We start from the raw sequence: 72,089 nt of genomic DNA on the forward strand, positions 1-72,089 counted from the left end.
CAGAATCAAACACATGGAAAGAACGGTTTAGGAATTTTCTTTTTTCTTTCTCTTTTTTCTTTTTCTTTTTTCTTTTTATTAATTTTCTGTTCTGCAAGTACAGGCAGTTTGGTACCATTATTAGGCTCATCTGTGACCTACCCCCCCCCACTGGCCCCTCCTTGTTGAGGTATATGGGTCATGCATTGTGGAGTTAGCCCACAGTTATTGGTAAGATAGATGTCTCTGTATATCATGACCCAACATGTGGCTCTGACATTCTTTCCGCCCACTTTTCCACAAAATTTCCCTGAGCCATGTTGGGTTCATTTTTGGTCTGATTCAGTGATGATGTGTTGGGGGCCTCTGGGGATCTGGCTTTCTGATTTGGTAGGCGTTGATTTTTCTCTGTGTTGGTCTCCTTCCCCCATGTGCTGGTATCCGGTTTCTCAGGAAAACAGCACCCTTGTTTGTTTCGCCAATTTTCCTTAGTTTCAGCAGGGGCCCCTTTGAGGTATGATGGGGTGGCTCTCTCCTTAGGATCTGCATCTATTCGAAAAAGAGAAGCAGATTCTCCAACGGAGAGTAAGTTAGCAGCAGGACAAATGAGATAACACTTACTTTTTTATAGAGAGTTTAATAGGTGTAGGCCCTCTTGTACCCCATGATTGATGGTAGATTGATATTGGAGAGTGGTCTTATGTTTGGATATGGTTCTGACTTGTTTCCCAACTCCAGCTATGGGTCTCGTACCACTGAGGGGATTAGTTAGTCTAATCAAAAGCAGTTGGTTCCCCACTATGGCTGTGTGCCACTATAGCACTTGTGTGGGCATCACACCAGGTTATTTGCTGCTCAGTAGGTTGGACCATGAGTTTCTTGGACAGATATTGGTCATTTCCCCCAGTCGCCCATATGCAGCTTCTGGTACTAGAAGTGCTGACTCTCTGGGGACTGACTCTCTCTGGCTTCCAGCCATGCCATTCCATTTTAGGGTGTCAGCTGCATATGGTGTCTTCAGCAATAGGGTCTTACCACTAACCTTTGGTGGGTCATCAAGTACTCTGACAGAAATCTGTCATTCTTTTAGAAAACCTTGTAGGTTTCTCTGATCAAAAGCTCATTGTGGGTGATAGCCCCAGGCTGGTACTGGGAGTTACAGGTCAGTGTCCCCTAAGAAAATGAGGAAAAAAGGTAACTAGTATATAGGAGTTAGAGAGGAGAAGGAGAGAGAGGGAGAGGGAAAGGGAAGGAGGGAAGATGTAGAGGATTTAGGTTAGACTTAATCCTTCCCTCTCCAGTGTCTTGTGGTTCAGGTGTTTCCTGTAAGGGCCTGGTGAAGGTTCAGCCATTTGGCCTGACTTTTAGGAAGTAGAATTTTATGGTACCATTGCCATTTGGGTCTAGATTAGTGTAAGCCACGAAAATTCTGCCAGTGGTATATGTATGTATGTATGTATGTATATATGTGTATATACACAAAACAAATTGGTAGCTATAATTCTTATTCCTGAGTATGGTCTAATTTGGCTCTATTTATTTCTTTATTTTCCTATAGTTTTTTTGTGGATCAGAGACCTGTGTGGCATATTTTTTTTTATATGGTTGTTTCCTTCATAGCATGAAAGGTGCTAAAAACTCACTTGAAACTAACCACTGACCCTCAAGAGCTTCAAAGAACTGGATACCTAGAAAACCAGCTGGATTACTGACCTGCAAAAATGGGTGCTTTAAACCAGGTGTTGTGGCACACACCTTTAATTCCAGCACTTGGGAGGCAAAGGTAGGAGGATCACTGGGAGTTCAAGACCACCCTGAGGCTACATAGTGAATTCCAGGTCAGCCTGGGTTAGAGTGTTGTTGGGCTCTGAAAGGCCTAGGCGTGAGGCCTAGTGGAACTTCCTGAGCCTAGCTAAAGTTTGGCGACCTGTCTCTGGCCAGCTAGGACTCAGCAAGATGCCTAATGGCTTCTGGCCTGCCACCTGTGAGTGGAAATTGTAATTACCATTTTAATAGTTAAAGTTTACTATTGGCCCTTACCTCTTCCCCCATCCTAAAATCCCCGCCTTCCTCCCCAACATGATATAGGCAACTGCTCAGAGTAATAAAGCGAGTTGTTTCTGTGAGTTCCTGCATCGAAAAGACTCCCGACTCAGTGGTTTTTCTCCAGTGGCCAGGAGAGGTTTCTGAGTTGTCTGATGCTCACCATCCTCCTCAACCCCTAGGGAGGAACCAGTAGGCCTGGTTCTTCCCTCGGCACTACCTGTCTGCCCACGGAGCCCAGCAGAGTGTGACCCTCCTTTAAAAAAAAATTAAAGGGGGGTGTTTTAAGACAGGCTTAGAGGTTCCTTCATTCATGAATCAAATGTCTATTGGGTATTCCAGGCATGAGTCTGACATAGAGTTCTGGGCAGTCAACAAGAAAGAAGAGTCTGGTTATCTTGCATTCTGAAAGTTTGGGGAAAAAACAAATAAATGAACTATTAGAGAAATCAGAAGGGGGTTACAAAAGAGTTTCAGAGTGATCATTGTTAGGTGGGAAATAGATTGTATAGAGCAGTTCTTTCCAATATGTGGGTCCCCAAGCCAGCAACATCAACATGCCCTGGGGATTTTTAAATATATTACATACTTTGAAGACCAGACCTGAACTTGTTGAAATCAGAGACTGAGTGGGACCCAGGAGCCTGTGTTTTAAGAATCCACACAGGGCTTCTCAAGCCACTGCCAAGATGCAGCATATAAAGCAGGGTATGATGTCCTTGATAGAGAGAAAAATGAGGCCATTGTAAGATGGACCATGGTTTGCAATTGAGATCCCAAAATGTTTTGGATGTATGAAAACTGTATAAAATGGCTTCCATGGAGCACTGTTGGCTTGGAATGCATGTTTCCTAGATGCTCAGCCCAGCTGGAGGGATTGAAATTAAAAATTCAGAAACTGCCATCACTTGTTATGGATGTTGGATTTGCAGATATATGTTGTTTACCCAATAGTTATTGATTTTTGCATTGGTCCTCTCTCTCTCTCTCTCCTTGTTATGCCTTGTAGCAATGGAAATGTTTACTCTGTGCCTTTATATGTTAGAAATATGTAAGTTGTTTTGATTTTACAAGTCTTAGAGTTAAGAGATGATCTTGAATCTCAGATGAAGTTTGGGAATTTAGAACAATCTTAATGTTGGTCAAGACTATGGGGACCTCTGAAGTTAGGCTGGGTATAACTTACAATTTGAGATGGCCATGAGTCTATGATGGCCAGGTACAGAATATAATAGTTTGAATGTATGCTCCCATAAATTCAGGTATTTTATTAAAGCTTGTAATTTGGATCTCCAGAAACCTGGCTGGAGGAGGTATGTTTGGGAACTGATCTGAATTCTAGCCCAAATGTATGTGGAGAGATTTGAGCTCTGGCAGAGTCCTGTTTGCTGCTGGTTTGTGCTTGTTTATGGTGCTGGATGCTTGGTGGTGTCTCTCTGCTTGAATGTAAGAATGGGAGACAGCTTCTTCTGCTATTTGATGGAACTTCCCCTGGATCTATAAGCTTGATATAAATCCTTTCCTCCCATAAACTGTGTCTGGTTTGGATGCTCATCATCCCAGCATTGTGGAACTGTTTACAACAATTTATAAGATACTTGGAGACTAAACAATTTGTAGAATACAAATATGGAATAGACTTGCTGTTCTTGAAGAGTTTACAATTTAATAAAAGTTAAATGGATATACAATGATAGAAGGGAATGGGAGATGGTTAAGAGTTTAAGGCACTTGCTTTCAAAACCTTACAGTCCAGGTTTGGCTCTACATTACCCACATAAAGCCTGATGCACAAAGTGATGCATACATCTGGAGTTTGTTTGCAGCAACAGGTGACCATGCTGTACCCATACTCACAAACTCCTTCTCATAAGTAAATAAATAAAAACATAAAATATATTTTGCAAGCCAGGCCTGGTGGTGCACGTTGTTAATTCCAGTACTTGGAAGGCAGAGATAGGTGGATAACCATGAGTTCGAGACCACCCTGAGTTTACATAGTGAATTCCAGGTCAGCCTGAGCTAGAGTGAAACCCTACCTGGAAAAATAAATTGCAAAACAAATGTTAGAAAGGCCATAATTACATTCTGTAGAAGTTCAGAAAAGATACAGATCTTCAAAGACTGCTACGTCCTCCCTAAAAACGGCGTGCCACTTGTAATGTATCATAAACCTCCTAGAGCTCCCAGTAGTCTCCATGCTTCTCTGAAACATCACAAGTCTCAAAAGAGAATAAACAACGTAGAACTTTAAAGGTTAGCATGTCCAGTTCCAAATTTTACAGAAAAGGAGAAAGGTGGATTCTATACACCATCTCAACTGCGTATTAGAAACATTATCTGGCAATATCTTTAGTATCAAATTTTACCTAATTAGTCTGAAAGCTAAGTTTGTAAAGGAGTGCATGACTGAAATTTTTATCATAGATTTCCATAAATCTAGTAGAAAATACTTGAGAGGTGGTGGGATTGAGTTTTACTCATTAATTGCATCTGGTGAGTAAATGGTCCACAGCCAAAATTGTAAGGACAATTAGAAGGCAGGGAAGATAGACCTTTGAGGACCAGGTATTACAGTTTTTTGCTTATTGAGAATTCTACACCACAAAAATGGGAAACCAGCTGTATGTTCCTACGGGGAATTTTGAGATATCTGAGAAGTCAAGAGCATACTAATTATCTCTGCTATGAGTAGAAACTTTTAAAAGGATCAATTTATATATCCTTCAGAGTGAAAGAAATATCATACTTCTTCCCTGGTTCTAGGGGAGTTTTTTTTTTTTTTCTGAATGTCCATATGTTTTGGAGATAATGAAAAAGGAAAATGAACTTGCAAGAACTATTATGACAGACAAGTTTCTTTTCTTTCAAAAAATTTTGGAAGAAAAGATAAATAAATGTCAGATAAATAGTACAAGTTGGTTCTCTTCATTCAACTGTTCCACATCTGTAGATACAATCCACCATGGGTGAGAAATGTTTGGGAAAAAAATAACTATACCAAATGTTGGCAGGATTTTTACATATTATTTCTGTACCCAGAACTTTTTAATATTTTTCACTTGCAGCCTCTTTCCATACAAATAATTTAGATAACCAGTAGTGTCAAACTCTCTCTCTCTCTCTCTCACTCTCTCTCTCTCTGTGTGTGTGTGTGTGTGTGTGTGTGTGTGTGTGTCCAGGTTCTTGGCATCTTACTCAGAATTGAAGAAAGACACACTTAAGTAATTAAGCAGCAAGTAACTATATTAAGAGTCAAGTAACAGTAAAGGTTTGAATAAAGTGCCAAAGGGACAGCAAACCACTGGGTACTCAAGCAGATCTTGGGTACTCTAGGACCCCAGGAAGTGGTCTGAGGCTTCTCTTCATAGGAGTCTCAGGGAAGCATGGATCTGTTGCTAGGGGCATAGTTTGGGTTGTCCTTAGGTTTAATTGAGACATTTGTGCTACATAATTTTTTTCTTAACTAAGCATGTTCCTTCACACAATTTTAATTATATGTATACCAAATGATACATAGGCATGAGATGGTAAACAGGTGTCTCTCCCTAAATGTTCACTTAGAGGACACAGTTTGCTTTATTGTGCATGTACTCCAAACCAGTTCAGGCTGGATGACCTGCCTTGTTGCTCCAATCCCAAATCTATCTAAGAATATGTTCAACTAGATAATCATGACTAAATAGTACCCAGGTTCTATGAAAACAGTTCCCCATTTTATATATAAAGGACTTGGATATCTGTGGATTTTGATATACAGGGAAATCTTAAAACCAGTCTTCTATGGATCCCAAGGAATGACTACCTTAAAAGTTTAGTAAGAATCTGACCATTTTTTTTAAATCTCATAACATAATTATAGACAGATACAGTTAATCAGCTTTCCATTACTTTGAGAAAATGCCGAAGGTAACTTAATAAGGAGGAGAGAGTTGTTCTGGTTCATGGTGGAAGTGTATGGTAGAGGAAGATAGTTTGCCTCATGGTGTCCAGGAAGAAAAGAGGGAGAAAGGAAGAGGCTAGAGACTCAATATCCACTTCAAGGGGACAACTGCAATGACCTAACTTCAATCCACCAGACTCTAACCCCTACAGTTCCACCACCTCACAATAGTGCTATGGCTGAGGACCAAGCCTTGAATACATGGACCTTTAGAGGACATCCAGAAGTCATAGTGTAGCATACATAGACATATTTATTAGAAAGCAGTACCAAAATAGATAGTTGGTGAGTGCCCAGAAAAGCCAATGTTTAAAAGTGTAGATGAATTGATTTTTATTTCCAAGCTTTTGTCTTGTAACTTGGAGGAGGATGATCGATCTAGTTTCACAGGACAATGCAGGCATAGAATCGAGGACATGCCACATTTACATCAGGTAAGCCACAGTGAACATCAGCTTGGCTCTATCTGAGATAAGGGAACTAGCATTTTTTATAATAAAGTACTCAAAGCTAATCTGAAAGAGCCCAAATCTGAGGACCAAGAACACAAGAGTGTGAGATAATTTTCAGAGAAAAAGAAAAATTTGATATCTGACCCAATTTTGGTTTGGATAAGACAATGTCCTCAAAGTTGTTGGCATCAGGAATTTTTAACAGGGCTTAGTCCACATAGATTTGTTTTTTTTATGAGGAGGATTTTAAAGCTATTTTAATTGGAGCAAGAAAATCCTGAATTGATTCTAGTGATAGTAAGAAGAGTGACTCATCTCATGGGTATTTCAAGGGCTGAAAAAGAGTCACAGGTGTGAGATTTTAACTTTCAAATCTCAGAAAAATTAGTCACATTATTTGTGAAGACACTCAAAACCATGTCACATGAGAACACACTCGAATTGGTTTTTATCATAACTGCAGTCATAACATTAAAAGTAATAACTAGCATTTACTGAGCAATTCCATTTGGCATGTTGCAAGATAATTTAGATTAATACTCTCATTTAGTGTCTAAGTATGCATAATGATTTTCTCTGTTTTGCATGATTAGGAAACCAAGGCTTACAGTACCTACATAAGTTTCTAGTAACATACCTAGTGAGAGGTATAATCCCAAACTGAACTGAGCACATGGAGTCTAGAATTTGGTCTTCAACTCGTCAGAAGAAGGAAGGGAGGGCTGGTTCAACCTCAAGGGGCGTTATAGGAAAAAGACTAGTGCTTGGAAGTATGTCAAGACAGAGACAAGATGATACATTTCTGAACCATCAAGAATGGAATAGACTGTTCTAGAAAACATTTACTCCGTTATACAACTGTACTGATCTTTGAAATCCCTGCTAACAATATAATGCAATTTTTTTAGTTTATTTCTCTATCATGCTCAAATTTATAAAAGCATTTCCCTGTGCACACTTGCAAAATTAACTTTAAAAGCACAATAGAAGGGCAACACATTTTATTTTATAATAAAGCTTATGATTTATCATAAATCCTCATGCCTTTTTAATAAATGCCATTGCACCATATGCCCCCTTTCATTCAAGTTTGAGTGTAAATCATAAAAACTCCATAATCCAAAACACTTTATTTGTTTTTATGATCACAGAAGGCTGCCTTGCCTTTCATTCATGATTAATTTTTTTTGATGGCTCCCTCTAGATCTTAGAAAATAATTAAAACTAATGAACAATCTGCAATGGCGCTGAAGCAAGAAGCATATTGTTTCCTGTCTGGCTTCCAAGTTTGATCAAAGGAAAGAGGCAGTGAGCCGCAGTGACACTGTGTTCCTCACTTCCTGACCACCCACCGAGACCAAATGACAGCTGCAGGGAAAATGGTGGATTAAGGCTTTTTAATACTTTTCTAGAATAGTTAGAGTTTGTGAAAAATACAATTAGTGCAACTGCTGTTCCCCCCATAGAGGTGGATTCTGAGATGTGCCCTTCTTTTGGCTTACCTCCTTCCTGGGCATCAGTGGAATAATGTTTCCATTAAATCAGGCCTCCTCCTTACACCATCGCAGAAACCAGTGTGACTACTCCTGGGGGAAAAGCATTCACAGATGACCATTGTATCATGTTGCCTAAGCTTGATGATGTGTTCTCAACAAACACTGCAGAAAATACTCAGAGACTTACACCATCAAAGCTTTGCTTCAGGGTAGATCAGTTGTTTAGGGATGTTGGATTGTGAAGTATTTCTATGAAGCCTAACAGGAAGTAGAAATTTGGGAGATAATTGATTATTTTCATTCACATGCAATTATAGTTTCATCTGCAGAAAAACACTAGATTTTTTTTTTCCTTTTTCGCTCAACTTGACATTTGACTCAACTTAACTTGACTAGTCAAGTCATTAATAAATTGCAGCTATTCACAAAGAGTTTTGTCTTTTTAAGTTTTTTTTTTTCTTACGGAAATTTAAAAAATTATATGCATTCAAGCCACAGCCAAATTGGGCCAGGTGTGATGGTGCACACCTTTAATCCCAGCACTTGGGAGGCAGAGGTAGGAGGATCACCAAGAGTTCAAGGCCACCCTGAGACTACATAGTGAGCTACAGCCTGAGCTAGCATGAGACCCTTCCACAGAAAACAAAACAAACAAACAAAAAAAAGATACAGCCAAATTGAATTAACGTTAAATACTGGACACAAAGGGAATTTCAATATATATATATATTGAATTTCAATATATATATATATATATATATATATATATATACATACATACATACATATATATATATATTGTTAATTGCTTTGAAGTTTTTTTTAATATATTTTTTAAATTATTTATTTACTTATTTGAGAGCAACAGACACAGAGAGAAATACAGAGGGAGAGAGAGAGAATGGGCGCGCCAGGGCTTCCAGCCTCTGCAAACGAACTCCAGATGCATGTGCCCCCTTGTGCATCTGGCTAACGTGGGACCTGGGGAACCGAGCCTCGAACTGGGGTCCTTAGGCTTCACAGGCAAGTGCTTAACCGCTAAGCCATCTCTCCAGCCCTGAAGTTTTTTTTTTTTTTTTTTTTTTTATATTTGGTTCTTTTATGGATCTTAGAGTTTGCTCCCACTCCGATTTCTACTTTTTATGTTGTTTGGCTCCAAATGAGAGCTAGAAGAACTTTCTATTTGTTTGTTTATTTGTTTGTTTATTTGAGAGAGATGAAGAAGGGGAGACAGAATAGGCTGCCAGCACTGCAAATGAACTCCAGATAAACGTGCACACTTTTTGCATCTTTCTTTATGTGGATACTGGGGAATCAAATCCAGGTCATTAGGCTTTGTAAGCAAGCATCTTTAACCACTAAGCCACCTCTCCACACATATGAGATGCATGGAGTTATTAGATTTCCATAGTCCTAGCTTGCTCTAATAGCTCATTGCCAGTTGAAAACTTACCAATATAGTTCTAGAACCCCAAGTTAGGAGGCACCTATAAATTCTCAATCACCATTGCCCCACCTAATGCCATAAAGTTCTGTCTTAAAACCTCAAGAATATAAAACTTTATCTCTTCATCTCTCTCCTATCTCCTTAGTTAAGACTTACTCTCACAAAAGATCTGATACCCATAGCCTTTCAGATTTTTTCAATAGTGTAATTCACAATGGAATAAAAACATTGTGGGTAGAAGAAAATCTTAAGAGAAGGAGACATTCTGAGCCTGAAACCAAATCAGATGCATAAGTCATATTTCCTATACTGTCACCAACTCAGTATGTAGCTAAGATGTTCCTTGTACCTAAGGGACAGAATTCTTCACTGAGAACCCTGGACAAAGATTTAATTTGTTTTCAACAATTCATTCTCCACAGGGAAAATCCAATCCACCATTTATTTATAGATGGCTTGTGAGCTATGGATGTTTTTATGTTTAAAATATTTGCAAAAAACAAGAGTTATATTTTGTGACCCATGGAAATGTCATGAAATTCAAATTTTGGTGTTAAGAAAGTTTTATTGTAACATAGCCTTGAACACTTATTTACAAATATATATGGATGCTTTAGTATGACAGGCTGCAAGACTGAGTAGCAATGAAGTTAAAAAGATTTGACACACTATTGTAAGAAGTAAGTTCTTAAATAAAAAAATGTATTTTAATTTCCCTAGCAACTTTTTAAAATTTATTTTTATTAGTTATGGACATACTTAGTACGTAAACAACACATGCTGATAACAACCTTTCCATTGTCCCTGCCCCTTTTCTGAAGGGTCCTCCTCACTGGGGATACAGGTCATGCTCATGGTGATTGCAAGTCATGCATTGTGGGGGCAACAGTCAGTTATGAGGGAAAGGCAATGTCTTTGTGCATAATGTCCCAACTTGTGGCTCTAACAATCTTTCTGGCCCCTCTTCCACAGAATTCCTGGAGCCATGTTGGGTGAGACTACTACAGTGATGGGCTCTTAGGAGCCTCTGGATCTCTGGCTTGGTAGGTGCTGAGAGTCTACAGTATCTATATCCTTCACCCTTGTGTTGATATCAGGCTCACTGAGAAAGCAGAACTCTTGCTCATTTTTCCCAGTTCCTCTGTGGTTTCAGCTTGGGCCTAGGTGAAGTATGATGGGTCATTAATCTCTTCAGTTCCCACTCCCATCTGAAAAAGATAAGCAGATTCTCCAATGTAAAGTGAAGTCAGCACAGGTCAAATGGGATAACCATTATTAATTTAGAGAGAATTTAATGAGGGTAGACCCTCTTATAGCCCAAGATTAGTGGGAGCTTGATATTATAAAGCAAAATCATTATCTGGTTATGATTCTGATTTGTTTCCCAGTTCCAGATATGGGTTCCTTTCCAGTGAGTGGATATCTTAACCAAACCAAAAGCAGTTGGTTACCCACCATGGCTGTGTGCCACTATTGTACTTGTGTGAGCATCATGTCAACTTGTTTGTTTCTGAGTAGCTTAGACCTTGAGTTGCTAGGACAGATGTTGGCCATGTTCCCCCTAGAAGCTCACATAGTGCCTTCTAGCATTAAATGGGCTAACTTTCTGGAGATTGGCTCTCTTCCAGATTCCAGAAAGGTCTCTCAATGTTTTGTGCCAACAGCATATGGTGTCTTCAGCAATAGGGTTTTACCATTAACCTTTGGTGGGTAATCAAGTGCTCTGACCAAAGTCTGTAATGTTTTGGGTGACCTTGTAGGTCTCTCTGATCAATATCTCATTGTGGGTGTTTACCACATCATGGTACTTGGTCTTATATGCCAGAATCAAACAAAAAGAAAACAGAAAAAGAAAAAGAAACAGGAGAAATTTAAGGTTAGACTTCATCTCACCCTCATCAGGGCCCTTCAATTCGGGTGTTCTCCCTGAGGTCCTGTTGAGGTTTCAATCTTTTATTCTACCTTCCAGAATATAGGTTTCTATGGCACCTGTTCAATTTGGGTTCAGTTTTTTGTTCTCCCCCTACACCCTCTCCCTTCCCCTTTACCCTCTCCTTCCCCCCAAGCCCGACCATCCCTATTGTCCAAGCCTCAAGATGCCTATCAGGTATGTGAGCAACTCGGGGTGATCCAGGTTGGGAACCACAAATGAATGAGACCATGTGATGATTATCTTTCTGTGATTGTGTGAGTTTGCTGAGTATGATCTGTTCCAAATACAACCATTTCTCTACAGATTTCATTGTGTGATTTTCTTTTCTTACTGCTGAGTAGAATTCCATCATGTAGATAGAACACATCTTGGTTATCCATTTGTCCAATAATGGGCAGCTGAGTTGATTCCAGTTCTTAGCTATTAGGAAATGAGCAGCTATAAGCATGGTTAAAAAAAATAACTCTGAACTGAGGCATGGAGCTTTTAGGGTAAATGCCCAGTAAAGGAATAACTGGGTCTGTTGGTAACTCCATAGTCATCCTTTTTAGGAGTCTCCATATTGATTTTCCTAGTGGTTTTAGCAGCTTACATTTTCATCAACAGTGAATGAAGGTTCCTATGTCTCCACATCCTTGCCAACATTTGTTTTATTTGATTTTTTTAAGTGTTTGCCAACCTTACTGGAGTAAAGTGGAATGTTAAAATTATTTTAATTTGTATTTTCCTGATGGCTAGGGATGTTGAACATTTTCTTCAGTGTGTGTTTGCCATTTATATTTCTTCCTCTCAGAACTTCCTATTCAGTTCTCTGCCCTGCTTTGGAAGTGGAATGTTTTCTTTTCTTTTCTTTTTTTCTTTCTTTTCTTTTCTTTTTTTTTTTTGGTTTAGGTTTTCTGTGTTCTTTGTAGATTCTAGAAATTAGGACTCTATCAGTTGAGTAGCCAGGAAAATTTTTCTCCCAATCTGTGGGTAATCTATTGGCTCTGCTTATGGTATGTGTGTCTATGAAAAAAAATTTTCAGCTTCATGAGATCACAATATTTGAGTGATTGTTAAAGTTCCTGAGCTTCTCAAATAAATAAATAAATAAATAAAAAGTTCCTGAGCTACTGGGGAAGGAAGACTTTCCCCACTCCTATATCATGGAAAGTTCTTCCTAGTTTTTCTTCCAGTAGTGGAAGAGAGTTTCAGGTCTTATGTTGAGGTCTTTGATCCATTTGGACTTGATTTTTGTGCATGGTGAAACATGTGTGTCTACCTTCATTTTTCTGCATACTGTTATCCAGTTTTTTTCAGCATCATTTGTTGAAGATGCTGTATTTTCTCCAGTCTACTTTATTAGGGCCTTTGTCAAAGATCAACTAGCTATAGTTACTTGACCAAAAGTCCGGATCTTCAATTCCGTTCCGTTGGTCTATATTCCTGTTTTTATGCCAGTACCATGCTGATTTTGTTACTGTGGCTCTATAATATAGCTTTAGATCAGGTATGGAACACCTTCAGAGGTGTTCCTTTTGCTGAAGATGTAGTCGGATATCTGACCTGCTACCATTGTATATGAATTGTGAAGTCATTTTTTCTATCTCTGTGAAGAATGATGCTGGGATTTTTATTGGTATTACATTAAATCTGCATATTGCTTTTGGTAGGATTGACATTTTTACAATGTTAATTCTGCTATCCAGGAGCCTGAGAGGTCTTTCTATCTTCTCAAGTCCTCCTCAGTTTCTTTCTTGGGTGTTTTATTTATTTATTTTTTCATTATATAGGTCTTTCACTTCCTTGGTTAGTGTTATTCAAAGGTATTTTGTTGTTGTTGCTATTGAAAATGGGACTATGTCCCTTATTTCTTTCTTTATATCTTTGTCCTTTGCATATAAAAAGGCTACTAATTTTTGTGTGTTGATTGTGTATCCTGCTACTTTGCTGAAGGAATTAATCACCTTTAGCAGTTTTGAGATGGAGTCTTTTGGGTCACTTATGTATAGGATCATGTCATCTGCAAATAAGGCTAACTTCACGTCTTCCTTTCCAATGTGTATCCCGTTTATTTCTTTCTACTATCGTATGGCTTGGCCTAGGACTTCTAGTACTATGTTGAAGAGCAGAGGTGAGAGTGGGCACCCCTGTATTGTTACTGATCTCAGTGGGAATTCCTTCAGCCTTTCTTCAGTAATTATTATTTAGACTTTAGGTGGTTTATATATATAGCCTTTATTATTTTGAGGTATAAACTGCCCATGCATGTTCTCTCCAATGTTTTGATAATGAAATAATGTTGTATTTTGTCAAAGTCCTTTTCTGCATCTATTGAAATTATCATGTGATTTTTCTGATTAAATTTATCTTTGTGATGTATACACTGACAGATTTCCATATATTTAACCAACCCTGTGTTCCTGGGGTAAAACCCATTTGATCAGGGTGGATAATGCTTTTGATATGTTGTTGAATTCTATTTGTGAGGATTTTCTTTAGAATCCTTGTGCCTAAGTTCATCAAGGATATAGTTCTATAGTTTTCTTTTCTTGTTGTATCTCTTTCTGGTTTTCGTATTAGGTTGATGCCAGCTTCACAAAAGTAGGTGGAGAGCTTTCCCTTTTTTCTGATTATGTGGAATAGTTTGAAGAACATTGGTTTCAGCTCTTCCATGAAAGTTTGATAGAATTTGGCTAAGCCATCTGGTCCTGGACTCTACTTTGTGGGGAAGTTTTTGATTACCATTTAAATCTTAATGGGTGTGATAGGATCACTTAGGAAGTTAATCTGCTCTGAATTTAGTTATGTAGGTGGTATGTGTCATGGAATTTACCCATTTCTTCCAAGTTATCTAGTTTTGTGGAGAAGAGGTTTTGGAAGTAAGACCTAATATTTCATCCAATTTCATTGATATCTGTTGTGACCTCTCCTTTCTCATTTCTAATTTTGTTAATTTGAAGCAGCATCTCTTTTTTTTTACTTGATAAAATTGACCAAGGGTTTATCAATATTATTTATTTTTTCAAGTAACCATCTCTTAGTTCAATTAATTTTCTTAATTGTTTTCTTAGTTTGCAATTAATTAATTTCTTTTCTGATCTTGATTATTTCTCTCCATCTGGAGCTTTTGAGGTTAGATTCTTCTTTTACCAATGCCTTTACATACATGGTTAGGTTATTGATTTGGGATCTCTCTATCTTTGTTATGAAGGCATTTAGTGCTATAAATTTTCCCTTAAGGACTGCCTTCATTGTGTCCCATAAGTTTTGATACAATGTGCTCTCATTGTCATTCGAATCTAGAAATTTTACAACTTCATCCAGTACCCATTTATTGTTTAAAAGTGTGTCTCTGGGAGCTGATGGAGTTCCTGGCACATCTCTTGTTAATTTATAGATTTACATCATTTATGATCTGATATCATGCAGAAAATTATGTCAATTTTCCTGAATATATGGAGGCAGGCTTTGTGGCCTAATATAGGATATATTCTGCTGAAAAGAATGTGTGTTCTGTAGATTTGGGGTAGAATGTTCTGTAGTCGATCTGTAGGTCTCCTGGATCTATGGTGTTGCTGAGCTCTCTTACTTCTCTGTTGATTTTCTGCTTGGATGATCGATCTATTGATGATAGTGGAGTACTGAAGTCCCCAAGGATGATGGTGTTGGTGTTTATTTCTGTTTTGTTGTCAAGTAAGTTTTGTTTTATGAACTGTGGTGCACCTGTGTTTGGTGTATCTAGATTGATGATTGTGATATCCTCTTGTTGGATCATTCCCTTGATGATGAAGAAGCGACCTTCTTTTTCTTTTTTGATTACTTTTGAGTTGAATTCTATTTTATGTAATATTAGTATAGAAATGCCTGCTTATTTCTATTAGCTTGGAATATCATTTTCCACCCTTTCATTCTTAGGGAATTTCTGTCTTTAGTGGTGAGGTAGATTTCTTGAAGACAGCAGAATGAAGTGTTCATTTTTCTGATCCACCCTGTTAACTTGTGTCTCTTGATGGGTGAATCAAGGCCATTAACATTTAGGGTAATAGCTGTGAGGTTTGATTTAATCACTTCCATATTGTAGTGATTTATGGGGTTTGGTATTTTCTTGGACTTGGGAGTTTTTTGAACCTTCTCTAGATTTGGTTATAGTGGTCTGCTTCTTGTAGGTTCTTGAGATTGGTTATTTGACTCTGGTGTGTGGAGAATTCCCTGAAGTATTCTCTGTAGGTTTGACTTTTTGTTCATATAGTTGTAGAACTTATTTTTATCATGGAAAGTTTTTCTTTCACCATCTATTATGAGGGATACTTTTTTTGGAATGGTATTTTGGGCTGGAAGCCATAGGTTTTTAGACTTTGCAGAGTTCTATTGCAGGCCATTCTGGCTTTCAGGATTTTCATTGAGAAATCTGAGGCAATTCTGATGTGGTTACCTTTATAGATCCTGAACAAAATCCTCACAAACTGAATCCAACAACACATCAAAAGCATTAACCACCTTGATTAAGTGGGCTTCATGCCAGGAACGCAGGGGTGGTTCAACATACAGAAATCTGTCAATGTAACACACCACATTAACAAGGCTAAACACAAAAATCACATGATCATTTTCATAGATGCAGAAAATGGCCTTTGACAAAATATAACATCACTTCAAGATCAAAACATTGGAGAGAATTGGTGTGGTTGGTTCATATCTTAGCATAATAAAGGCTATATACAAAGCTCCTAAGGCCCAAATAATACTTAATGGAGAGAGACAGAAAGAATTCCCATTAATATCAGGAACAAGTCAAGGGTGTCCACTCTTGCCTCTGCTTTTTAATATAGTAATGGAAATCCTAGCTCAAGCAATAAGACAGGGGAAAGAAATAAAAGGAATACAATTTGGAAAGGAAGAAGTTAAGTTAGTGTTCTTCGCAGATGGCATGAGTCTATATGCAAGAGACATGACAGCCTCCATTCCAAAACTCTTAAAGGTGATAAACTCCTTCAGCAAAATAGTATGATACAAAATCAATGCACAAAAATAAGTAGCCTTTCTATATGCAAATAAAAAAAAATACAGAGAAAGAAATAAGTGACATCATCCCATTTTCAATAGCCACAAAAAATAATAAAATACCTTGGAACAACATTAGCCAAGGAAGTGAAAGATCTATACAATGAAAACAAAAACACTGAAAAAAGAAATTGAGGAGGACTTAACAAAATGGAAGACCTCCCATGCTCCTGAATAGGCAGAATTAACATTGTGAAAATGGCAATCCTTCCAAGGGCAACTTAAAGATTCAATGCAATTCTCATCAAAACCCCAACATCATTTCTCACAGAGATAGAAAACTTGATCTCAAAATTCATATGGAAAAGCAGATCTTTGATATCCAAGCATATCTTCAGCAAAAGAAACACCTCTGGAGGCATCACCATACCTGACCTAAAGCTACTACAAAGCCATAGTAATAAAAACAGCATGGTACTGGCATAAAAACAGGAGTATAGACAAATGGAATAGAATTGAGAAACCAGACTTTCACTCAAGTAACTACAGCTATTTGATATTTGACAAAGGCCCTAACAATATAGGCTGGAAAAAAAGATAGTATCTTCAACAAAATGTGCTGAACAAATTGGATGACCATATGCAAGAAATTCAAACTTGATCCACACATCTTGTCATGCACAACACTCAAGTCCAAATGAATCGAAGACCTCAGTATAATACCAGAAACTTGGCTACTACTGGAAGAAAAGTTAGGAGGAATAGTCCATGATCTAGGAATTGAAAAAGACTTTCTGAACAAAACCCCAATATCTCAGGATCTTAAACAAAAACTCAACCAATGGGAGCTTATGATGCTGAAAAGTTTCTTCACAGACAAACATACAATAAGCAGTGCCAATAGATTACCCATAGAATGGGAAGACAATATTTGCTGAGTATACAACTTAAAGAGGCCTAATTTCTAGAATCTACAAAAAACTCAAAAACCTAAACAATAAAAAGTCCAAAATCCACTTTAAAAATAGGGCAAAGATCTGGACAGGCAGTTCACAGAGGAAGAAATACAAATGGCAAACACACACCTAAGGAAGTCTTCATCAATCCTAATCATCAGGGAAATGCAAATAAAGCTACTATGAGATTCCACCTTATCCCAGTAAGGATAGCAAACATCAAGAAATCAAGTGCAAATGCTGGTGAAGATGTAGAGATATAGGAACCCTCATCCACTGTTGGTGGGAAGGTAAGATGGTACAACCACTTTGGAAAGCAATATGGAGACTCCTAAAAAAAGAAAACTGACTATAGAGTTACCAAGAGATCCAGTAATTCCCTTACTGGGCATTTACCCTAAAAGCTCCATGCCTCAGCCCAGAGAGATTTGCTGAACCATCCTTATAGATGCTCAATTCATAATAGCCAAGAGCTGGAATCAACCCAGATGTCCATCATTAGACAAATGGGTAATGAAGATGTGGCATATCTACAGGATGGAATTCTATACAGTAGTAAGGGAAAACAACACAATGATATTTGAAGAAAAATGGTTGAACCTGGAACAGCTTATTTTCGGTGAACTCACACAATCACAGAAAGATAATTTCAGCATAGTCCCACTCATCTATAGCACCTAACCTGAACCTACCCAAGTTGCCAACATACCTACCAAATATCTTGAGGACTGGCCAATAGGGAGGCTAGGGAGGGAGAGGAGGGTAAGGGAGGGGGTGGGGGACAAAAACCTGGACCCAAAAGGCAGTGGTACCATAAAACTCTACATCCTAAAAGACAGACCACATGGTTGAACCTACACCAGACCCTTAGAGGAAACACCAGATTCGTAAGGCCCTGGAGAGGGTATGATGAATACTGACCATTATCTCCTCCTGTTTCTGCTTCTCTCACTCTCTCTCTTTCTCCCTCTTCTCTCCCATCTCTCTATCTCTTTTATATCACTTATCCTTTTCTTCCTTCTCTTCTTAGGTGCTGACCTGTAACTTCTGGTTCCAGCAGGTAGATATCATCCACAAGGAGCTTTTGATCTCAGAGACCTACAGGGTCTCCCCAGAGAAGACAGATTTATGTCAGAGCACTTGAATACCCACCATAGGTTGGTGGTAGGACCATACTTCTGAAGACACCATACACTGTTGGTATGTATCATAGAGCTACATGGCTGGAAGCTGGAAGAGAGTCCATCCCCAGACAGCACATCTAGTGCCAGAAGGTGCTACGTGAGCAACTGGGGAATAATGACCAATATCTGTCCAAGCAACACATGGTCTAACCTACTTAGCAGCAAACAACCTTACATGATGCTCATACAAGTACATTAGTTGCACATAGCCATGGTAGGAAACCAGCTGCTCTCCATTTGACTAACTGATCTGCTCAGTGGAATGGAACCCATAGCTGGAGCTGGAATACAAGTCAGAACCAGATCCAGAAATGAACCTGCTCTCCATTAAACTCCTAACAAACAGTAGTTATCACATTTACTTGGTGCTACCTTTACTCAGTGTTGGAGAATCTGCTTCTCTTTTTCAGATAAATGCATATCCCAAGGAGAGAACCACCACATCATACCTCAGAAGGTCCCAAGCTGAAACTAAGAGTAATCGGGGAAACATGCAAGAATGGCTGCTTTCTTGGTGAACCAGACGGGGAACCAGCACAATGGTGAAGGAGATAGACACAGAGAACAATCAACCCCTACCAAACTGGATATCCACAGACACAGAGGCACCCAAGACCTCATCACTGAAGTAGATCTAATATGAACCCAACATGGCTCAGGGAAATTTGTGTAAGAGGGGGTGGAAAGAATGCCAGAGCTACACCTTGGGTCATGACATGCAGAGACATTTCCTCCTACCCAAAACTAAAGGCTAACCCCACAATGCACGACCCATATACCCCAACAAGGAGGGTCCCTGTGGAGGGGTGAGGACAGTGAGGAGGCTAACAATGGTGCCAACCTGACTGTATTCACTGACTCCAAACATAAAAAAAAAAAAAATTAAAAAAAAAACTTAAACCGGGCATGGTGGCTCACGCCTTTAATCACAGCACTTGGGAGGCAGAAGTAGGTGTATGACCATGTGTTTGAGGCCACCCTGAGACTACATATTGACTTCCAAGTCATCCTGGACTAGTGTGGACTACCTCAAAAAACAACAAAAAAAAAAACAAACAAACAAAAAAAAAAAACAACCTTTTTCTTAATATATATTAGCAGTATAAAATAATGGGTGCTAGTGTATGTTTTTAAATATGTAAATGTGTTTTTGCCATATTAACCCCCATTACTCTCTCTTGTCATCTGTTCCCCTCTCATTGGTTTCTTTCATGTTCCTAAATAGCTGTCTTCTACTATCATGTCTTTAAATTTAAATCTAGGTTCTTCATATGATCTAAAACACATTTCTGTATAATTTCTTAATACCATCTTATGTGTGTAAGATATACTTCCTATGCCTTGATGCTGGGCTTAGGACTAAGTTGTTTTGGATAGTAGAGAGTTGGTAGACATAAGGCTGGAAAGTTATTGCACAGTTGACCTTCCTTTCCTCATACTGAGCTCTCACAGTGAGAAGAAGACTACATTGAAAGTGGAACTTTCAGTGGTTAACTTTACTAATGAACTTGAGTAGACTAAGCCTCTAGGGTATTAGCAAAGCACATCTCTGAGGATGGTTCTAGAAAGGATTAGTAGGGTACAAATACCTTCTCTGAAAGTGGGCAGCATCATCCAGGCTGAAGGCACGGATAGAATAAGAGGAGAAATAAGGAGTCTTGAATTTAGGATCTCTCTCTCCTTGATGTGATATTATTTGTTCTTCCATGCCCTCCCTATCATGATGGACTAAAACCTCAAAAATTATGAACAAAAATAATTTTTTCCTCCTTTATTTCTCTTGGGAATTTTTGTCACACCAACTCAGAAGTGTGACCAACTCCTGGCCCACTGATTTCAAGAAGAGGATGAAAGACAGAGCTGTCATCTACTGCCAAGCCTAGTTACTTCATGCCATTGGGTTTTGTGTGGTTACATGGCAGAAATAATTATAGAAATAAAAATGCTTGGATGAATCCAATAACATATCAACTTATTTCATTTAAAATATTCAAATTTTGGTGTGCATATGTAGGTATATGTGGATACAGTATATGTTATGTGGGTGTTTGTATATGCAGATGGTCATGCATGTGTGTGTACATGCATGTGGGGGCCAAAAACCACCCAGGGTGTTGTTCCAGGCACCACCAATCTTTATTTTTATTTTCTTGAGACAGGGTGTTTCACTGGCTTGGCCAATGGACACCAGGGATCAGCCTATCTCTGTTTCCCCAGAACTGGGATTTCAAGCATGTGCCACTATGTTCAGAAGCCTTTTGTTTGTTTATGTGGGTTTTGGAGTTAAAACTTCTGTCCTTATGCTTTTGCCCTATGCAGTTTACTGATGGAGTTATCTATCTAGCACCACAAATAACTATTTTTTCATTGAATTTGTCATGATTTTTTTTCTTTCAAACTAGAGAACTTTGAGTCCTTGATTACAAAATTCTAATGTTTGCTCTCCTCCCATTAATGATTCTGGCTTTAGTTTTTTTATTTATGTGTTTCTATAAACCCTATGGTTATCTGTAGATGGTTCAAAAAAGATGCTTTGCCTTACTTGCGCAAATTCTCTTTGGAATTCCCTTAAAACTCATCTGCTGTCAAAGGGCACTGCAGGTGGCTTGCATAGCTGCAGAGTGTGAAATCGATTTCCAGATGTCCAACTCCGTGGGGTTCCCATGGGGTTTTAGAAGCAAAGGAATGGAGTTTCTGAGAATAGAGGGACAAGCTAAATTTTACATTCTTGTAAACTAGAGATATTTTCCTCTAAGAAAGAAGAGGAAGGAACAAGGTGGATAAAGACACATAAACAAAACTCACCTCAAGCCTAACTCTTCTTTGTAGAAATCCATCTGTTGGTGCTCAGACGAGAGAAGCAGAGACAAGACTGCATCTGAACTAAAAATCAATTTCTTTTAAGCCTTTAATAAAGATGTATTCATTGTCTAAACAGTTCAGACAATTTGATAACAGGATATAATTTTCAGTCCACTAAAAAACATAGGAGGAAATGCCCTCCTAAAAGGAATACTGGTCATTTTCCATGCTGTGCTCTGAATTCTAGGGTGACTTTTAGGATACTATTGACCATGTCTGTGAAGAAATATCATGGAACAATTGTTCATTGTACTAATTCTAGAGCCTGACTGCTTCATTGAAACCTTCCTTCAATTACTTACTATCTAGGTGCTGTCATTTAGATGTGGCTTATGCCCTAAAGATTCTTGTGCAAAAATCAAAGCCTCAAGTAGAGTCTTGTTGAGATGATAGAACCTTTAAGAGGTGAAACCTAGTGGAAGGCAAGTAGGTTGTGAGGATTGCTCCTTCATAAATGAATTAATGCTGATTACTTCAAGTGAATTCATTCTTGTAAGAGTATATTGTTATAAAGGGAGGCCATTCTATAAGCATGGTGTCTTCTGCACACAGACATTTCTTTTCCATCTCTCTTCCATGTTATGATGCAGCCCCAGGGACTTCACCCCAGTGTCATACCTATGTGGATTTTCCCATCAGTAGAGTTGTGAGCCAGATAACCTTCCTAAAAAGTACCCAACTTCGGGCTGGATCATGACACTGGGAAACCTCTGGCACATTATACAACCGGCCTTTGCATGAAGCTGTGATTAGTATTGATTTATTTAAAAAAAAAAATCTTGGGGGATGGAGAGATGATATATATATAGCAGTTAAGGTGTTTGCCTGCTAAGCCAAAGGACCCAGGTTTGATTCTCCAGGAGCCGGATGCACAAGGTAGTGCATGTGTCTGGAGTTTGTTTGCAGTGGCTAGAGGCCCTAGCATGCCCATTCTCTCTCTCTCTCTCTCAATTTCTCACTTCCTGTCTCTCTCTCCCTCTCTCTCTCTCTCTCTCTCTCTTTCTCTCAAATAAATAAATTAAAATTTAAAAAAATTCTTGATAATTAGATTCATCATCATCACCTGGCTATAGTCATAGATCAAGGTTTGAACATGTGATCTTGGCTAAGCAATGAAGCACAGGCTTTAAATTTGATGGTTGTGTAAGAGACACATATATTCTCTTCCATTGTATACTGCTTCATACATAGGCAGAGTTAGGCCAAGATATAAACATCTGGTCTCAATGACCATATTTTAAACTGTAGATTAAACCTTTCTTGATATCTAATTATTTGTATGTGTATGATTATAAATTTTCTTTAAACTAATTCTAACTGTATTTAACAGATAAAGAACCAATGAACCTTCCAATTTATTATAGGAAGTTTTATTGAAACTTTCATTCCTGATTTGAATATTTAATGGCATGTCAGACTATTTTAGATCAATCATGAATGAGGAAATATTAATTAATCAAAAATGGTCTCAGCTTGAGCAGCCAGTAATTGTTAGAATGGAGGATTTTATTTTTTATTTTGAGGTAATTGGGAATATGGGAACGTAGAGTGAAAATTACAACCTTGCTCTTCTGACCTGATATGTATTAAACCAAGTTAACTCTCCATGTTCATGAAATACAAAAATATCAAATAAAAAGAAAGCCTTGATTCTCCCCATCTTGAGGCTTATTCTAACAGTTTGCAACTCAGTGAGATAGATAACTGAAGTTCTCTATCACAATAACTCAGTTTAAGCGCATTGTCAGGCTAATACAATCAGTTATTTACTCCACTAAGGACTATAGGAGGCAAAATTTGCAAACATCCTTCTCACAGACATCTAAAAGGATTGAAGGGTTTTCTAACTACAGGGAATTATGAAGTAGGAAGACTTTGCCTTACATGAGCTAGTCCACTGTGTATAAAATAGATTACTTGTCTTATTCTTTCTCCTATACTAAATTGGTTGCCTTATCTCTCTTACACTTCCCCTCCTCATGCCTGATCAGAATCCCCACTAGCTTTTTAAGTCATGATCCCATCTCCATGGTATTAATGATGTGCATATTGCTCAGACTCAGCCAACCCTAGTCCACTCTTGCCAGCACAGCCATTAGGATTGGTCTAGGCTATGGGCATGTGACACAAAGTGAGATAATCACTATTTCTCCACAGAACATTTGTTAAGAGTTGTTTCTGTAACACAACTGCTAGGATATGAGTCTAGGGTGGCCTCCAGGCACAGAATCCAATGGGTAGCCATTGTTAATGTTCAAGTACCACTGTTACAGAAAAAAGGTGCAAGTAGAAAAGCAGCCTGGATAGTATGTAAAGTCTTAGTTCTGAAACCAACTTTGCCTCATACACCATGATTTATTATGTAGGCAAATAAATACATCTTCACTTCTTGGAAAAAGAGTCTTAGAATATTAGCTCTGACATGTTACCATTTTCCTGCCCCTACAACAGGAAAGGGCTGGACAACATTAGCTCTTCCTCTTCCTTCTCTACTCCCTCTTCTTCATTCCCTTCCTCCTCCTCTTCCTTCCTCCTCTTCCTCTTTCTCCACCCTTCTCAATAGGGGAACTTCAAAGAAATTGACAAAGCATGACACAGTTCCTAGAGAGGGATGGGAGAAAAGCTATTTACCTGGAGAAATTGCTTAACAAGGTGGTAATCTTAGGAGCACTAAAGAATTGAGATATTTGTGTTTGAGGGTTCAGAAGTTAAAGGAATTGGCTTGCAAGCATGCTGGCCTGCATTCAATTCCTCAGCACCCATCTAAAAGTCACTCACATAGTGGTATATGCCTCTGTGACCTCAACATGCCTACAACAATGTGGGGCACATATAGAATCTGGAAGCTAGTAAGCTAGCTAGATTGATAGATGTACAGTGACAAAACAACAGAGACCCTGCCTCAAAAAGAAGGCAGAAGAGGATAAATAGCCCAAAGTTGTCCCCCAGCCTCCACATACACAGTCATACGCGCACATGAGCTCGCACTCCCACATGCACGTCATCCACACACATGCACACAGAGAAATAAATAACAGAACAGATTTAGTCAGAACATTAAAAAATATTCACCTGCTCCTTCCCTTAGCATCGCACAAATAAGGCCCCGGTATGGAAACAGAGCTAAAAGAACTAAAAATTGCAGACTGCAGAAGTATACTTGGGATAAGGGCATTAGAGACATTTTAAGTCTCTAGACCTGAGGCCTGATGTTAAAACAAACATGAGGCCCAGTCTGACTTCTAGTTATATGCTTGCATAGCCTCGCACCAAAGGCCTACGTAGGTCAAACTCTATTAGCTGACACATATCTTGATTTTACCAAAAAGTTATTATGCAGCATATGGAATCAAGAACAAAGGAAGTGAAGAAAAAAATCAGCAACCAAAGCATTAACCTGAAACAGGCTCAACTGACAGAGTTGTAATTAGCAACAGGTGTTTAACATAACATAACATTAATAGAATATGGACTGTAGCAGCAAAGGTAGACAACATGCTAAACCAGATGGGGACTGTAGACAGAAACTCTTTAAAAAAAGAAAGAAAGAAATACTAGAACATACTATATCAATACTTTATAGATGCCACAAGAAATTCATTCAGTTAAGATTCTAAGTCCAAGACACAACCTAGGAAAATATATATATAGTCTGTGATCTTAAAGTCAGGTCAATAAAAAGTTCCCAAACTGAAAAGCAAAACAATAAAAAATGAAAGACTGTGAAACAACTTTAAAAGGTAATTGTTATGCATGTGAGTGGGATATCTTGAAAGAGAGAATGGAGAGGGAGGAATATTTGAATAATAGCCACAAAATTCCCAAATTAGTGACAGACACAAAACCACAGATCCAAAAAAGATGAGAAGACACCAAAAGACCACAAATATATTATGTTTAGACTGCACAAAATCAGAGAATAGAAAGCTCTTGAAATTATCTTGAGACCAGACGTATAAAAAGAAACGGGAGCTGGAGAGGCACTTGCTTGCCAAGCCTAAGGACCCAGGTTCAATTCCCCAGTACCCATGTAAAGCCAGATGTACAAGGTGGTCCATGTGTCTAGAGTTCATTTGCTGTGGCTAGAGGCCCACTCTTTTCCTCTCTCTCTCACTCTCTGTCTCATAAATAAAATAAGCTTTAAAAAGAAACATAAGAGTAAGAATGACAGTTCTCATCAGGAACTGTGCAAGCAAGAGGAGGATTGCAATAGCTACAGGAGTGAAAGAAGGAAAAACTCCTCCATCAACCTAAAATTTTATATCCAGCAAATGTAATTCAAAAGTAAAATATGTAGTCTCCTAAGACCAACAAAAACTTAGAGAATTACTACTAGGTGAGGAGAGCTGTCTGGCAAGAAGTAATACTAAAAATAGTTCCTCAGAAATAAAGAAAATAATGCACCCAAAACTTACATAGTTATAAATAAAGGAATGGATTTAGAAAAAGAATAAAGATAAAATATCTATTTTTCTTAATTTACAAAACAATTTGAAGTTTTGAAAGAAATAATAGTAATCAATATTAGAATTATATGATTTTCTGGCTATACAGTACCCAAAATACAATCACTATTGTGTAAATATCTGCATTTCCTGTTCATTACAAGGTAGACAAGATAGAAAACTATATATCAGCCTTCAAAAAAGAAGTCAACAGCCACAGCTTTGATGGACCTGTAAATATGCTGAAAGAAATAATCCAGACACACGTAAGTAGAATTTGAAGAGGTAAAATGAGTTAAATATATACTAAGAGAAAATAAAATTATAATTTTTCTCAATGAGTAGGTGATAGTTGCTCATGACACTGTGGGAAATAAAACTACATGAAAGGATGGAAAGATTAATTTCTGCCACCATAGTGACTAGTGTAACATATATATGTAGACTCATACATATGCATACATCATATTATATACATTAAATATAATCACCACTTTTTATTTTTGTTTTTTTCAAGGTAGGGTTTCAGGCTGACCTGGAATTCACTATGTAGTCTCAGGGTGGTCTCAAATTCAACGATTCTATCTCTGTCTCCCAAGTGCTGGAATTAAAGGTGTATACCACCATGCCTGGCTACCACATTTTATTTTTAAAAATAAACTAATGCTAGCCATGTATTGGCAGTCATAGCACAGGAATCAGGGAAATAAATAGGAGTGTCACAAGGAACAGGAAGAAATAATTGAGAATATTACGTTACAAGTTCCCTCCACTACATTAGAATATAATTTGCTTGGAGATGAAATTAAATTATAATTTTGTATTACATAATGGCTTTAGAGTTTCATTTTGGGAAGCTGAAAAAAATCCTAGAGGGTTCAATAACAATGAGGATATACTTACTGTCACGTAACATACATCTAAAATGTTTAAAGTTATGAATTTGTATTATATAGATTTACCAAAAAGTTTAAGACCTTTAGTAAGTAAATTATGAACACTAGTACAACTAATACAATTTTTAAATGAAGTATAATTTATTTGCTAAAATAACATAGAATAAGTGTGATGTGGTGGTACACACCTTTTATGCCAGTACTCAGGAGGTTGAGGTAGGAGGGTCACTGTCAGTTTGAGGTCAACTTGAGCTACAGAGTGAGTTGCAGGTCATCCTGGAGTAAAGTGAGACCCTACCTCAAAAATTTATCATAGCTGGAAGATTTCCTAGCCATTAAGAAACTTGGCTAAGAAACCAAAGGATCCACTTCTACTATCCAGATTCCGTGTTAACCAGATGCACAGAGGTGAGGCAAGCACAAGGTTGCACATGCCCACTAGGCGGTGCAAGCATCTGGAGTTCCGTTGCAGTAGCTGAAGCCCTACCATGGCAATTCTCTGTCTTGCTCTTGCTCACTCTCTCTAAATAATAATAATAATAACAATAATGATAATGATAATAATAAAATAAATACAATGCATAGAGAACAGTTACAAGCATGGTGGATATTTACGAAGAATCACTTTAAATGTGAAGGGCATAAATTTACCAAATAAAAGACATTGTAAATGAATTATAAAACAAACCTACATCTAGATATGTTGTTCCTAAAAATATCCACTTTCACTATAAAGACTTAACTGGATTAATTGTAAAGGGATGAAAGAAGGTAGACCATGATAACATGTAATAAAAATTGTTGAGGTGACTGGGTCAATAGCACTATGCTGGCCCCTCAAGAATGAGCAGTTTTATTCAATACCCAGTACCCATATAAAGTGTTGAGGATGGCAGTGTGCTCCTATAACCCACCACACAACTTGTGCATCCCTGGAAAATCTCTGGATCCTATCGGTTAACCAGTCTAGTCTAACTGGTGAGCTTCAGGCCAATTAGAGGCCCTTTCTCAAAAACATATGAGTGGCATCCCTGACAAACAAGGTTATCCAGCCCCAACAGCATGTGGACACACAGGCACATGTACCCTCACATGCACAACCATGTGACCACACACATATGAACTTGCATATATGCATGAATGCACACCACACACACACTTTTTTTAAAAAAAGGAAAATTGAAAAGGCTGCACTAATTTCAAACCAGCCAGGCTTTAGAACAAGGAATATTATTGGGTACAGTTGGTATTCTATTATGATAAAGGAGTTAACTCTTGAAATTAACACAACAATTAACAGTCCTTTTGGATATGTTCCTAACAAGACTCGGTCTAGCTGAGCATTATGGTGCACACCTGTAATCTCAGCACTCAGAAGGCTGAGGCAGGGAGATTTAGTGTTCAAGGACATCCTAGACAACATAGTGAGAATATGTCTTAAATAATCTCCCAGAAAACAAGAGATTTAAACTGGTAGGACTGAATAAAGATTGGAAGCCTCAACTACCTTGTTAATATTTCATAGATCAGGCTGGAGAAATGGCTTAGCAGTTAAGTGCTTGCCTGTGAAGCCTAAGGACCCCAGTTCAAGGCTCGATTCCCAGGACCCATGTTAGCCAGATGCACAAGGGGGTGCACACGTCTGGAGTTCATTTGCAGTGGCTAGAAGCCCTGGCTCGCCCACTCTCCTCTCTCTCTCTCTTTGCCTCTTTCTCTCTCTGTCTGTCACTCTCAAATAAATAAATAAAAATAAACAAAAAAATTTAAAAAATAATAATTCATAGGTCAAGCAAGAAGAGAATCATGAGTATATGGCTTAAATTGTGTTATCAAATATAGTCATAATTTATAGAATATGCAATCAAAGATATTCTTTTCATGCTAATATGGAATGTGCAACAAGATAGACCACACTCTGAAACAACAAAAAAAAATGTAACCAAAAACATCACACAAATCATTCATCACATATTCTCAGACTACAATGGAATTAAGGTAGAAATCAGTAACAGAAACATTACTGGAAAACTACCCCAAAATCTCAAAATTTAATGATGTATTCTGGGAAACATGCTTATCAAAGAAGTATGAGAGAAATGAAAATATTTTAAGTTAAATAAACAAAATTACAGCTTATCAAATTCATGGGATTCAGTATAGCAACACTTAATGGGAAATTCACAAAATTAAGTACAGACATCTAAAAAGAAATATTTGTAATCAATAAGCTTCCACTCAAGGGAACTAAAGAATGAAGAGTAATTGTATGTGTCACACAAGCAGAAGAAGGGAAATAACTAAAAAGCAGTGGAGAAACAGATAAAAAATTGAAAATCATTAAATATTTTAAAAGCTAATTTCTTGAGATAGTTCAGATTACATTCTTTTACTTGCAACCAAAGCTTCTGGTGGTTGTGTCAATACTGACCACCAGCTTCCAGATCTTCCCTGCTGCTATGGAGGTCACTTTTCTGGTGGGATCATATGTGCTAAAGCATGAGAGAGACAATGTGTAAATCATCTCAGGATTGCTGTGCGCTGCTGTCCCAGAAGTGTGTGGAATGAGGAAGGCGCTCAATATATGTTAGTATCAAATGTAAATGAATCACTTACATTTTAAATGGGAACTGCTGGAATGGATCTCATCATCCTCAGTGTTAGAAATCTGTTACTGCACAGACTACACTGAGGAAGGTGTACATGTTACAGACATCACAAGTCTCAGACTACATATATGGGGCCACTACCTGAGACCAGCCACCCTCCAAAATTAGATGCATAGGCTTATAGTTCCAATTAATATTTGCTTTTTCTCCATAATTCCAGGCAAGAATTGAGATTTCACATCACATATGGTTAGCCAACAGTGATATACTTCCCATGTAATTCCATTCAAGTCTGGGGTTTGAGAAGAGGCCAGGCATGGTTAGCTTTGATATACCCAGAGCATTAACACAAACAGAACAAAAGTATTCTACTGCATAGCTAAGGAGAGTGCTACCATTTTAACTATCATACCGTCCATCAAAAGTCTGAAATTTATCTCATAATGCGCCAGTGGTTGTTGTCCCCTCATTCTGCCTAGTTATGGGTTTCATATGCTTTTGTTATTTGTTTGCTTTGATATGAAAATGTAAATTAACTGTTCCCTTGCAGAAATAGTTCACAGTATTTTTTTAATAAATCAATCAACTTAGAAAATTGGCTCTCAAACCAGAGGACCATCTGTTTTGCTTAAGTAGTAATCATAGAGGATCTTGTGATGTTACTTCGCATAGTCCATGTCAATATAAGAGGCCTAAAGATGATTTTCATCAAAATACTACATTCTCTAAGCTTTTGGCTCACTCTGTACCCCAATAATTTTAGAGATTCTCTGACAATGTTCTTAGTTTTTATCTATTAACAATACACAATTAAATTAGTTACAACTTTCTCCCACTGTGTGGACTGATAATGGCTAAGATTCGTAAGTAAATTTATAGTTTTAAATAGCATGAAGCATTTTATTGTCAAAATTGCATTTAAATAAACATACACTGGGCTTATTATTGTATAGTTTGGTAAATATAGAAACTTTCAATAAATCTCATTTTCATACTATAATCACAGTTATGACATTTTAACACCTATATATAAAGAACTACTTTGATGCTTTGAAATTAACCTACATTTTTCATGACAATGCTATAAAAAATAAGCAATGTTGTCTTCATTCACTAGATGTGAAAATACATTGTGAGAAATTAAGTTCCTTACCTAAGGTAGCAAGCTGAGAACAAACTCAGGTATGTTTTATCCCAAAAGACATATTGCTGTAAATATAATAATTTTATAAAAACTCAAAATCTGATGAAAAATGTTTTTTAAATACTTGTTTATCAGGGCCCAATGTAGATGCTTGGGGACACAGAAATTAATAACCGAGGCCTTGCCCCAAGGCTTACATAGTAGTACAAATGAAAGTCCATGAGCAATTTATATATATGAAGTATGTATATATGTATAGAATCTAATATATGTATATAATTTCTCAGAACTAAATACAGGAAAGAGAATGCCTGCTCATATTGCATCACTCTTCCTTTTTCTCTGGACTCAACTATTTTGTACATGGCATAAAAATTTGGATTAGGTAATATGAGAAAGGGCAAAGGAGTTTAAAAAATTTATGTTTGCTAACAGGAAGTGAAGTACAAAGAGCTAAATTATCACCACTCTCGCTATTCGCAGCCTGCTATCAAAGCCATATGGATTCCTTTATTAGTGTGGTGTTTGTTAATAGACAAGTCATGGAATAGAACAACTTGTACTATGAAATCTTAAAGCTAGTTTAGAGATTCTCCGTCTCTGAGAAGCAGAAATGTTCCATCACCAAATTGAAATAATTGCTGGGGTTTTGAAGTTTCCAGAAAATATAACTTAATGGATAACATTCTTATAATTTTAAGCTTTCCTTTGCCAAAAAATCTCAGCTTTTCTGCACCTGCTGCTGCTTGTCTGGTGATGAGTGCTAGCTAGTGACAAATGAAATGAGTGAGTAGCAGGCGGGAGTTGAAGCAAACAGTCAATTGCTCTTAATTCAACAGCCCGGTTTTTCAGGTCTATGTTTTTCTGTGGTTATGATTTTATACTGTGACACAGAATAGAGCCACGTTGTTTTCCTTGAATTATCCATAGAGTTAAATGTATCAATCTTTCATGATGTCCTATGAAGGCTATAATAACTTCTTTCTAAGTCCTCCTTTAAAAGATCAAGAAAGTACTGCTTTGTGGATCCTCTAGCATGATTTCACAGTTACCTTGGTAACTGTGTTAGTTTTTTGCATTGTGATTAAACTTTGTGAGATAAAGAGTTCAAAAGAGGAAGGCTTTGCTTTGCTCACATATTCGGAAGTGTCAGTCCACTGTGGCGGGGACGGCGTGGTGTAGCAAAGATGCTTGCACTGCGGTGGCCGTGGAGCATGGAGGCAAGATGCTTGTGCTGCGAGGCTTCTTCCTTCTCCTTTTCATGCCATCCAGTCCCCCAGGCCATTCAGTAGCATCACTCACACTAAAGTGAAGACTCCTGCTATAGTTAATCTTCATTGCAAATGCCCTCACAGATACACTAGGAAGTGACTTTTACTAATCTCCTTGGTGCATCTCAATCAAATAAAAAATGAAGACTAACCACAATATTAGCCCCTATCATTACCTCAGTCAAACTGCCAAGAATAGAGAAAGACCGTTGATCTCATGCCAAATTTCTAGAATGACCTTCAAGGTGAAATCATGAAGGCATATTACACCTCCAACAGAGGTGTTGCTGGTATGAATGTCCCTTAGACCTTGTTTACTGGTGACCCAGGTAGCTGAGATATATATTATCATCAGGAAATCAGGAATGCAACCATGTCCCATCTCCCTCTTGGCTTCTTTTTTCTTTTTCTTTTCTTTTCTTTTTTCTTTTTTTTTTGGCTTTTTGAGATTGGGTCTCACTCTAGCTCAGGCTGACCTGGAATTCACTATGTAGTTTCACGGTGGCCTTGAACCCATGACGATCCTCCTACCTCCGCCTCCCAAGTGCTGGCATTAAAGGCGTGAGCCACTACATCCTGTTTCCCTCTTCATTTCTTTCTCCTTTCTGGTAGGACACTCTTCCTACCACCTGTCATAACTTCCTCCTTTCACATGGCAAGGATGAGAAGTTTAAAGTCAAAGGCCAGGCCAATGGTCCAAATTGCTTTTATGTTTAAAGCTCACATTGGAATTTAGTATTTGCCAAGTGACTACTGCATCTTTACATTATTCTACATTCTGAGAATTATTTTTCCTCATACAAGCTCCTTGTCCTGACAGGCTGGAGGGAAAGACCTACCTCAGCAAGCAGCACTCGGCTCCCTGAATGTTTAAAAGCAACCATCAACTTTCTCTTTACCAGAGGAAATCCTGTAATTGTGAGCCATGTCATGGCCTCCAAGTTGAATTTAGGCTCTAGCTGAGGGACGGAGGCCACGTCTTAAGACACTCTAGTAAATGACCTCCTAATTATTCATTCCAATAGGCTCACTAGTTTTCTATGTTATTTTGAACTTTTTAGATCATTTAGTATTGTGGTCTATTTCCTATATTAAACCCCCTACTCTCTTTCTACCATTATGAGCAAGAGTTCTGTTGTGGGGTCTGCCACCTTGGCTGTGCCTATGTGTCGTTACAGTTTCCACGACTTGTCTCCCTTTCTCCTCTCAGTACCTTCTGGAGTCATTTTTCACCACAGGGTAGTGGCAGGCATGTGATGAACTACAAATGCAAATGGAAACAGCATCCACGCTGCTATTCAAGAACAACTAAATTAGGTATCACAATACACTCTATCAAATATTTTAAATGTTGCAATAGAATGAAAGGTTGAGTGCAGTGCTCCAAAAGCACTAATGATACGTCTAAACTTGTTTCAAATTGTTTCATGCAAAGAGTTTGGAATACCAGCTGCTGTGTTGTCTGAAATGGTCATTAATTTTTTTTTAATTCTTTTTTGTCTTTGACCCAGGTATTTCAATCAAAGATTCCTTGTACTATAAATTCCAATGACTTTTCATCTGCCAAGCTGGCTGGTCAAGCCTCAAAGAATACATGTTGTGGAAAAAATGCTTAAACTAGGTTTCTTTGGTCCCTGAAATGCCATCAATGATTAAAGAGAAAAGTATTTTTTTTTTCCAATTTTCAAGATGTAGATGTGCAAGGAAATGGCAAGTGTTTGTGCAGGTCAGACATTCAGACATGCCCAGATATCTACTCTTGTTAGTTAAATGCAGAGGTGGTTCTTTTTCTTTTTTTTTGGGGGGTGGCACTTGCTTTTATTTATTTATTTTTAATTTTTTTTATTAGTTTTCTATTCAGCAAATGCAGGCAGTTTGGTACCATTATTAGGCTCATCCATGACCTACCCCCTCCCAATGTTCCCTCCTTGTTGATGTATATAGGTCGTGCATTGTGGAGTTAGCCCACAGTTATTGGTATGATAAATGTCTCTTCATATCATGACCCAACATGTGACTCTGACATACTTTCTGCCCACTCTTCTGCAAAATTTCCCTGAGCTATGTTGGGTTCATTTTTGGTCTCTTCAGTGATGAGGTGTTGGGGGCCTCTGAGGCTCTGGCTCTCTGATTTGGTAGGAGTAGATTTTTCTCTGTGTTGGTCTCTTTCTCTCTTGTGCTGGTATCTGGTTCATCAGGAAAACAGCACCTTTGCTTGTTTTGACAATTTTCCTTAGTTTCAGTCCTGGCCTTTTTGAGGTATTATGGGGTGGCTCTCTCCTTAGGATCTGCATCTATCTGAAAAAGAGAAGCAGAATCTCCAATGGAGAGTAAGTTAGCACTAGGAAAATGAGATAACCCATACTTTTTTAATACAGAGTTTAATAGGTGTAGGCCCTCTTGTAGCCCATGATGGAATGTAGCTTGATATTGGAGAGTGGGCTTATGTTTGGATATGGTTCTGATGTGTTTCCCAGCTCCAGCTATGGGTCCCACACCACTGAGGGGATCAGTTAGCCAAATCAAGAGCAGTTGGTTCCCCACCATGGCCATGTGCCACTATTGCACTTGTGTGGGCATCACAACAGGTTATTTGTTGCTAAGTAGGTTAGACCATGAGTTGCTTGGACAGATATTGGTCATTTCCCCCAGTCGCCCATGTAGCACCTTCTGGCACTAGCCACGCTGACTGGGGACTGACTCTCTCCTGGCCTCCAGCCATGCCATTCCATTTTACATGTCAGCTGCATATGGAGTCTTCAGCAATAAGGTCCTAAAAGAATGACAGATTTCTGTCAGAATACTTGATGACCCATCAAAGATCAGTGGTAAGACCCTATTGCATGGGAGGTTCTTGACCACTAACAGTCAAACAGAACTTAGCCTGGGGCTGGTCTCAGGGATCAAGTCAAAAAGCCACACCATAGATGCTCTAGAACACCATGGAAGCGTTTTATGAGGATCCAGGATTTCACCTTGTGCCCGGCGAGCTCTTCTGACTTAACTTGCTAAGTTAATAGTCTGAAGTAGCCAGTTACCTACAGGCTTTAGTGTTTGGGGAAGAAATAAAAACACTGATCTTCATTATGGAGAACATGTTATTAATCTTAGCAGAGATGACATGAGTAGTTGAGGATGGTACAAATGTATGACTTTAAGTGACAAAGGGGCTCATGAGATGGTTTAGTGGTTAAGATGCTTTCCTGCAAAGCTAAAATACCCAGGTTCGATTATCCCGGACCCACGCAAGCCAGATGCACAAGGTGGCACATACATCTAGAGTTCATTTGGAGCAGCTAGAGGCCCTAGCACACCCATTCTTTCTCTATCTGTCTGTATCTCACTCTCTCAAACAAATAAATAGTAAGTAGTGTTTAAAAATTAAAAAAATATTTCACATGCTCTGGTCACTGAGTAGAATTTGGAGGTGTTCAAAGCCCTATAATGTTAATGGTTTGCTCATCTGTCCATGCAAAATGGGCTGTAGGGAAGATGATTAGGACAGCAATGCAAAAAATGGCTAAAGTGAGAGTGACCAGGTTTCTTCTAGATCCCTACTTATTAAAGTATTTTAATAAGTCGAAAATTTACTTTGCTCACAAAGCCCTTCAGCACTACCATGTTGGGGGCATTGCGCTCTGCAGAGCTTTGCCCATATCATGAGAAAAGCATGTGAAGCATGAATTGGCAGAGGTGATTTTCAAAGTTGGCAGAGTCATAGATCCAGTGACAGGAAAACCCTATGCAGCAACTGCCTACCTGGAAAGCCCACTCAGATAGGAACCCACTAATGTAACCCAAAGTTTGGAAGAACCCAGTGTCTCCTCAACACAGTGAAGCATCTAGAATCCAAAGGGAAAGACTGATGTGTTTGCTTTATAACTTCATTACAGACAGTTCTCCTTGGGGGATTTATAAAAGCAAGAAGTGAAAGAGGTAAAAGGGTCATGATTTTCCATGAGGTTTATGGTGATGCTTCAGAGATTCTTCACAGTGAACATACACATTCAGATTACACTGTGCTTAGCACTGTGCTGCATTATTTTGTAAGCTCACTGTTTTAGAAGGAAGGTACTGTTTCTTTCTTATTATTTGTTGTTTTTGAGGTAGGGACTTGCTCTAGGCCAGGCTGATCTGGAATGCACTATGTAGTCTCAGGGTGGCCTTGACTTCATGGCGGTCCTCCTATGTCTGCCACTAGAGTGCGAATGCTGGCATCACAGGCATGCCCACCAGCTTAAGTTTATTTGCTGTATTTAAAGAAGCCTTGAGCATCCCTGAGAAACCCTTATTTTAGGAGAAGAAAGCCTTTGGATATGAATAGATAAGGCTTTACTCTGAATACTTTTTTAAGGACAAGTCCAACAGACAGGCCTATTTATTTTTTATGCGAGAGAAAGAGAGAGGTGGGGGAGGGAATTGGTACTCCTGAGCCTCCAGCCAGTGCAATCAAACTCCAGATGCATGTGCCATCTTATGCACATGTGTGACCTTGCATACTTGCACACTTTGTGTGTCTGGTTTACATGGGATCTGGAAAATTGAACAGAGGTGTTCAGGCTTTGCAGGCAAACACCTTAAATACTAATGCATCTCTCCAGCCCCTACTCTGAACGTTTTTGATGGTTTGTATTCAGAATACACACACGCACACATATATAATTTTTTTGAAGTAGGGTCTCACTATAGCCCAGGCTGACCTGGAATTCACCATGTATCTCAGGCTGGCCTCAAACTCGAGGTGATCCTCCTACCTCTGCCTCCCAAGTGGTAGGATTTAAGGCATGCACCACCATGCCTGGCCTTGTTTTATTTTGTTTTGCTTTGTTTTATGAGGTTGGAAATCACTCTATCCCCTGCTAGCCTCAGATTCATGGCAGTCCTTCTATCTCAGCCTCTCAAGTGCTGGGATTTAAGGTATGAGTCACCATACACAGCTCAGTGTATAATTTTATTCCCTTTTGACTTCACCAACTCCTAAGAGAAATAATTGACAGTGATTATAGCCAAACTTTGTCAAATTAAGTTGTATTTACAAGAATGTTGATGTGTAGACAATAAAATATTAAGAGTCTTATTTAAATCAGAGGCAATATGAATTTTTTAATTTAAAAATAAAAAAGTTAAACAAGACAAGATGACTTCAAAAATGATATTCAGTCATGTGATGTTCCCAACTTCATTGTAGTAAAGTGGTAGCATCATGAGGCTTTTACAATTTATATATAAGGAAACTTGGGGTTCATCATGGGAGATACCACCCCATGTTACCCCAGAGGTTGATCTCCAAAGGAGAAAATGGCTTTTCCCTTATAGATCCTCCAAAACTCTATGTCTAAAGCAAGCATCTTCCCTTGTAGATCTTCCAGAATTCTAACCCTAAAGCATCTTTTGAAACTTTTTATTAATAATTATCGTCCATGCAGATAATATATATTTGATCATTATCCCATCCCATTATCCACTGAATTCCTTCTCTCTAGGTATTCTCCCTTCTACTGCAATGTTTGTTTTATCTTAATGACAACATAATCCTCTGATGAGTGAGAAGGAGACATTTTGATGCTGGCTATATGGACTCTATCTGTAGCTGAGATCTTCTGTTTATAAAGCCCTAAATTGTTACATTATTATTATAACAGAATCTTAATCCTGAAAAAAGAAATCCTGAACACTGGGATGTCAGCTCCATTTACAGGTAAAACTCTGCCTACAGAGAAAAAGAAAGGTGAATCAACAACCAGCAAAATGAAGCTTGGTGAGCTGGAGAAATGGCTCAGCACTTAGAGGTGCTTGCTTGAAATCAAGCTTGGCATCATCATTATATATTTCAGAATCCTCTGCCCTTTTCATTCCCGTACTACCATTTATTTCAGGTTCCAGTCCTATATTTTCCTCTCATTTCATATCCAATCATTATCAAATCTCTTTCTCTCTATTTTTTTACTGCCTCTCCTTTCAAAGTAGTGCTTTGGTATTATCCACACCAGAGTCTTATTCCCTTTAACTTCTGTACAGCAGCCAGTTATCTTTCAAACCCCCATACAATCACCGCATCCCCACCTAATAATTTATGACTCTTACCACTAAGATCCAGTTCTTCAAGATCTTGATCTTGTATGTTCCTTCACATCTTCCCTTCACTATTGTCTAATTCAGCTCTACATAGCCACTGTCACTTCTCCTGCTCTCACCCTCACCTCCAGTCTTTGTATATCGTGTTCCTGCTGCTTGAGATATTCACTTCTGATACTATGACCTTCTACCAGTACTTCCCTTTGGTATCCACTCACCAGAGAGATATTTCTTACTCTCTGTTTCACTTCATATGCCTTTCTCAGCATTCCTCTTCTATTATCACATTGTATTTAACCTACTATAGTGCTTTTCATGTTCTGTTGAACATTGTTTTTGTAATTAAAAACCTTGGTTTCTGTAGCATATAAGCACAAAACTTTTATTTTTATGAATACCAGAATGTAAGTTCAGCAAACTTAAATATAAGTCTAATGAACCTGAATATGGCATCTATTCAATGAACAACTTTCCACTTTGGGATTCAGAATCCAGGCTCTTTCTATATTGGGACTGCAACGTCAATACTCACTTGTTCAAAGTTATTGCAGAAACAAACAGAAGAGCAGAAAAATTAGACCAAGTTATTACTTACTGTGATCAGATTGAAAGTCATGTGCATTTGTTACATCTCATTGATAAGAAGTATATAAGTATATATGAGTCATGTAGCATGCTCCATATAAAGAGGGCTGGGAAACATTCCCAGCTGGACAGCCACTTATTCAGCCAGGCTACTCTGTAGAAAGGGAGTGTGCATCTTTGGTTAGCTGGCCATCTCTGCCATTGCTACATTCTTTGTCATCTCAGGTAGCTTGAAGGCTAGAGTTCTGTTACAATCTCTATTTCATAGACTACACTTATAAAATCAATATATAAATGTACCTGGGAAAGTAGACCAGTTGATTTAATATTTTGTGAGTGACAGACTCATGATCATCTAACCATAAAGTCCTATGTCTTTTGTCCAGAAAAATGACAACCCATTAAAATTTACTGGCAATTTAATGTTAATAACATCACAAGATAGGTAAATTCATTATTCATCCTCAGAAAGAATAAAGGGTTGGGGAAATATCTCAGTGATGGAAATATTTGTCTAGCATATGTAAGGCCCTGTGTTTAATCCTCAGCAACACAAGGAGGAAGGGAGGGAGGGAAGGAAAAAGGAAGAAGAAAATGGAAGAAGGAAGGAGGGAAGAAAGGGAGGGAGGGAAAAGCAAAAGGGAAGAGAAGAACAAATGAATAATCCAAGGTCTAGAAATCAACATCCCATTCATAGAGTCTCTAGAGAGATTTTAAAACCCCATGATAAGAACAATGGTATAGTGATATATAGAGTACCAAAACAAATGTCTTACACTTAGTTTGGTTGGTTATTTCAAACATAATTTTTCTTCTTTTTGATTTCTTATTTTTTGAGGTAAGGTCTTTATAGTCCAGGCTGACCTTGAATTCACTACTGTATTAGTCAAGGTTCTCTAGAGGAAGAGATATGCTAGAATGAATTATATTAAAAAGGGAAATTTATTGGATTATTTTACAATAGCACTTGTAGGCCTGAGAATCATGGAACTGGGTAGCTTCTCAGTCCACATGGCTAGGTACCTCAACAGTCCTAATCCATCACTGAAGGCCTGTAGGTTTCCAGAGGAGCCACTGACTTTCAATCCTCATGGGTGTTCAGCTGACGGTGGTCTTCAGTCCTTGCTGGTCTTCAATCCACACTGGAAGGTAGCAAGCAGCTCCAACAACTAAGTAGAAGGAAGGAAGGGTCTCTTTTCACCAAAAGTTTCCTTATATAAAGTTTCCATCTGAGAAGGGCCACCCACTCTAGGGGAGGGGCTCACTCTGAAAGAAGGACTTCCTCCTTCAGTTAATCCTTCCTGGAAGCAACCTTGGAGACCCACCCAAAAGGGATTACTGTGGCTTACTAAACAGATCAAGTTGATAACACCTGAACCATCACAACTATATAAGTTCAGGCTGGCCTCAAACTCACAGTGCTCCTCCTAACTCTCTGTGTCCCAAGTGCTGGGATTAAAGGCGTGCGCCACCACACCTGGCACCAAACATATTTTTCCTATAAATGTATTTTTATTTTAGTTAAAGTTATTTTTACTAATGCAGAGAAGCATGAGTATATCACATTAATGGGGTACCATATGATGCTTTGATGCATCTGTGTATTATATAATGTTTAAATCAGGTTAAGTCTCTACCTCCTCAAATATCTCTGCCATGAAATTATTCGGCTCTCTTTCTTCTGGGTTTTAAAAGTCAAACATTACTGGTCCCACAGCCACCTTGCTCTGAAGTAGAACAACTTCGTTCCCTTATTTAATGGTTACATACTACCCATCACCCTACCTCTCCCTAACGGGACATATTTTTGATTACTGAGAAATGCCACATAGAAGTTGCTACTTGCTGTGGTGGTTTCAATTAGGCGTTCTCCATAAACTCATGTGCTCTGAATGCTTCATTCCCCAGCTGATGGCAGTTTGGTGGGGCTGGATCCTCGCTGAAGGAGGTGTGTTACTTGTGGTGGGTCTTGATGGCTTATTAGCACCAACTTGCCTGTGTTGGTTCAGTTCACTCTCCTGCCTCTGTTGCCAACCTGATGTTGGCAGTGAGGTGTTGTCAACCCCGCTCTACTATCTTTTCCTTGCCTTTATGGCACTTCCCCTCAAGACTGTAAACCAAAGTAAACAAACTACTTTCCTCCCATCAGCTACTTTTGGTTGGGAGTTTTACCCAGCAATAAAAAGGCAACTGAAAAACTTGCCCTCATGATTAATTCCTCTCTCTTCTTTTTTCCTGCAGTGCTCTCTATATTCCTTCATCAATGTTCATGTAGGAAGCTGTCTCCCAACTCAGCAGATTAATTCATTTGAGCAACTGCACATGCCTAAGTAACTTAAGCACACTACACATATCTTTAATAGAAGGAAATGGATGTGTTGAGCATCCATTTTTCACAACAAACATCTTGAGATAAATCTTCTCTACATCTACCCTAGTGAGACCATACAGCATAGCTCAGAACTGACTGAGGGACAGATATATACCAGCATGACTAATCCCCAGTCAAGCAGGAAGGCAGGCTCCATCTGGAAAACAGATGGAATCTTCCCTGTTAACATGAAACATAAATTAACTTCCACTATCTGCCAAAATAGAGAGTTGACATTGATTCTGTGGGTGTTTTTCTTTTTCCTCCTTAAAGAAAAGAGTCATTTGTTTATGAACTAAAACTTCATGACATTTTTTTTTTGCTCCACACAGTGATTATAGCACCTAATTTCCTAATTAAGCATGCTAATTGTGAGGAGATGCCTCTTATAAACTACATAGCACAGAAGTAAATTATGTAATAAAAAAGCATTTATGAAAAATTCTTGAAAAGAGAGCTGGCAGAGATGACTGCTTAGTGAGGATGACAGGCACTATTGGGCCTCCGTGTCCAATCTGCCACTGGATAACAATTAGAACTTGGCTTTGGGCTTGAGTCTGAATGAAATTCCTTTTGTAATTGAGGGTATGATGACTGAGCCACTGAGTACTAGAGGAGAGAGGGAATGTCCTTATGGACAAAAGGATCTTGGCTCATTTCTAGGTTGAGATTGGGAAGAGTCAAAATCTTCCATATGGGGCTTTGGTGCTGAAAACTGTTTCCAGCATTGACCTCCCACCTCTCCTATCTACTAAGAGAGTCTCAGAGGACCAGAGAAATGGTTTAGTCAGGAAAGTGCTTGGCAGGCATGAGGGACTGAGTTCAATCCCCAGTGCTCACATAAAATGTCAGGTGTAGCAGAAGTGTAGACAGGGATCCTTGGAGCTGACTGAACAGCTAATCTTCTATAATTGATGAGCTCAAGGCCAATGAGAAACCCTGACACAATATATATATATATATATATATATATATATATATATATATATATATATATATATATATCTGCAGTCCTTTATATAATGGTGTTGCTGCTTATCATCCTATATTGTGGCAACATTCCTAAAGGTGACATCCAAAGGGATCCTTTGGCCTTCTCACACGTACAATGCACCTAACCCATCTACACATACAAATGGAAAAGAAAGAAAATAACATTCAATCCAGTTTCCTGATCTGCAATAACATAATCACAAGAAGAAAAAAAAAAAAAAAAAAAAAAAAAACAGTTCAGAGAGAGAACAGTCCAGTAGAATACTCTCACATAATAGAATAGGGAAGAAATAGGATCAGAGCTAATGGAGAAATGCAGGGAGAGATTTTGGAGACACGTTGTCAGGCAGTATAGATGGAGCTATTGTAATGATTTTTAAGAGGCATTCATAAGGTTGTGCATTTATTTTGAAGATGTTTTTGTGCCAAGACTGTGCTTCTGAGAATGCTTCTCTGTACAGACATGGGACCACATAAGGCCCACTGTAGTAGTTTAAATGTGGGTGTCTCCCATGGCCTTATACATTTGTATCTGAGCCTCATACTCAATCCCCTGCTGGTGGCAATTTAGGAGGTGGAGCCTTGCTGGAAGAGGTGTGTTGCTTCAGATTTACCTTGAGGTTTATTAGCCTAGCTTGCCAGTGCTATTTCAGCTCACCACTCTCTTGCTGCTTTCTGCCAGCTGCTGTGACAAGATACAATGCCCAGTATCTGCTCTGCCATGTTTTCTCCACCATGATGAAACTTCCGCTTTGAAAGTGTAAACCTGAAACAAACCATTTCTTTTCATAAACAGTAACAAGACAGTAACTGCAACACACTCATATACAGTTAATCTTGACACTGATCTTATCCATTCTCAGCCTCATAAAGCAGATATTATTTATTGATTCTTTAACTCCTCATTCATAGAATATTTACTTCCAGAATATGTACACATACACAGAGATGTTTGTGTCCATATGTATGTAAATCCTAGAGCTTTCCCCTTAAGTCATCACCATTATTTTAATTTCCACAATGATTCCTGTGTTCTATAAACCCTCAGATTCAAACATCTCCTTGTTTTTTATTCTCTCTGCTCATCTTCAAACTCCAGATGCTTGCACCACCTAGGGGGCATGTTTGACCTTGTGCTTGCCTCACCTTGGTGTGTTTGGCTTACATGGTATCTGGGGAGTCAAACATGGGTCCTTAGGCTTCACAGGCAAGGGCCTTATCTGCTAAGTCACCTTTCCAGCCCTGGTGATAAGATTTTTATGCTTCTTATCAGGAGAGCAAAGTTCAAAACACGTAAAGAAGCATATAAAAGAAATTGATAGAAAGATTGGACCTATGTCATGCAAACTGATTGAGCTATCACTACTGTAATGTCCTACAATTATGTTCTCATCATTGCATGCAAGATGCTATGCAATTTTTTCATCTAAGTGTGCTCTAAAATATAATCTATGAGCACAAAACTATCAGGTTCAATTCATTTTCCCATTCTGTGGGGTATGCTTAATTGAAGCCATAGCCTGATAGCTATGAATTACATAGTGCTGTGTAGAAGTGTCAGTCGAATTCATGGGTGTCATGAGCAAGAGAGCGAGTGAGAGAGAACGTTGATAGTACCAGCAAGTGCTCCTGGTTACCCTATTCCTGTGAGGCAAGAGACCAGCTAATACTGATATATTCCCATCAGACTGGCATGATAGCATGGACTCATTTGTTTACAGAGGGAACTCACAGAAACTGTGATTTATTTTCCCAGAATGAAATGTAAATAAACCTTCCCCAGCCCTCCCACAATGAGCAACACCCAAGATAACACAAAGAAACAAACAAACAACCAAGAGCCTACCAGGTTGATGGCATAACCTGACCAGAAGCAATTTCTTGAGAGAAAATAGATTGAGGTCTGAAGAATTCATTTCACATCATATAGCAGAAAGGAAGATTTTGAAATAAAGGTTATACAATGTAGAAGAAAAGATATTTATTCATGATAGCACCATCCCTAGCTCACAGTAGGAGATCCATAAAAGTTGGGATAACTGAGGATTTTTTAAAAAGGCAAATGTCTCTGATGGTAGTTTAAATTTTCTCTCAGGCTTTCTGTTGTTTTTGTAATCATAAATTCCCATGTAATGCCACGATTTAGGATAGGGATATACTGCTTTCTTTAGATCTCACAATATAGAAAACACCTCTAAAAGTTTGCTTGTTTGTTTATTTCCTGTTTGCGGGGAAGGGGCCTCATAAATTCACATTTTAAACATTGTCATTTTTAGGGGGTAGGGGTAAGACCAGTTTTAGAATACTTGCTTAGTATGTATAAGATCCTGTGTTCAACCACAGTACTGCAAAACAAAAACAAACATAATCACTATCACTTTGAAATAATTTCAGACTTAAATAATTTTCAAGATAGAGTTTCCATGTATACTTGGCTTGGTTTCCCTTATGTTAACAACATGTATAAAACTATAAAAGACAGATCAAACCTGAGACATTCGCCTACTATACCACTGTTAATGAAAGTGCAGAATTTACTCGTGCTTTACTAGTTTCACATGTCCTACTAATGTTCTTTTCCTGCCTCCAGATCTAACCTACCATCGCAACTTGCATTCAGTTGTTGTTTCCATAATCTTTTTCCATCTGTGACAATGTCTTTCTTTCTTGACTTTATGACCTCAACATGTTCGAAAGTATAATACCTGTTGTAGTCAGTTCCACGCTGCTGGGGTGAACTTCCAAGCCAGACACAGTTTAGAGTAGGAAGGGATTTATTTCAAGCTTGCAAATCCAGGGACAATTACATTGGTGGCAGAAGATGCTGCCTCCATACATCCCACCAGAGAGAAAAAACCACATAACCGGCACCACAAGCAAGAGCAAAACCAGCAGCCAAACAGCAGGGAACCCAGGCAGAGATGAAGCACTCTGCATACCTTCACTTGGAAATCAGATCTTCCCTCAATCACACACCTTTAAGCTGGACCCTAGGATCCCTCCCCTAGTGACACCTCTTCCATCCAGGTGGCTGAAAATTCAACTTACAAGTTTTTTGGTTTTTGTTTTGTTTTGTTTTTGTTTGTTTGTTTGTTTTACAAGGTAGGGTCTCACTGTAGTCCAGGCTGACCTGGAATAGGCTGACCTGGAATTCACTATGTAGTCTTAGGGTGGCTTCAAACTCATGGCAATCCTCGTACCTCTGCCTCCTGAGTGCTGGGATTAGAGGCCTGCGCCACCACACCTGGCGCTCAAGTTACAAGTTTTATTGGGGGACACAAATTCAAAGCTATCACACTACCCCTCCTTTGCATGAGGAAAATACATCCTGAGATGTTCCATAGATGTCTGAAACCACAGATACTACTGGTCCCTGCATGTACTACTTTCATCAATTTGTGTTTGATGTCTTCTAATTCTTGATTAAGAGATACCTCATTGGAAGGTGACTATAGACCCCCTAGAAGCAGCTTAAGGAATGAATGGATTTATTTTTGCTTACATTTTTGAGGGTAAGTATTATTATGGAAGGGAAGGCATTAAAAGCCTGAGCAGGAAAGCTGTGCTGTGTGTTGCATGTTCCATAAGCAGAAAAGTAAAGGGAGTGAGCCACCTGTGGAGCCTGGCTGTAACACGGCAAGGCCTGCCCCTAGTGACACATCTCTATCTCTTCAAGGTACCACTGGGGAATATGTATTCATGAGGCTATGTGGGTAATTTTACATCCAAACCACCACCACACCAAACAATAATAGGAGCTTCTCTGTGAGAGCCTAATGACCTCCTCCCAGCTACAGGCCTTTGACTAGGTTCTCAGTAACAGGCTTGGAGTGGTCCTCTATGGATAATAGCCAGTTAAATTGAATTCTAGACTGAACCCTAAGTCAGGGTACTGCTCACCCTACCATTAGTGAGCCATAGTCACTAAGTCAGAATGAGAGACTTGAAGAATGCAAGTGTGAGGGTGTGTGGTGCAGGTGAGGTCCTATGGGAAACACTGTAGAGCCCTGAGGACAGGAGGCAGGCTTGCAGGAGAGAAGTTTCAATTTCTAAACAGAAGGGCTGTCTGTCTAAAGCATTCGAAGAGGCTCACATGTACTTCTCAGCTGAACCTCCAACTTAACTCTTGTTACTTTAGTGAACCCATTCATGCTAACTGAGTGCTGTTCCTTATGAGTGGCAGCAGACTTGCATCATGCTTACCTTCCAATGGAGAGAAAACTCTAGAGTCACTTGAATGCCATTTATATCTTATTTTTATACATAAGCTATCTATGTGATCCTTGTTGAATGATTTCATCTTCCCGAGTAGGAAAGAATAAGAGGAGCAGATGTGTCATTGTAAATGTGACATAATCCAGACAAATCACTCAGTGAAGTACTTGGCACAAGGTAAATGATCCCTATAAAGTCACTGATAATACCATTGCTGCTACTACAAGTACCAATAATAAGGATCATAATACATCTTAGCTGTTATTTAACCTACCTTTGAAATATCTTTTCTAACTTCCATAGAACCAAAGAAGATTTACAGAACTCAATACATTCCCTGTAAAAGGGGAGAAATTCTGGTATTTTGTCAAAATGGCTAAAATGAGACAGAGAATTCCTTTCGCAGTTACTAATTACCCAGCATATTTCACATTGCTAATCAACTTTGCATGGAGTGAAAAGATAATGAAATTTTCTCTATTTTGTCTGTATAAAGCCAGGACAATAATTGAATAGGAAAAATTCGATATCTTTTAGCAAGATTAGCTAGGTTATTAATTACTTTTAAGGCTGTAAATACCTTGAGCACCATTTTCAGGTTTATATCACCAGTGATTATGTTCACAGAAAACTAGTAATAAAGTAATTTTAATGATAATTTAGTTTGATAAACTTGTTTTTCACAAAAGAGAATCAGAGAAGCCCAGCAAAGTAAAGGACATGTTCCAAAGTCATGTAGTCAGGTTTTGTCCAGGTATAAAATATCACCTTGAAGACATTTAGCACTCATTGCTTGGAGGTAAAAATGTTGTCTAAATAACAGGTCTGCAGCTTACTTTCATATTATATCTAAGATATCAGCTAGTTGTATGGTGAAAGGCAAGTCAAAGAAGACTGTTAATGGTGATAACAATACCCACTCAGCTTTCAGAAATGTTTTCATTTCACCATCCCCAAAGTCCAGAGGTTGCCATGCCATGAAAGTTTAGGAAGCTTATGTCTACAATGTGAATTTTGAATGACTCAGTACTTTTTTGTGGTAACTATGGTGATTTGAATGTATGGCCTCATAGTTTCGGGATTTTTTTCTTTTAATCAAGATCGAGCTTGCAATATGAGCTGCCAGTGGGCTGAGTGCTACTGGGGAAGGGGCAGATGTTATGTCCAGTCCTGAAGTGTTCAGAGCAGTTTGAGCTCTGCCTGTTCACTTTTTGCTGGCTGTTTGGTGATGTCTCTCTGCTTGGATCTATGGGAATGAGCCAGCTTTTTCCAACAATGATGGTATTTCCCCTGGATTCTATAAATCTGAAATACACCCTTTCTTCCCATAAGCTGCTTCTGGTTCAGTGTTTGTACAGCAATGCAAAGTAACTACAACAGTAATCAAGGAAGATTTCGTGAAAGAAGTGGCATTTGAACTGAGGCTTTACCTACTGGGCCAGGACAAAAGGAGTACATATTCCAGGTAGTTTAGCATGAGCAAAGCCAAAGGCTATAGTGGGGTGTTCACTAACAAATGCCCTTGTCAAGACTGGATTTTGTGTATTAAATACTGCAGAGGAGATATCAAGGGGTAGAGAGAGTTCTACTGGTCATGTAATTTCAAGAATTTATCACATTAGTAACGAGTAAGGGCTGTGGGTATATATTTTGTGGTTACAACTTTAATTAATAGGCAGAAAGGGAATTTGCATTTTATTTTTTAGTAACCACAAAATATCCTCACAGTACTGCAATCGTTAGTATAATCATTAAAAAACATTTTTAGGTAAATTTAAGAAAGCCTAGTCACATGAAGACACAAGTTCTGCATCAAAGTAGTTCAAGTACAGATGAAATGAGCTTCCTAAATGGACTTTGATGCTCTGAAAAAAAAAAAAAATCCTTGGAGCACCGATTACAACGGTCTCCAAAAAGCAATTATTATCAGCCTTTGCCACTTTCCACCATGAATTCTAATTTAATTACATCTTCTCCATTTAAAACAGAGTGCTGCACTGTGAGATACAGCAATGGGGAAAAGAATCTATGCTCATGAAAAAGGTGATATTTTAATATTGGAGGTAATTAGTCTTGGACATTCTATTTCCAAGAGAGACACGGACTTATGAACTCATTATTTTTAAGTGGCCATTGGTACAAAGTAATGTGAATCTTCTTGTGAGGGAATTGTGACCCTGGGTGAGGGGAGCAAGGAGGAAAGACATGGGAGAGTTTTATGTTTAGTATCTATTTCTCCAGTCCCTGTTGCTTTCCTAGCTCTTGCTCAGTGTGACTCCCTCCAAAGTAAGTTTATAGGCTTGATTTATCGAATGTCAATATCTAGCAATCACAATGGGCTTTGATACCTGTTGATGAAATGGCCATTTGTATGGCTTAGAATGCTGGGAACAAAAGGGGACTGGTGCAGCCCCGAGAGAAAACTAAGCTGATCGGCTCTGTCCAGAAAAGGCCTTTTCCTTCATTCCCACAGCACAACACTTATCTCCTCCTATTTCTAGACATGCTTTTTTCATAGATAGGCTGAGAAACAGTGCCTTTCCTGGGTAGAAAGTGTCCTTCTGGCCATAGGACTGCTGGTTTATTTTGTAGAGGGAGAGAGTCATAAATACCAAGCTAAGACAATCCCTTGAGGTTACCAAGATGTCAGTCAGAACAGGGATTATACTTGGCATCACTGGCCTGCAAATTTCATTTAAGCAAGAAATATTCCATAACAATATGGCCATTGGATTCTGAAATCAGAATTTGGCCTTGACTTGTAAAACCAGGCTCATCTCCACACCACACTGTTTAGTCACCTTACTTTTGTATTACTTCTTAATACTTCCTTCATACCCATAACACAATTAAATCCCCTCTGCAAATCTACATTTGAGATAAAATTGAATTGCTGATTCTGGACTCTATGTTAAACCTACTAGATCAAGATGGGTAACATACTCTAAAAGTGAAAAATGACGCACTCAGCTGGATGAAGGACATCACAGGACATTTAAGGGTCATCAAGGAATCTTGATGACCCTTAAATCTCAAAAAAGGGTAATGACTTATGTCAGATATTCTTCTGAAAATAAAATGGAGTGGGGACCCATGTGAATGGTGGTGGATGAGGAAGCCACCCATGTTCCCAGTTCTTGATATGCATAGACAGAGATCCATGGGTAAGCTTGGCTCTTGGGGGAGATCCTGCCTCACTTAGCAAAGTGGAGAGTGACTGAGGAAGACACCCAATATCAACCTCTGGTCTCCACATGTGCTCACATGCACACAGGTCCACACACTTAAGAACATGTATAAACACCCACAAATATACATGCAAATATAAATTTAAAAAGGGAAAGTATTCAATATGAAAACTCTTGCATTAACGAGTACTAGGACCCTGCCAGACATGCTGACAACACACCTACACTTCCAGCACTCAACAGGTAAAGACAGGAGGATGACTTCGAGAGTAGCTTGGGCTACATAGTAAGTTCTAGATCTAATAGATCTAACAGAATGTTTAAAACAAACAAAAAATGAGCAAATAAACTTACTAAAGATGGACATGGAGTTTAAACAAAAAAACAAAACTGAACTGAGAACTGAGGTCAAAGAAATGTATTGGACTGGAGAGATGACTTAGCAGTTAAGTGCTTGCCTATGAAGCCTATGGACCCTTGTTCAAGGCTTGATTCCCCAGGACCCACGTTAGCCAGATACACAAGGGGGCACACGTGTCTGGAGTTTTTTGCAGTGGCTGGAAGCCCTGGCATGCTATTCTTCCTCTCTCTTTATCTGCCTCTTTCTCTCTCTGTCACTCTCAAATAAATAAGTAAAAATGAACAAAAAAATTTAAAAAAAGAAGTGTATTAAGACAGAACACATAGTGATTTCTGAGCTTCCTGGAAGCCAGTGAGAAAGGAAAAATGCAATATGGAACAGTACTCGAATTGTCTCACAGTTGTACAAAGAAGTGTTATGATTTTTCTCTAGGCATAAACATGGCTAGCAATTTTAATGAGAATTGATATGATGAGCAACCCTGGAGCTGAAGCCTCACAGCATTTGGGAAAGGATAGATGTTTGCATGACCATTCCAGCACCCAGCACATGCCAGAACAGGAGGATTCTGACCTCTGCCCACCCCGTCCATGGTATCATTGAATTGTGTATCATGAGGAAACAAGAGAAGCACAGGAGGGAACGGACATTTAGGAGGTGAGCTGCCACCTCGTGTCATGCAGATGAGAATCCTACCGTGGAAGTCGTTGCCAGACACAGAAACTGGCAACTTCCACATTTGCCCTCAAAGCTGCTGACTCCTGTGTAATCTAGTCCAGAAAGCCTTGCAAGGCTGCTCATCCATGCCTCACAGTCTTAAAAGATACAGGCACACACTTTGAAGAATTACAGGGTAAGCTTTAGTCTACCACAGGAAATGACTAGTAAGCAGCGCACCTAGGTTTCTTCCCCAAATGTGTCAGCATTTTTTTTTTAAAGCATTTCACTGTTTTAAACATTTCGTTAGATCTGTGTCTCCTAGCTTAAACAGCATTAGCTGTTTATGGTGTGATTTTTATGGTGCCCATACAAATATCTTAGAATAAAACAAAACAACTTGTCTGTAGATCAGTAATATTGCAGAGACCATAAAGATGACTGGTTTTATTTGAGACAGAGACTCAGGTTTCCCATGCCAGGTATCAAACATGCTATGCAGTAAAGAATGACCTTGAACTTCTGATCCAACTGCTTCTCCTTCGCAAGTGTTGGAATTACAGGCAGGTGCCACCAGACCTGGCTCTATGCAGTCCTGGAGTTTGAACCTAGGGCTTTGCCCATGCCTCTTAAGCACTCTGCCAACTGAGCTACATTCTCAGCCCTGATGTTTTGTTAAAAATGAGAAAGTTATTAAAAACAGAATCACATGCTTTGGCCTCTGATACCTTTTGATGAGAGAGACCATCCATTGCAATCTAGCTGTCTAGGGGTTTCCGTTTTGTTCCTTGAGGCCAAGAAAGAATTGGACACCGCAGGACTGATAGAAGCACCCCAGGAAAAGATTGAAGTTCAGAAATACAGAGAAAATAAGGGAATGGGGGGGGGGGCTCCTTATACATAAAAGCTTCCAGCAGGATCCCAAGAGCACAAAGCTAAGAATCCCTCAGTCTGAGGTGGCCCCAGACCAGAGGTTGGTAGGGCTGCCCAGTAACCTCCTCTTATCAAAATCATCGATCCTGTTCCTTATCTTCTTATTGGTCTCCCTTGTCAGAGAGCTTCTTCCTTTCCTCTGGTGGAGTGTAAGTTTCCTTCTGTCTGTCCAATGCTTGGCTTGCCATATGTGGGGCAGCTTCTTTGATACCCTCCCAGGTGCATCATGAAGATAGGTGGGGGGACTCACTCTCTCCAGGAAAATATGGCAGCAGCATTCACTTCCTCAATTCCCAGATACCAGGGCTGCAGCCAGAAAGGGTGGATGCAGGTTCCATGTGTGCTGACTGAGCCTGCCCCATCGGTGCAGGGCCATCCACTGGGGACATGAGTTTTAGCCACTGAGGTCCCTGTGGTCAGGGCAGGACACTCACAAGGTAGCTGCATCTTGGAGCCCATGCCCTGACAGTACGACCAGAGCCCCAGGTGCCTTCCACTGGGGCCAGGTACAATTGCCAGCTGTCTTGCCCTGTTCTGCACTTGACCACAGGATGGTCTGCTTCACGCCCTTCTCATTTTTCAGTGGTGTAATAGAAGTCATGGCACGCATAAGTAGTAAGATGGGGGCTGACAAGGGAGCTCAGGAAGACCACTTGCTGCACAAACCTAAAGGCTGCAGGTTGATTCTCTAGCACCTGTGCTAAGTAAAGCTGGGAGTGGCTACGTATGGAAATTTGAATACAGAGTGTCTTCCATGGCCTCATGTGTTTGTTATTAAGCTTCCTACTTCCCCAGTTTGTGACAATTTGGGAGGTGGAGCCTTGCTGGAGAAGATGTGTTGCTTTTGTGAGCCTGGGGATATTGTAGCCCAAGACCCCTTTGCCAACTCTCCACCAAGATGAAGCTCCCTTCCAGACTACAAGCTTGAAATAAACCCTTTACTTCCCCAAGCTGCTTCTGGTCCCATGTTTTGTTGCAGTAATACCTATAACCTTAGTCCTCAGGGAGGTGTAGACAGAATTGCTGGAGGGAAAGAGGCATTCCCTGGGTCAGTGACAGTCTGTATCAAGGAAATGATGTGGAGGAGTGATAGAGAAGGACACCTGGTATTCTCTGCTGGTGTGTGCACAGGGCATGTGCATCTTCACACACACACACACACACACACACACACACACACACACACACACACAAATAAATAAAAAGTAAGCTGTAAGTGGTGGCACACGCCTTTACCCAGCACTCAGGAGGCAGAGGTAGGATGATCACTGAGAGCTCAAGGCCAGCCTCTGACTGAAGAATGAGTTCTAGGTCAATGTGGGCTCCAGTTTGAAAAGAAAGCAAAAGCATTAAAAAATAAAATAAAATTAGTAAGATTGTTATCTCAAATAAGGAGCTCTCTAAAGTACAGTGGGTAGACTATTTTAGGAATGTTCCATTAGCCAAGACAACTAGGTCTTACATAATTTCATCTCCCCATACTGAATTGCTATGTATTTTTAGATTCTGTACTAAAAATCTGGATCTGTAACACCAACAGATATTATCAGGCATCAATAATATCTCATCCCAGGGAGGAGGCAGCCTCAGAGGCAGGAGGCAATTTGTTTGTGCTGTCAAGAGCTCTGCGAAAGGAAAATGTCAGTCCCTTAGCAAGAGAATTTTGCTTTGGACCATGACTCATGTCACTAATTGTTCCTGTGCCTTATTCTCAGGCCAGGCTTGAAATTATTAAAGTCCAAGGGAAAATCCTAGGAGATTATTTCTCTATTTCAAACTTGGCAGTGAAAAAATCAAAGTGGAGCTAAAGAGATTGCTTAGCAGTTAAGGCACTTGCCTGTAAAGCCTAAGGACCCATGTTCAAACTCCCCAGATCACATATAAGGCAGACACATAAGGTGAGGCGTGTGCAAGCTTGCACATGCACACAAGGGGGGGGCAAGCATCTAGAGTTTGACTACAGTGGCGAGAGGTCCAGGTGTGCCAATTCTCTCTGTCTCTCTCTTTGTCTCTCTCATAAAAGAAAGCCCAGTCTGTTGGGCTTGCCTCAAGAAAAAAAAATGAAAGTGATAAGTCTCCTGACTCCATGCTTTCCTTTCTTTCCGTGCATGTATGTGCATATGTGTGTGTGATCTGTGACTATACATATAGGGTGTGAAGGATGGAATCCAGAGCTCTACCACTCAGCTCCTTTCCCAGCCTGCACCTTTCTTCTCTTTATTAATCTTTAGAAAGACATTACTCCCCTGCCCTTATATCTCACCAAAGATAGGTCCCTACATCAGTCTTAACTAGAAACAATGAAGATATTCCATTAGAATCCACAGCTGACAGCTTCACACTGAATTTTCCTTCTTTACCCGGTGCTAGACTGAGGAAGCAATTGTATGTCTAATATAGAATGCTGCCAGAAGCCTTGAGGGCCAGATGCAAGATGGTATTCAAGTATTCTTGAGACTTATAGGGCCTTGTCACCCTCCCCTGGGCCCCTGCTATTTTATCCATCACATTGATATCAATTCTAATTGTGGTGGTATGCTTCTGTGAGATGATGTTGGATCATAGTGGAAATTTGAATGTAGGCCAGCATCATCTTAAATTGCAAAGGCCAGCACCGAATGAAAGTGCAGAGGCCTTCATGCAAGTGGAATTAAGAATTTCAATGTGTAGGGAAAATGGCTCAGTAGGTAAGATAGCTTGCAACACAAGCATGAGGGCCTGAATTCGAATCCCAGTACCCACATAAATAGCTGAATGTGATCACACACATTTGCAACCCCAGTTCTCTAGGGAGGAGACAAGAGAATTGCTGGGCTTTCTGGTCATCCAGCCTGTCCAAAAATCTGCAGTTTCCAGATTCATCAAGAGACTCCATCTCAAGAAATCAATTTGGAAGATCTATGGAAGAGGACACTTGATGTCCTCCTCTGGCCTCCACACTCATGTGCATGGAGCATGTGCAGACATGCATGCATTATATATACGTGCATACACACCACAATGCAACACACATGTATGCACATCAAATAATAAAAATAATAAAATAGGATAAGATAATCTTAGGTTATCAATGGCAGGGCACTAAACCAAATGCAGCGCAGATATCAGCACAGAACACTATGAAGCTGTGAGACCAATCCCATCTTCAGAGTGATCCTTGAGAGACAGAATTCTAGGCAATTTGGATACTATGATACTCGTGTTTATCTCTTCATCCTGAGGTAATTGTCCATTGGGATCCCACAAGTCCTAGCCCTTTTTTATGACCAATCCTCTTTGACTTCACTATGTTCTGTTCCATTTAGTTTTCATTTGTCAACAGGGTTTTGAGCTTCATCTATTTTGAGTTGGCCTCTAACTTTTTTGGTCTTTCTAGTTGCTCTCTATGAAGTGTTTCCTTTACTAGGTCAAATATCACTACTGCCTTCTGCTACTTACTCTGAGAATTGAATTGAGTCCCTTTGCTGAACAGTGAGCACTTGTAACCTTTATTTTTGTCATCACATTGTGCTTAGATATGAATATTCTTGGTTGTGATCAACTTACATGCTTACCAACTGTCACACCCAGTCTCCTACATAAGACTTTTGTACACTTGAACAACTCATGTCACCTCCTTGAAACCCAAGGGTTCTCCCTTAAAAATTACAATATTAAAAGGGATGATTCCATTGACCATTCTCACTTGGCTAAAACAAAATGGTGCTGTGTAGGTGGGTATAAAAAGCTTTCCCCAGCCAGAGAGATAGCTCAGTAGGTAAGAGCACTTGATGTATAAGCTTGAGTTTGGATTCCCAGCATCCACATGCAAAGCTGGATGTAACCATAACTCCATAACTCCAGCGCTAAGAAGGCGAAGATGGAGAATCTCCAAGGCTTAATTAGTCAGCCAATCTAGGTGAAGAAGGGCAAGCTCTAGATTCAGCTTAAGACCCTATCTTAAGGAAACAAAGCAAAAGAGTGACAGAAGGAACACCTGACTTCCTCCCCTGGCCTTGTCCCATAAGCACTTGGTTACACATATATTCCTACACTGTTCCCATGCCTCCTCCCCCTCTAAACAAGTTTCCCCACATCACACAATAATGTGAAGATTCTCAAAGAGGCTGAAGTCTCCCAAGATAATACATTGCATAGAATCTTATAGGACCAAATCTGGAATAGATAGAGCCTCAAGCATCCCTTGCCTCTAGGACCATGCATACTTTCCATCTTTTTCCTCTCAATTGACAGTCAAAAGTTTATCTTACTGTATTCATTTCACTTTTGATCCTCGTAGGGGCTGGGGAGATATCTCAGTGGTTAAAGGTATTTGCTCACAAAGCCCACTGACTAGAGTTCAATTCCCCAGAAACCCATGTAAAGCCAGATAGGTGTCCATTTGCAACAGCAAGGGATCCTGGTATGTGTATGTGCAAAACTACACCAAGAAAATAAATATTTTAGAACAAATTCAATCTGTAGTTCTAGACTTGTAGAAAAGTACTAACATCATAAAAACAATGACGATGTCAAAAATGATTGGAGTCTGTTTAAAAGAATCTTTTGCTCCTTCTAACCAAGCTAGAAAGAGCACAGAAAGCGAGGGAGACAGAGCAGGAAGAGGCATCTGTGAGTTGCTAAGATATCAGAAGCAGTGTTTCTACCTTTTACTAAGGATTTCCAAGTTCAACACACTATTTTATCTTTGGATGCCAATAATAGTTTTGTTTTGTTTAAGATAAGGCCTGGAACTATTTCAAATGTTGCTTTTTGTATACTATAAAGATTTCAGACTACCCCAGCTACTTATGAACATCATTTTTATAACAGAAGAAAAATGAAATTGAAGTTAGATTTGACCACTTAGGAACTTCCAGTTATGGGTGAGTTTTTCCCTCAGCTGGGCCTGGGCCTGGGTTGGCCAGGTGTGGTAATGTCTTGGTCATCAATACCACATTACCAGCTACAACAAATCAGGGAGATCAAATGAACTGATCCTTGCAACAGGAAGAAATTGTTTGCAGGTGCAAATAAGCATGAAATAGAATGGTGCTAATGAGTTTCCACTACTAGCTAAATACATAATCAAATTATTTGTGCTGTACTATGGCATTGAGAAATTAATTACTCATCATAAATCCTGCAATGTGCATTGACCATCTTGGTTCTCATCTCACTTGGTCTGTGGTAAATGAATGCTTCAATCTAATCAAGAGGGTGTTATCATTAGCACATACATAATGAAAAATCAAAACCAGATCTAAAATCCGAAGGTAATGAAGACCCAAAACAGCTGAATTTTTTTTGAAAGAATCATTATAAATAAAAAATATATAGGCAAATATAGTTTTTAACAAAAATGCTAGAATAATTGTTCATATGTGTTCCTATAAGAATTTAATGCCAAGTGAATAATAAACCCAAATGCAGTATCTAAAACTTTTATATTGGAAAAAAATTGTTATTTTGGGTCTAAGGACACAAAGTCATAGATAATTTAAAAGATTAATCACTACATTATTAAACTGAAATATTATTTTCCAAAACACATAGAAAACAAAGTTCTCAATTTTGATAACAAAAATCAACAAAATTTTAAAAATTGATAATACATGGACTGTGGTCTGCATGGAGACTAAAAATGTTTTGGATATATCAGGACTGTGCAAGGGCTACCACAGAGGCTGCTGGCTAGGGATGGAAGTTTTCCTGCACTACTCAGTCCAGCTGGAGGGGCAGAATTGAAAAACCCAGGGACTGTCAGTCACTGGTTATGTTGGATTTAAATGCAGAAGTTTGATGTTTGCTTGATGGTTGTTGACTTTGCATTGGTCCAGTATCTCTTTGATATGCCTTATAGCAGTTGAAAATGTTTGGTCTGTGCCTTTATATGTTGAATGTATATAACTGGTATGACAATATTTTTCAATAATTTATTAGTTATAGACATACTAATTATGGGAACATCATGTGTGGGTACCGTCCTTTCCCTCATCCCTGCCCCTTTTCTGAAGGGGCCCTCCTCATTGGACTCACAGGTTATCCCTTTCGGGATTATGGATTGTGGGAACAGCAGTGAGTTATTGGGGAGAGGCCATGCCTCTGAGCGTAATGTCCCAACTTAAGGCTATAACAATCTTTCTGCCCCTCTTCCACAAAATTCCCTGATCCATGTTGGGTATGTTTTAAGTCTATTTTAGCGATGGGCTCTTAGGGGCCTGTAGATCTCTGCTTTGTAGGTGTTGGGTATCCTCTGTCTACCTCCTTCACCCTGCACTGATTATCAGGTTCATCATAAAAGCAACAGTCCTGCTCATCTCCCCATGCCTCTGTAGTTTCAGCTGGGGCTAGGATGAAGTGTGATGGGTAGTTTACCTCCTCAGGTTCTGCTCCTGTCTGAAAAAGAGAAGTAGATGCTCCAGTGGAAAGTGAAGTGAACACAGATTAAGTGGGATAAACGTTATTAAATTAGAGAGAATTTGATGGGTGTAGTCTCTTTTAGCCCAACATTAGTGGGAGCATGATGTTGCAGAGCAAAATCATTGAATATGATTCTGATTTGTTTCCCAGTTGAAGATGTGTTCCTTTCCACTGAGTGGATCTATTAACCAATCACAAAGATATTGGTTACCAGCCAAACCTGTGTGCCACTATTGCACTTGTGTGTGCACCACATAAGGGTGCTTGCTTCTGACTAGCTTAGAGTTTGGGTTGCTCAGACAGTTGTTGGCCACTTTCTGCAAGTAGCTTATATAGTACCTTGCAACACTCAATGGGCTAATTGTCTGGTATCTGGCTTTCTTCCAGATTCCATCCATGTCTGTCAGTATTGTGTGTTGGCAGCATATGGTGACTGACCTGGATTTCACTATGTAGTCTCAAGGTGGCCTCCAACTCATGGAGATACCCCTACCTCTGCCTCCTGAGTGCTGGGATTAAAGGCATGTGCCACCGCCCCTAGCCTCATTAGATTTACTTTAATGATTGTAATCCTCACTGGAGTAAGGTGGAATCTCATAGTTGTTTTAATTAATTGGCATCCCTGATGGCTAGGGATGTTGAACATTTTCTTAAGTTTGTGTTTTCCATTTGTATTTCTTCCTCTGAGAACTCCCTATTCAGTTCTCTGCCCCATTTTTGAGTAGGTTATTTGATTTTCTATTTTACAGATTTTTGAGTTCTTTGTAGCTTCTAGATACTAGGCCTCTGTCAGTAATATAAGCAGCAATTTTTTTCTCCTTTTCTGTGGGGAATCTATTGACTCTGCTTATGGTATGTTTATCTGTACAAAACCATTTCAGCTTCATGAGATCCCATTGGTTGAGTGATTGTTTAAGTTCCTGGGCTACTGCATTTAAATTATTTTCAAGAAGTCTTTCTCCAGTTTTATATCATGGAGAGATCCTCATATTTTTTCTTCCAGTAGGAGAAAAGTTTCATGTCTTATATTGAGGTCTTTATTCCATTTGAACTTGATTTTTGTGAATGGTAAGATGTGTGGGTCTAGTTCAATTTGCTGTCTTCAAGAAACCCACTTTGCCACTAAAGACAAAAACCTCTTCAGGGTGAAAGGATAGAAAATTATGTTTCAAGCAAATAGAACTAAGAAACAAACAGGCATACAAAACAAAAGTAATAAAAATGGCAATGAAGGATACTTCTTACTCATCAAGGGAATGATCCAACAAGAGGACATCATAATCATCAATGCACCAAACAGTGGTGCACTGCAGTTTATTAAACAAAACCTACTTGACAAAAAAAAGAAAAGAAAAGAAAAGAAAAGAAATAAACACCAACACCATCATAGTTGGAGACTTCAGTACTCTATTATCAATACACAGATCATCTAAGCAAAAAATCAACAGGGAAACAATAGAGCTCAATAACACCATAAAGCAGCTAGGCCTAACAGATATTTATAAGAACATTCTACCTATAATCTACAAAATACACATTCTTCTCAGCAGCACATGGTAACTTCTCCCTAATACCAAAACCAGACAGAGATACAAGAAAAGGAAACTATAGGCCTCTATCTCTGATGAACTTAGACACAAAGATCCTGAATAAAACCCTTCCAAACCAAATTCTACAACACATCAAAAGCATTATGCACTTAGATCAAGTAGGCTCATCCGAGGAATACAGGGGTGGTTCAACATATGGAAATCAGTCAATGTAATACACTACATAAATAAACCTAACCACAAAACAACATGTTCATTTCAATAGATGCAGAAAAGGCCTTTGACAAAGTGCAACATCACTTCATGATCAAAACCTGCTGGGCCTCGACAGGCCCAGGCGGGAGGCCTAGTGGAATTTCTGAGCCTTCCTAAAGTTTGGTGACCTGTCTCTGGCCAGCTAGGACTCAGCAAGACACCTAATGGCTTTTTGCCTGCTACTTCCATGCAGGAGTTGGAATTATCATTTCAATAGTTGCAGTTTACTATTGGCCCTTACCTTTTCCCCACCGTCCTAAAATCCCTGCCTTCGTTCTCAACATATATTCAACTGCTTCTAACAATAAAGCAAGTTCCTGCTTCGACAAGACTCCAGACTCAGTGTAGTTTTTCTCCAGTGGCTAGGAGAGGTTCTGAGTCATCCAACATGTACCTTCTTCCTCAACCCCGTGGGAGGAACCAGCGGGCCTGGTCCCTCCTCAGAACTACCAGTCACCAGGGGAGCCTGGCATCTGGTGCCCAATGTGGGGCTCCAGGAACCTGGCAGACTAGTGCCCAGTGAGAGGCATTCTCGTTGAGGAGGTCAATCGATGTACATGTGTGGGTGAATGTACCCTCATAAGTTATGAGGCAGTCTTCGTATTTAATGTGCTAAACTTTGCTTCTATAGCCTGTACTTGCTTGTCAACATCTCTTTGTTCTCTTTCTCTTTCCTTTCACTTTTGGTTCCCTGGCAAGCAGCAGCTGCAGCTTTTGTATTTCTGAACGGGTCCTGGCAAGCTGCATCTGTGGCTTTTGTATTTCTAAATGGGTCATATGTCCCTAGTGGACACACTGTGTGGCTTTTGACGTTTAGGCTTGTGCTTCTCTCTCTCTCTCTCTCTCTCTCTCTCTCTCTCTCTCTCTCTGCTTAGGCCTGTGAAGGCAGGCCAGATTTTTCTGCCATTATGGAACTTCCCCTGGATCTGTAGGCTTCAATAAATATCCCTTCCTCCATAACTGTGCTTGGCCTGGAAGTTCATTTCAGTAAACCTGAAGCTGTCTGATAAAGAACTTGGTACCGAGAAGTGGACTAAGATGAACCTGACCATGTGGATGTTGATCTTTTGGAACCTTTGTTTTGGAGGAATAGGCATGGAATTGGTGCTCTCAACTGAAGGTGTCTTCTGAAGTGATAAGCCAAATTTTATGGACTATTCTGATGAGAATCTGAGAATGCTAAGAGCAAGCAGCATTAAACTTCAAGGCTTGGCTTATGAGCTTTCTAAGGGAAAGGAAAGACTGCAGAGGACTTTGTTGGAACTGGGATACTGGCATAAGGGCTGGCTGCATCCTGCTTCCCAGGCCCAGAGAGTTTAATCAAGGTTAAATTTATAATGGTCTGATGTGCATATGTAGGAAAGAATTTTCAGGTTAAACCTAAATGCCATGACTAAAGTTAGAGATTTTTCAACTGTTTACAGACTCATTTTTTTAAAAAAAATTTTATTTATTTATTTGAGAGTGACAGACACAGAGAGAAAGACAGGTAGAGGGAGAGAGAGAATGGGCACGCCAGGGCTTCCAGCCTCTGCAAACGAACTCCAGATGCATGCGCCCCCTTGTGCATCTGGCTAACGTGGGACCTGGGGAACCAAGCCTCAAGCTGGGGTCCTTAGGCTTCACAGGCAAGCGCTTAACCGCTAAGCCATTTCTTCAGCCCTGTTTACAGACTCTTAAGGATACTCTAAAAGTTTTATATAGGGACATAATCTTAATCTAAATTCATCTTACATTAACCACAGGTGATGCCTATGCTAGGTGGGTCACAAAGTCATAAGTACAGATGTAATTGGAGGTTTAACCAGATTAAACATAGACAAGAGTCTATCACCTTGCGTTTTACAAATGGGTACATTTACTATATCAAGACAAACAACTTCAGAATAGGATAAGAAATGTCAAGATGCTTATCTCTCTGCTCTATAATTTCATTTTGCTCTTGCTTTCCAACATATGCTACTTAAATTCATGGAAAGCTGGACTCTAAAAAAACGGATGAAACCCCCTTTATCTCAGACCCCATACAGTTTAAGCCATGTGCCCCCCAGACTCTGTCTAGAGACAAACTGGCCAATTGTCTCTGACAAAAAAAAAAAAAAAAAAAAAGGAGTATAGCATATAACTGTGGTTCTCTTTAGTTCTTCTCTTTTCAACACCTAAAGTCACATCTGTTAGATAAAATTTCTCACTAGACAAAATGTTAAATAGGTTAACTGAGTCAAGGTATTTGACCAGGTTACAAACTCCTTACATAAGATAAGCATCAGACTTACCTAATGTGTATATCAGGGAAAGGGCCCCTTCATTAAAACATTTAATGTGGTTACCTGATGCCAAGGTTTTAATCGATGGAGAAACAGAATCTTATGAAAAGACCTCACTCATTAACAGGTCACTGATGCTAATTTGTTATGATTTAACGGTTATAAAACTGGCTTTAAGACTCTCTCAGTAAAGTAAATTAAGTTCCTCTTTTCAGCAAGATTTTAACTATTCTTAAGATAAAGAAAGGCTCACATAGAAGTGGTTATTTTCCAAAGGTAAAGTACTCATACCTAAAAACATTGTAACTTTAAAAATAGCTTCTGTATTATTTATGCTAATTCTATTGAATGGTCATAACTAGGTTTAATCACTTAGGTTTAAGTAATTTAATTTCAGTAATGATAACTTTCATCTTCCTGGGATATGTTAGGATAGCTTTTCTTAAGCTTTATCAAATTTAAGTCAAGGGTAAAACATAAAATTGTTTTATGTTAATAAATGTTTCTGTGGTACATAAAATCAATAACTGTCAAGCTTAAGCCAAAATCATGGATTGTCAAATAAAAATATTTATCAAGGGTTATATTAAAATTTAGCTAGCAGTTTTGGTTTAAAAAGTTATTAAACTCTATGGTTCTGTTTCCAATGTTCTCTGGGTAATTTGCACCAACACAGGAATCTAAACTAATCAAAGATGTTTTCAAACACAGGTGATAAAAATTTCTAGGTTAAATGAGTTAGTCTATAAATCAATTGGTACTGTTTTGAAGACTGGTAACAGGTTCTGTCTGTGTTTATAAATGTTAAATATTTAAAAATGTGAGATTTTTATATAAGTATTAGATATTTAAAATATGAGATATGTCTAATTTCTATACCTCATATATAAGGCTTATACTACCATAGTACAACTAAAATTTTAAAGATAGGATAATCAGACTCTCAAGTCTCAATTACAAAAACCAAAGGAGGAATCCTTACCCCCACATGACAAACTAAAAAGGTATTACTTACCCTAAATATTTTAAATTTTTCTAAAGAAGATAAACAATTATCCCCTTTTCAAAAACATTGGTACTCATCTGTTACCTATAGTTCTATCTGGGTAAGATTGAGGGACCCATCAACTGGGGCCTGGAGCTGGCTTTGCATCCAATCTGGGCCTCCCCATCTGCTTGCAGTACAGTTGCCCCCCAAAAATTGCTCAGCCACCTTCCCCATCCCCATCCAGCTTTTCCCAATGTTTCCTCTGGAACTTGCATTTGGGCCCCACATTCCCCTAATAATTCCAGTATAGATGTGGGATTCATTCATCCTTCTGTAATTTTAACACAACTGAGCCCAGTGCTCAACACTGCCTGCCTTCTGGAATGATTTATGTTTGTGGAGGCAGGATGCCCTATGACTTTCTGCCCACCAATTGGATGGGCCTTTGTGCCCCAACCACCTTAATCCCAGATGTAGATATCATTTCTGGAAGCTAGATTCCCTGGCTGAGGTAGTCCTACAAAACAGGAGGGGACTAGACCTACTAATGGCCGAAAAGTGAGGCATATGCTTGTTTTTAGAGGAAAAATGCCGCTTTTATGCCAATTAATCAGGAATCATCCAGGACAAGATCAAGAAACTTCAAGAGGACCTGGAGAAGAGATGGCAGGACAGCCCACTGTGGATGGGCTTACATAGCTTCTTACCCTACCTCCTCCCTCTACTTAGGCCCCTCCTTCCCCTCCTCCTTACCCTCACTGTTGGGCCTTGTTTAATTAACAAAATTACACAATTCATTCACCAGTGGCTAGAGGCAATAAAACTCCATCAGGTTGAGATACATTATCACAGGCTGGCAACTCAGGAATTAAGTTCCTCAGATGACCCACTGCCACATTCTCTGCCCTCTGTGTGACCAATGATGGGTAAGATCTCAGACTGACTGAGACAACCTAAGACAGGCCATGGAGTGGGTTCTCAGTGAGCTAAACACCTGGTACCCAGTGATGGGTAAGATCTCCAGAGGGGGACAACCTAAGACAGGGGCTATGGTGACTAATGCTCTTACAAAAACAAAAGGGGGAGATGTTGGGCCTTGAGAGGCCTAGGCGTGAGGCCTAGTGGAACTTCCTGAGCCTAGCTAAAGTTTGGTGACCTATCTCCAGCCATCTAGGACTCAGCAAGACGCCTAATGGCTTCTTGCCTGCTACTTCCACACAGGAGTTGGAATTATCATTTCAATAGTCACAGTTTACTATTGGCCCTTGCCTCTTCCCCCGCCCACCATCCTAAAATCCCCACCTTCGTTCTCAACATTATATAGGCAACTGCTTGTAACAATAGAGCGAGTTCCTGCTTTGACAAGACTCCCGACTCAGTGTGGTTTTTCTCTGGTGACTAGGAGAGGTTCTGAGTCATCCACTGTTTACCCTCTTCCTCAACCCCTTGGGAGGAACCAGTTGGCCTGGTCCCTTCTCAGCACTACCTACCTGCTGGGGAGAAGCCCAGCAAAAACCTAACCCTGCAGGCTGGAGAGATGGCTGAGCAGTTAAGGTGCATGTCTGTGAAGCCTAAGGACGCTGGCTTGATTCTTCAGGTCCCACATAAGCTAGATGCACCTGGTAGCATGTGCACCTGGAGTTAGTGTCTAGAGTTAGTTTGCACTGGCTAGAAGCCCTGTCACACCCATTCTCACTCACTCTCTCTCCCTCTCTGTCTCTAATAAATAAATAAATACAAATAAATCTTTTTAAAAAACCCTAATGCTGGAGAGAATAGGCCCAGATGTTTCCTATCTCAACATAATAAAGGCAATATATACATATGTGAGTGTGTGTGTGTGTGTGTGTGTGTGTGTGTGTGTGTGTAAAAATATGGAGAGAGAGAGAGACTATATAGCCCAAATAATACTTAATGAGGAATACTTAATGGAGTTCCCATTGAAATCAGTAACAAGACAGGGGTGCCCACTCTCACCACTGCTCTTCAACATAGTACCAGAAGTCCTAGCCCAAGCAATAAGACAGGAGAAAGAAATAAAAGAGATTCAAGTTGGAAAGGAAGAAGTCAAATTAGCCCTATTTGCAGATGACATGATCCTATACATAAGTGACCCAAAAGACTCCATCTCAAAACTGCTAAAGGTGATTAATTCCTTTAGTAAAGTAGCAGGACACAAAATCAACACATGACAATCAGTAGTCTTCTGTAAGGAAAGGATAAAAATACAGAGAAAGAAATTAGTGGTGCTTTCCCATTTTCAATAGCAACAGAAAAATTAAATACCTTGGAAAAACACTAACAAAGGATGTGACAAACCTATATGATATAAACATAAAAACCCTCAAGATAGAAATTGAGGAAGACTTGAGAAGCTGGAAAGATGTTCCATGTTCTTGGATGGGCAAAATTAATATTGTGAAAGTGGCAATTCTACCATAAACAATAGGCAGATTTAATGAACTAGCAATAAAATTTCCAGCATCATTTTTCACAAAGATAGAAATAATGATCTCAAAATCCATATGGAATGGCAGCAGACCTCATATATACAAGCCTACCCTCAGCAAAAGAAATACCTCCGGGGGCATCACCATACCTGATTTAAAGCTATATTACAAAGCCATAGTAACAAAACAGCATGGTATTAGCCTGAAAACAGGAATATTAACCAATAGAACAGAAATGAACACCCAGACTATAGGTCAAGTAACTATAGCAACTTGATCTTTGACAAAGGCTAATAATGTAGACTAGAGAAAAGATAGCATCTTCAAGAAATGATGCTAGACAAACTGCATAATCTTATGCAGAAAAATGAAATTATGAGGCAATATTAAGTCTCAGGTGATATGGAACTTTGGAACTATCTTAAGTTGCTAAAGACCATGGGGACATTTGAAATTGGACTGAGTACAATTTACAATGTGAGATGGTTTTGAATCTACTGTGGGCCAGGGGCAGAATGTGGTAGTTTGAATAGGTACCCCCCAACAGATTCGGGAGTTTATGATATTCTTGGATTTCCAGCCACCTGACTGGAGGTGTCACTGGGTAAATTTTATAGTCCAGCCCTAAGGTGGGGTGGTGGATTTGGGATTCCAGTCTAATGATATAAAAAGTGCCTGAGTTCTGCTTGGAATTCCTAAGTGTGTTTGTGTGTGGTGTGGTTTGGGGGTTCTTGCGGCTTGGAGATTTTTCTCTCTGTGTTTGGACCCATAAAAGCAGGTCAGGTTTTTCTGACATTATGGAACTTCCCCTAGATCTGTAAGCTTCAATAAACTGCTTCCTCCATAATTGTACCTGGTCTGGAATGTCAAGCTGCCTACTACCGAATTCTACCCAGTGGGTGGGTGGGGGGGACCCTGAACTACTGATACATCGTGCTATGGATAACCCTGAAGTGAAGGGAAGTAAAAATGCCAGCCTCAGAAGTTCTGTGCCATACCACTTCATTTACATGACTTTCCCAAAAGGAAAACACATTAGTACTCACCAGGGCCTGGGTACCAGAGGCAGCTGATGGCTGGGGGGTAGAAAGGAACTGTTTGGAGTGCTGAAACTGTGGTTTGATTGGAATGATTATGACATGGTGCATACACTTCTCAAAACTCTCAACTGTACTTCAAGAAGAGTGAACCTACTGTGCATAAATTTTATCTCAGTAGGCTTGACAATTGACAGCTAGCTAGGTAGAGTTATAGATGTATCCATAAATAAACTTCACCACAAAGCACTGCTGGGAAGCAAGCTGCTTCTTCAGCCAGGAAGTCAGAGAAACCCCATCTAATCATGGCTACTTTCTGCTATCTCACAAGAGTGCTATTTTAGAAAAATGAATTTTATAATAAGAAGGCATTTTAAAGATTAGTGCACTGGTTTTCAAATCATTTTTAGGCTTGACAATCCTTCCCCCAAATATAATAATAATAATAAGTAGCTGCTGTGTGCCAGACACTGCTCGAGCACTTTTAATTACTTCTATCAGCCCCAATATATCCTTGTAACTATAATTAATAATATAAATAAGAACAGCATTCACAATATAGTATTAATTGTTTTTACTTTATTTTATTTATTAGGCTGGCTTGAAACTCACTATGTAGCCATTGCACTTACCTTCATGTTGCTGGAAAAACACATGACAAGAAGCATCTTATGGGAGGATGGGGGTTATTTCAGGCTTACAGAATCCAGGGTAAACACTGTCAATGGCAGAAGAAGCTGGCACACTCCATCCATATACCAGCATATCGGGGTGAGGGGGACACACAAACAACAATAGCTGAAACTGCTCTGACACACTTTAAGGCTGAGTTACCAGATCCACCCAGTGACATCCCTCTTCCCCCACAGGGCTCCACCACTGGCGATTCAAGTTGCAAGCTCAATCTTAACAAAAATAATGTCCAAGTCTATGGGACCATATATTCAAATTAGCACAGTAGATAAGGATGACTCTGAACTTCTGATCTTCCTGCCTCTACCTCCCAAGTGCGGGCATTACAGGCATGTGTCACTATGCCCAGCTTATGTGGTGTTGAGGCTCAAACTCGGGGCCTTGTACGTATGAGGCAGGCACTCTACCCACTGAGCAGCATCTCTGGCCAGTATAGTATCAATTATAACAATAAGTTTGCAGAAGTGGAAATGGCATGATGTTACTGTATACAATGGACCTGGTGAAATGGATATTTACATTATTGATTGTAAAATCCATTCTTATAACTTTTTATTGTATTTTACAAACTCTGCTTATCAATGTGTGTATTTGTGTATATAATAAGGCTGAGGATCTGAAAGCTATAGGTGTTTCCATGATAATACCATAATTCGGTTACTACTGATCTGTTCTGGTGACATGCTATGTACAGAAAAACTGAAATCCGGAGAGGCCAAGTGGCTTGCTAGGTCTTACAGGTTCAGTGACTGAAGCAGGTCTTCTGACTCTTGTTCAGGAACTCTATTCTTGACATAAGTCAGATTACAATACATAGTTCCATATACATGTTTAATGGACCTTAAATGGAATTCAATAGAAAAAAACAACCTATTAAGTGAGTTTTTATCTCTATCTTCCCTAATTTACCATATTTCATATAAAATAAAGTTAAGGAAGCCGTCAGGCATGGGAGTACACACCTGTAATTCCAGCACTTGAGAGATGCTGAGTTATAAGAATCAATACTTAAAGACTAGAGCTGGAGAGATGGCTTAGCAGTTAAGATGTCTGCCTGTGAAACCTAAGGATTCATGTCCAACTCTCCAGGGCCCACATAAGCCAGACACATTGACTAGTCATGTATGGAGTTCAATTGCAGTGGCTCAAGGTTCTCATGTGCCAATTCTCTCTCACACACATACACACACATTCTCTCTCTCTCATCTCACTCTTGCATTTAAAAAAAAAGGCAGTGTATTGGGGTTGCCTCAAAAAAAAAAAAAAAAAAAGAAAAAGAGGGAGAGAGAGAGTTAAAGACTAGCCTGGGTCTGGGTTACATAACAAGATATTATCTCAAATCATCATCATCGTCATCAAAACCCTTCCTTAACCAACTGTTTGAAGAATCTTGGTGGTGACCATCTAATGCCCATTTTATCTTTGTGTGAGTGCATGTGAGTACCCAGATGCGAACAGCCTGTGTGCATGCATGCACAGGCCAGTGGAGAGCATGGGGTGTCCTCCTCTTTTGCTCTTAGTTTATTTCTTTTTTTTTTTTTTTGAGGCTTGCATCCATTTGTTTATTGATTTTTTTTAATTTAATTTATTAGTTTTCTTTTCAGTACATACAAGCAGTTTGGTACCATTGTTTAGGCTCATCTGTGATCTACCCCCTCCCATTGGACCCTCCTTGTTGATGTAAATGGGTCGTGCATTGTGGAGTTAGCTCCCAGTTATTGGTATGATAAATGTCTCTGCAAATCATGACCCAACATGTGACTCTGACATTCTTTCCGCCCCCTCTTCCGCAAAATTTTCCTGAGCCATGTTGGGTTCATTTTTGGTCTGCTTCAGTGCTGAGGTGTTGGGGGCCTCTGGGGATCTGGTCTCTGATTTGGTAGGAGTTGATTTTTCTCTGTGTTGGTCTCCTTTCCCTTTGTGCTGGTATCCCGTTCACCAATTGTTTCGCCAATTGTCCTTAGTTTCAGTTGGGCCCCTTTTGAGGTATGTTGGGGCAGCTCTCTCCTTAGGATCTGCATCTATCTGAAAAAGAGAAGCAGATTCTCCAACGGAGAGTAAGTTAGCACCCGGAAAATTGAGATAACACTTACTTTTTTGATAGACAGTTTGATAGGTGTAGGCCCTCTTATACCCCGTGATTGATGGTAGCTTGATATTGTAGAGCGGGCTTGTATTTGGATATGGTTCTGACTTGTTTCCCAGCTCCAGGTATGGGTCTAGTACCACTGAGTGGATCAGTTAGCTAAATCAAGAGCAGTTGGTTCCTCACCATGGCTGTGTGCCACTATTGCACTTGTGTGGGCATCACATCAGGTTATTTGTTGCTAATTAGGTTAGACAATGAGTTGCTTTGGACAGATGTATTTCTTTATGACTGCATCTTCACTCGTTAAACCAGAAGCTCATCAGTTTTCAGTCAGACTGAAAAGTGAGCCCACATGAACCTCTTTTGTCACATACCTCAGGACTAGGGTTACAGGAATGCATGACAATGGCCAGCTTTTAGCATAGATGACAGGGATCAAGCTCAGGTCCTCAGGCCTCTACAGCAGGCACTCTTACCCACTGAGCCATCTCCTCAGCCCCAGGTCTTTCTTTGTTATGGTATTTCTCACATGTTTTATAAAGCACACACCCTAAATCTAATTCAGTAATTGTAACATTCATTTACTTTGTGTGGCATAGGCAACATTTTCTTGCATACCCCCTGGCATTCTCTTTTGTGAGGGAAAGTCTTTCTTTGCAGCCCATATTGGAGCTAGGCATGTCATTTCCACTGAAAATTGCACTACAGACCCAGGTATGCAGAAAGACCTACAAGTAAGTCCCAGCAACTAATAAAAGTAAGCCCAGCCCATTAAGAACTCATCACATTTATCATACTAATAACTGGGGGCTAACTCCACAATGCATGACCCATTTTCAATAACAAGGAGGGTCTAATGGGAGGGGGTAGATCACAGATGAGCCTAAATAATGGTACCAAACTGCCTGTATTTACTGAAAAGAAAACTAATAAATTAAATTAAAAAATAAATAAAAAAAATAAAAAATAAAAAATAAAAAAAAGAAATATAAGTTATATAATATGTTTGTATTTTGAAATGTAACAGATATTTTATACAACTTTAGTTTGGACATAATAAAGGTATTTCCAAAATGTTCCCAAAAAAAAAAAAAAAAAAAAAAAAGAACTCATCACAGTGTGTGCAATATGGACTGGTGAGGTGAACGGAGTGTTTGGGGCCTGAGCTCTCCAGGCAGGTGAGGAACACTGCATGTTTGAAGTATGTACCCCCGGGTCAGAGGCATGGTGTGTTTTGGGTCTGTGAGCTCAGAACACCAGCGTGCACTCCAGGATGGTGAGGGGCATGGTGTGTTTGGGGCCTGCATATTTGAGGCCTGTGAGCTACAGGAGGGTAAGGGGCACAGCATGTTTAGGGACTGTGTACTTCTCTATGGTGAGGTACTCACATATTTGGGGACTGCATATACAGTCAGATGAAATGCAATACCAATAAAAATTCTACCATCATTCTTGACAAAAATTGAAAAAATATTCTCAAAATTCATGTGGAATTGCAGAAGGCCCTGCATATACAAAAATATCTTCAGGGAAAAAAATCTGGAGAGTATCACCATACCTGGTCTAAAGCAATACTACAAAGCCGTAGTAACACAAATAGCATGGTATGGGCATAAAAACAGATATAGAGACCAGTGGAATATAATTGAAAGCCTAAGCCCTTATCAAGAAACTATAGTTACTTGGCTTTTAACAAAGGAGACAGTGATGTGTACTGTAGAAAAGATAGCATCTTTAACAAATGGTGCTTGTCAAATTGGGTAAGCACACTTAGAAAAATGAAGCTAGACCCATTTCTCTCAACCATACTCAAAAATCAACTCCAAGTGGAATAAAGACCTTAATATAAGGCTTGAAACTCTCCAACTACTGGGTGAAAAAAATAGGGGAACTCTCCACAATGTAAGAGTGAGGAAAAACTTCCTGAACAATACCCTAGTAGCCCAGAAAATTAAACAATCACTCAACCAGTGTGATCTCATGAAGCTAAAAAAAACTTTTGTACTGACAAGCATACTATAAACAGAGCCAGCAGACTACACACAGAATGGGAGAGAACATCTTTGCCAGCTGTACCACTGACAAAGGCCTAATAACTAGAATTTATATTAGAAAAAAACTAAGAAAAACAAAAAATATCAAACAATCCACTAACTGAATATGGACCTCTCAAAGGAAAAAAAAAAAAAAAACACAAATGACTAATACTCACCTAAGAAATTGTTCAATATCCTTAACCATCAGGGAAATGCAAATTAAAATAAATGTAAGATTCTACCTTACTGCAGAAGGCATAACAATAATTGAAAAACCAAATGAGAATAAGTGTTAGTGAGAATGTGGTAAAAGAAGAGCCCTCATTCACTGCTGGTGGGAGTGCAAAGTTGTACAACCACTGTGGAAATCAATATGAAGACTCTTGCAAAAGATGAAAATAGAGTGACTAACAGAGCCAGCCATTCCTATACTGAGCATCTACCCTAAAGACTCAATTCTTCACTGCAGAGATATTTGCTCAACCATGTGTATGCCTGATCAGTTTACAATAGCTAAAAACTAGAATTAACCCAGGTGCCCATCATTTGAAGAATAGGTAATGAAAATGTCATACATGTATGCAACAGAATTCTATTAAGCACTAAGGAAAACATGATGTAATGAAATTTGTAGGAAAATGGACAGACTTGGAACAAATCATATTAATCAGACTCACACAAGCACAGAAAGACAAAAGCCACATGGTCTCCCTCATGTGTGGTTCCTAAACTAGAACAGTTTGAGTTGCAGGGATACCTGCCAAGCAACTAGAGGGACAGATAAGAGGGACAGAAGGGTTTGGGGGAGGGGAATAAAGGTGTGGAGGGAGATATACACATAACCAAATCCAAAATGAATTGGTACCATAGAAACATTCCTCCTGGATATGATCCTTAATAGGAGCATGGAGGGATCGTCTGGTAAGAAGGGCCTTATGGAGGGTGAGGTGAAAAAGAATTAATAGTCTTGTTTGAAATTTCCACATAAAGCCAGATGCACAAAATAGTGAATGGGTCTGGTGATGGTTTGGAGTGACAAGAGGCCCCAGCGTACCCATTTTCTCTATCTTACTCTCTCCCTCTTTTTTTTTTTTAATTTTTATTTATTTATTTATTTGAGAGCGACAGACACAGAGAAAGACAGATAGAGGGAGAGAGAGAATGGGCGCGCCAGGGCTTCCAGCCTCTGCAAACGAACTCCAGACGCGTGCGCCCCCTTGTGCATCTGGCTAGAGAAAAGGACCCATTGAGGGAATGGGTCCAGCAGGTGACCAAAAGCACACGAGCGCCCCCTTGTGTCTCGG

General features: G+C 39.3%; 1 pseudogene; it reads left to right on the forward strand.

Annotated features, from left to right (window-relative positions):
- The first annotated feature begins 35,084 nt into the window (after positions 1-35,084).
- LOC101608650 lies at positions 35,085-35,477 on the forward strand (annotated as a pseudogene).
- The last annotated feature ends 36,612 nt before the right edge of the window (positions 35,478-72,089 follow it).

This window comes from Jaculus jaculus, chromosome 14, assembly GCF_020740685.1.
Source record: "Jaculus jaculus isolate mJacJac1 chromosome 14, mJacJac1.mat.Y.cur, whole genome shotgun sequence".
Lineage (NCBI taxonomy): Eukaryota > Metazoa > Chordata > Mammalia > Rodentia > Dipodidae > Jaculus > Jaculus jaculus.